Source organism: Pezoporus occidentalis, unplaced genomic scaffold, assembly GCF_034315485.1.
Source record: "Pezoporus occidentalis ecotype Australia unplaced genomic scaffold, CSIRO_AGI_Poc_V1 ctg45, whole genome shotgun sequence".
NCBI lineage: Eukaryota > Metazoa > Chordata > Aves > Psittaciformes > Psittacidae > Pezoporus > Pezoporus occidentalis.
This window is the reverse complement of record NW_026915780.1, coordinates 6,141,452-6,213,540: the sequence shown is the minus strand read 5'-3', so window position 1 is coordinate 6,213,540 and position 72,089 is coordinate 6,141,452. Positions and strand designations below refer to the sequence as shown.

The 72,089-nt window shown below is 41.8% G+C and overlaps 1 protein-coding gene across 1 annotated transcript; it reads left to right on the top strand.

Moving 5' to 3' along the window:
* The first annotated feature begins 12,833 nt into the window (after positions 1–12,833).
* Positions 12,834–37,310, top strand: SEC23IP (SEC23 interacting protein). Its single transcript, XM_062635312.1, is given in 20 exon segments — positions 12,834–13,024; positions 13,026–13,317; positions 18,040–18,566; positions 19,039–19,234; positions 19,735–19,928; positions 20,259–20,348; positions 21,284–21,404; positions 21,733–21,822; positions 21,984–22,125; positions 23,345–23,553; positions 24,203–24,321; positions 24,898–25,065; positions 25,446–25,541; positions 26,090–26,296; positions 26,893–27,048; positions 27,777–27,879; positions 28,711–28,896; positions 29,807–29,969; positions 33,485–33,584; positions 36,742–37,310. Coding segments are annotated over 19 exon segments (3,324 nt in total). The 5' UTR covers positions 12,834–12,841; the 3' UTR covers positions 33,567–33,584; positions 36,742–37,310.
* Positions 37,311–72,089: the final 34,779 nt, after the last annotated feature.

The window sequence follows — 72,089 nt, the reverse complement described above, 5'->3', positions numbered from 1 at the left end:
ATCGATACTGAAGTACTTGTATTTACATGGGGACAGGGTTCAGGGCAGACTGTAAAGACAACCCAACCATAAATCTTAGCTCATAATTATGCTGTTTCATTGCTACTGAGAAACGTCTTAGGGCTTTTTACACATCAGTTGCAGGTATCAGAAAGGTAAGACACTGAGTCCAATTACAGATCTGAGAACACTTCTTTTAGACTACTCTGAGCCATACTATTCACTCTGCAGCAGAAAGGAATCTTTGAAAACCATAAAACAAGGGGTTTCTTTACCAAGAAATTATTATTTAGAAAAGGGAATCCATTTTTACTCTGAAGAAATCTGAGCCTTACAATACTTCATTTAATCCAAACATACTGTCTGAAATTTCCCACCTGAAATTTTCATGAGTCAAAGGATGCTGCTCTTTCATCCAGAGACAGTTTAAACCAAGGTAAGAGAACATTAAGATGCACTTTAATCAGCCATGAAGACAGGTCACAGTGCATGCACATTCAGCTATGGCATCAGCTCAGGTGGTAAATTTCCATCACATGCTAATGGGGGGGTCACCTGAACTTACCATTAAACACATGTCTACATTTAACTAAAGAAATTCCCAGAATGTACCTTTCAGTGTCTCTTAATACCTCAGCAATAACTACTGCAGTTTGTAAATGCCATCTTTGAGGAGTCAGGTGCATGTCCTAATCAATAAAAGGGGCCAGAGATAAAAAGATGTTCTCATACCTCTGTTTAAAAGTAAGACCCTGGACTTTACTTGTGGATCTTACTGTCTAGCTCTCAAATGAACACTGAAAGAATATATTGCCACAAAATGGGCCTTTTAACTAAACTTAGGGGCCTATAAGGATGCTGGGGAGGGACTCTTCATTAGGGACTGTAGTGACAGGACAAGGGGTGATGGGTTAAAACTTAAACAGGGGAAGTTTAGATTGGATATAAGGAAGAAGTTCTTTACTGTAAGGGTGGTGAGGCACTGGAATGGGTTGCCCAAGGAAGTTGTGAATGCTCCACCCCTGGCAGTGTTCAAGGCCAGGTTGGACAGTGCCTTGGGTGAGATGGTTTAGTGTGAGGTGTCCCTGCCCATGACAGGGGGGTTGGAACTTGATGATCTTAAGGTCCCTTCCAACCCTAACTATTCTATGATTCTATGTTACTGTGTCTGACAGGGCAACTCCGGCTGGACAATGTACTGGTGAATAAGTGCTATGTAAGCTATTTCTGCCATTCATTTGCAGAGTGGTGAAGAACCCCATAACAGGATATTTCCTTTAAAAGATGAAGATATTAATTCTCAGCAAGCATCTCAATACTTACACTGTAGAGATGAGATGCAGTATAAGGTATTCAGCAGCCAAACTGTCTCCCAAGAGGGCATGGGTGAGGAACCCAAGCAACTCTGCTCTCACTGGTGACAGCTCTGACATGAAATTAGACACAACTGATAAAAGAGAGAAGACAACAAATGTCAGGAAATGTGCTGTTCTCACCCTCTTCCCTCTATAGAAATCTTACTTTCCACTGCAGTGTGATCCAAAGCAATTTAGAACAAATAAATTCATTGGCTTTGCAACTCAGCAATTATTGGCTTTGGATAACTGGAGTCAGTCACCATTGCCTTGGAAATGCTTTATTTTTTGTAATTAGATATTGTGTAACCTGTTTGCACAAGTTTGGAGTCAAATATCTAAAATTGATAGCCTCTCCATATTGTATCAAAGGCAGAAATAAACCCATACACACAGTACAACTCAGGACAAGCAATGCAAGGAAGAAAATGATTGATATCAATTAGATGCTCGTATGCAACAGTTCAAGACTCAAGTAGGCCACAAGAAATAGCAGAGTTGTGTGAAAACAGAACTGCCTCACTTTCACCACAGTACCATGATTCTTTCTGTTGTCAGTATGTTTCTTATTTTCACAGCTATATACGAAATTGAAAATCTCATTTTCCAGTAATACACTATTCCAGTTGAAAGCAAGTAAAATCCTATAGATGAAAAACTTGGTTTTGCATTTGTTGTGCCCAAGGATTTTACCAAGTTTCATATAAATCACATTTATTTCAGAACATGTGTAAGCATCACAAACACTTGCATCTCTGCCCAGTCTGAAGTGTTGGACGGTTCCTCTGTCTAACAGGATTTAAATTCAAACCCTGCCCTTGATGTCTCTGAGCAAGTAAGTATTGTTTCACATGTACTAGGAGACCACAGGTTTACATGTACACAGAGAGAGGCCAAGTTCAGATACTCACAGGTTTTACTTTCCTCTTCATTAAGGCAGGCAGGCAGTAATGGGTTAATGTGCTGTAATTTCTGTGCCAAAATCACATGGATTCTGGGAACTAATGAGGCTGGAGGACTGTGCACCCTCTGTTCCTCTGCCGTGTCCATAGACTCCACAGCATTGAGGGTTGAGCTGTCCCTAGGAAAGGGCACAGCACAACTGGACTTAGAAACATTCCACACAAATTTCTCTCCAGCTGACTAAGAGCACCTGGAAGCAGGCCAAGAACTGAGCACACTGGAACAAACAACATCCACTCCCAGCTACTGGTAACTCCTCCCACATTCCTAGTACCTTCTTTATGACTTTTATAAACACTATGAATACTGAATGATATGACAGTCTTCCATAGGCCTAAAGGAGACAACAAGAAACCTGGAGAGGGACTTTTTACAAGTGCCTGTACAAGACAAGGGGGACGGCTTTAAACTGACAGAGGGGAGACTGAGATGAGCTCTTAGGCAGAAGCTCTTCCCTGTGAGGGTGCTGAGGCAGAGAAGCTGGGCACCACTTATGATGTAGCTTCAAACAAAATGTCACACACGTTCTGTCCAGAATGTGCTGAATGAAATCTAACCAGGAACTTTTAAGAAAATAAGGTAATGATTTATGACACTGGTGTGTGTATGCACATGTGGGACTTCCATCTTCCACCAGGTTCCAGAGCCTGACAACAAGATCTTCTAGACAGTCACCACCTGTATCACTAGCTGAGTAATAAGAAATAAGTAAATCCTAACGTACCTCAGCTCAGACTTGAAGGTGTTACCTCCTAAGAGTTGAGGTACACAAGCTTTGCTCTTCCTGATGATGCCTTATAAAATTCCTTCCAAGTGGTTTTCATTTGTTATATAGGAACTAAAATCCCTGAAGTGACTTTATCAGATAATAATAAAGCTTAGCACAAACTGAATCAACTGTTACTGGTAAAGCTGAAAAGCTCTATAGCTTCAAAGCCTCTTCAGCAGTCTACCACCAGACTATCCACTCTTTGCATTGAAAGAAATGTCTTTTGTTTACATTAAAAACATTGCTAAATGCCACCAGTCTGTCTATTTGTGATAGAATGACAGGCAGGAAAACAACCCAACAAGCTATGACAGGCCAACTGAGCTGTCAGTCTGGTATTAGCTGTCAGAAAGCTGACAAACAAAAGCAGCTGACCAGGCTGAGTTAGCTTTTCAGAAGCTGGCACTATGAGGGATTCACACTGCACTTGCCATATTGTACTTATCAGAAAGATAAACAAAATCCCCAGCAGAACTGAAGCACAATGGTTCAAGGCATCAGTAGCACGTACGTTAGATCAGTCAGTGGTTTTACTTTCAAAATTGACTTCTTATGTCCTTCTGGATTAGTCTGTATTTTGTCAAGCAAGTAACTGATCAGAATTAGCAGGTGAAATGGGAAGTTTCCATCAGTGGTATACTGTGACGATACACCTTAAATAATGCAAAAAACCCCACAAATTTTACTCATTTTGGTCATTTTCACTCCCCAAAATATTTTCCTCATTGAAATAAAAATTCCCTGCATTTCAGGATCACACACCCGGGGAGCCTTACCTCTCTTCATTGTTTACTATGCTCAGCACTGGATCCACAGACAAAATGCCATATACCTCCAGAACATCATTGACTTTGAAGCTATCCCAGCTCTCATAGACCTGCCACAAAGAGACAATAATAAAACACAGAGGCAGATGGGCCAGGCTGCACACAGACACAAGCAAAAGGAAATTACATCTCAGAAGACTCAGCTGTAGACTGAGAGCACTCTGTGCGAAGATGTCTCTCCTAGTCCCCAGTGTCAGTAAGCTGACACTGAAACAATGAGTTTCTACAATTGCATGCTGTTTCCTAGTGGCATTCTTTTGCTCCACAAATGCAAATCAGTGTGTTCTAATCTGATTTATCAAGATTTCCTGAATAAGGGAGCAGTCAACACAGTAAAATCCTAGAAATTTTGTGTCGGAAGTTTCTTGTCAATACAGCATACCAAAGACTATTTCAAATACAACACAAAAATGTGTAGCTTATTTGTTTTTTGTTTGTTCCATCACACCTTTCTTCCTTAGAGAACAAATCCTAAAAGCAAAATACCAGGAGTCAATCCCAGCTATATCCTCAAGCATCTAGTAATGGACTCTTCACCAGGGACTGTAGGATAGGACAAGGGGTAACAGGTTTGAACTTAAACAGGGGAAGTTCAGGCTGGATATAAGGAAGTAGTTCTTTACTGTGAGGGTGGTGAGGCACTGGAACAGGCTTCCCAAAGAAGTGGTAAAGGCTCCATCCCTGGCAGGGTTCAAGGCCAGCTTGGATAGGGCTTGAGCGATGTGGTCTAGTGTGAGGTGTCCCGGCCCATGGCAGGGGGTTGGAACTGGATGATCTTAAGGTCCTTTCCAACCCAAACCACTCTGTGATTCTATGACTTTTTATAAGTAAGCATAGTGAGAAGGTGCAAATTCTAGTAAGTGCTGTTAAAACATTTCTACTACAGCACTTGTGAAGAGAAACAACATAATATTGAAGAGAAATAAAATAATTATCTGTAGAAACAAAATTCTGGACCTCAGAGCCAATTTCCCTGCCTTTATAAACAATGCAGGGCTAACTACTTACACTCGACCTCCAGATTCTGCCTGCCTCTCTGAGGCCACAGCCATGCTCATCATCTCTCCACTTCTGTTACCTTTACAAGACATGCTGGTCCCTTCTCTCCTGGCAATGGAAAATTTAAGTCAAGTGGAGGGGAGCAGTTGGGAGAAATGAGATGATGACCTGCAGAAGCTTCTGTTTCTAATCTCTTTGGCTCCACACATCCATGGACATCACCTCCACTGCCTGAAAAAATAGGATTCATAAGCAGAAATGCAAAAATGAACGACTTTCTTCAGTGAGCAACATAGAATTAGCCTAATTTAACAAGACATCTGAGACAAAAATATTTAATAATGCAATATATTTGACAGAAAATACTCTTCATCAGAATATAAAAATCTCACAAATGCATATTCTATATTATCAAGTGTGAGAGAGTGTACTGGTAGAGAACGCCATGTCTTAGAAATCTAAACATGGCCAGAAATATGATTTTCAAAGGTGATGAGAAAACTGGGTGAATGACTGGTTTTCTAAATTCCATAGGACTGCAAGGGAAATATTGCGCATCTAAAAAAGACAGACCTCAAAAGGTGAGAGTGTGCATCAATGAAACAGTTTACATTAAAAATTTATGCATAATAAAGCTATAAACATGTATTCTACCACTGACTAGTCTGAGTATGAAGAGAAAACTGTCTAAACTGTCTTGCAAACTGGTGAGAATACAAAAGGAAAAGCCTGAATTCAGCTAACAAACCCAACAGACAGAGCAGCACCAAACAAAAGAAAGTGATAGATTCTTGTTTGGTTTAGTTTTCTTTAACAGGACTGACAATTTTAACTAACCACATTCTCTCGTTCAAAAGAAAACTTGTAAAAAACTCCAAGAAAACCCCCATATCCCAAATCTCAAAGAAACCCCCCACCTTAAGTGGCATCTCCACAGACGAACAAAGCAAATAGTTCAGACTTACTGAAACATAAGAAAGAATTGCACACCACCTGAATGCTGCTTGTGTTCCAAACACCATCCTCTTAAAAGGTTAAAGAGCTTTCTTCAGGATGCTACAAGTGTCTGGTATTAATCTGGTTCCTTTATGAAGTTAGGTTAGTAAATGATGTTAGAAAACAGGTAATACTGGAAGATCTTTTTTAGACATAAACTACTGTTTGTAACAAAGCAGCACCTAATTGACTTGTTGTTTGGCTTCAGTTTACACAATGAGATCCACATACAGCATGTGAAAGAGACAAGAGAGACCATGAAATTGGCAACAGAGTGGGAAATTAAAGGGGAACTCCTAAACTTCATCCTGCTGCTATGAATTGTTTGTGTGCTGTCACATACAAAAGATAATACACACATGCTGCTGTACAGAACATCAACGTTAGTGTCGTGGTTTAAACCCTAGCCAGACAGCTTGTTCACTCACTCCCAGTGAGTGGTGCTGGGCTGAGAGCAATCGAGGGCCCCCCCTGCCCCAGGGCTCTCCCCTTCCCCGCTCCCGGAGGAACAGGGAGGAGGATCGAAAGAGTGCAACTCCCATGGGTTGAGACAAGAACAGTCCAGCAACCAATGTACAACACAAATCACCACCACTACCACCACCAACGACAATGATAAGAGAAAATAACAAGGGAAGAGAATACGATACCACTGGCCAAGAAACGAGTCCCACCCGGAAGCCCGTGTCCTTCCGGGTAACTCCCAGTTACCCCCCACCCCAGGCATGACGTGCTGTGGTATGGAATACCTCCCTGGCTAGCCCGGGTCAGGCGCCCCATCTCTGCTTCCTCATGGCTTCCCCTCCTCCCTGGCAGAGCATGAGCCTCACAAAGTCCTTGGTCAGGGTAAACATCACTTAGCAACAACCGAAAACATCAGTATCACCAGCACTGTTCCCAGGCTGGAAGTCAAAACACAGCACTGCACCAGCCACCATGAAGGAGAAACATGACTGCTACTGCTGAACCCAGGACAGTTAGGCATTAAGTCTAGAAAGTAAAGTCAACAAGTCATACAATACACATGCAACATTACAGGCTCTCCCACACTGCTTCAGTTTAAACCACTGATGGCTTCAGCAAATCCACCAAATTAGTTCTGAGAGCTGCAACAAAACCACTGATCCAGACAGCTGCAACTGTTTCAGGTTTTGAAAAGGAAATCTTTGCAAGTTCTGGAAAGATATCACAACAATTATTCCTTAGTAATTACAATTACCCATATGTTGCTCTTTCTGTTTAGATGGATGTAGATCCATGTCTTCATCTTCCTCATAGCTTCTCTTATGGCGACTTGGTGTGTAGGATGTTGAGGGGCTGACTCGAGCTTGGCTTGCACTAATATATGCGTAACATTGTGGATTAAGGACAACCACAGACTCAGTTGAGAAAGATGAAGCAAAGTGAGTAGTAACAAAATGCTATTATCCTATTCTGAGCAAGACATTAGAATAACGATTCAAATTGTTATGTAGACATCACCCCTTCAGACACATAAATAACTTGCTTAAGAAGTGTATGGCAGTCATTGGCTTTGCTGAAAATAGAAACTGAAACCTACTGAGTGCTATTCCACCATCAGTCTCTGAAGAGAACATGCTTGTGGTCAGGTACAACTCAGAATCTCAAGGATTTTTTTCTCCCATGTCTCAAGCCTAAAGAGCAGACATTATAATAATGAAGACCTACTCTCTGATATAATTATCATTATTACTTTAAAAAGAAACGCACAGAAAATGTTCACATACTTGTCAGATACTGGCAATACTACACTGGTAAGTGCATTTTGGAAAAGCCAACACGCTTCTTAGCATGATGGGCAAACACTGAAATCCTGTTCACTGTTTTTGTATGTCTCTTTCACTTTACATTTCCATTGCTGCATTACTTTGCTGTGAGCTCCATTCAAAGCCTAACTCTTAAAAATAATTTTATTACATATATTGTGTTAGCTTCATTTGAAATTGAACCGACAATTCTGTGCCAAAGACAAGCAGTAGTTTTCTTAAATTCTGAACTATCAAATCATTATAGATTTCCCATCAAATTCACACCTTTTTCACAAACTGCAACATATCTCAAGTTTTCTAGAGCTCTCCCCCAGTCCCTTGGGGAGGAAGTGAATATAAAATTACTAAAAGATGCTCAAATAAGCATCCTGAATCCATTCAACTCAGATAATTCAAATTCCATTTACTAGGAGAAACTTAAGGTGATTTGTTTCTTCCCAAAATGTTTCCTGTACTCATTAAGAAAATGTCATACTGTGGTTGAACTATTAAACCCACTTATTATACCTCCAGGAATTATTAACATGCTCAGCTACAGGTGTTCTTGCAGGTTCTCGCAAAAGACTTTCACTATGTAACAGTGTTCTAACTTAATCAGAAAACGCCAATCCAATCAGGATGCCAATGGTTTGACTGAAGTGTTGCTTTTTCTAAGCATTTGCAAATAGAAATTCAAAGAAATTTTCAAGACCCTATCAAGAAAACATGAAGATCTATTCCAAACCCCTACTAAATCAAAAAGCAATGCTCCTAAATTAATTTGCATCCTTCGTGCACAGAGCACACAATACAATCATAGAATGGCTTGGGTTGGAAAGGACCTTAAGATCATCCAGCTCTAACCTTCTGCCACAGGCAGGGACACCTTCCACTACAGCAGGTTGCTCCAAGCCCCGTCCAACCTGGCCTTTAACATTGCCTGGTATGGGGCAGCCACAGCTTCTCTGGGCAACCTGGGCCAGCACCTCACTATCCTCACAGGGAAGAACTCTTCCTTACATCTAACCTGAACTTCCCCTGTTCAATATTTCCTTTTTCTACACCTACCACCTCTCCTGATTCACTCAAAACAAAGTTTAAAGCTATCTCCTTCAATCTAATGAAGTAGTTGGTGATCACTGTATAACAGAGGACTTCCTCAGTCAAAAAGGATATTTCTTTCACCCATGCTGATTCACCAGGCACTGGAACACAGTAGAAAGTCTGTCTTTCTGAGGTGACTGTTTGTGAGGAGTTCAAATCAATTTCCTGCTGAGGCTGGAATACCAAGAGAAAGTTTGTTAAAAACCTGATTTAGAGTTTGTTTTCTTTTTTCAACTAATCCCACAGATTCAGTTACTCGGCCAAAGTTCCAATGAACATGTAAGGCTACATACTCATGAAACCGTGAATCCATTCTGTGCCTGTAGTGCTTTGAATGTAATTGCACTGCAGTACCAAAAGTAAATCGCTTCCTATAGCAGAAAGTTCCAAGATCAAGAGCACTTCCCCTCTCCGTGAAAGCAAACCAAATCTGAAATACTACAGAAACAGCTTGAAGGTGTTGAACTTAAGAGTGCCCATGAGCAGTAAAGGATACTCTGCTTTCCAAACCTGAGATTAATTTTGCTTTTTAAGAGCAGTGTCTCCAGGAATGCACTGGCAAGTACCAACTAAGCTACCAAACAAACTGCACCTTTCTGTCTAATATTTCATCTCAAAACTCACATAACTTGTATAACTTACCCCACATTCTGCCACATCTCTGTATTTGCCAAAATGCAAAACCTGTCAAGAAGGAAAAGGCAATGCAATCATTCTGACAGCAGCCTGAATATGAATGATTTGCACCAAAATCACTGCAGTCAAAAGTCCCTCAAAGACACATTGCCAAAGCTTTCATCATTTTAAGTCATTTTTATTCCTCAACAGATATGTAAGAAGTGATGATGTATTAGCAATACCATTTGAGCTACACAAATAGAGCTACTATTAATAGCTCCCAGATTCCATAGGTTTAACTCAGAAACTAGTGAAATACGAGGACTAGAATAGATAGAATGATAAATGGTTACTGAAATAATAAATCAGCATTTCACTTACACGTGCATTTGTGTTTGGGTCAACAGTTTCATACACTCCCATGTAAAACTCAGGATCAAACATATCTTGGACCATGCAGCGAAATTTCACTAAACTATTGGGCTTTAGGTAGTGCACAGGAACATCATTCAGTGATGGAACCTATAAAAAAAACCAACAAATGAGCTTACTCTAAACAACTGGTATATATTAAGAAATGCTCTGAAGTAAGCCAAAAAACAGTGCAAAAGCTGTCACTATGTTATCACTTTGATCGTCCAGTATATCCTACTGTCCAGTTACTTGCCCCAACCCCAGTGTTGTTGGTGTTGATATGATGCCTCATCAGGTAACATACTTCCTATTTTCTGAGTACATCTCCCATCCTAATCCAATCAGTAACAAAGCGTGTATATCTCAACACAGAGATATACATGCTGTTACAGACCTTAGTTACAATTATCAGACACTTAAGATTTCCCAAATCCTTCCAGTTCCAAAGCCCCCAGTCCTGTTCATTTCTCAGTCCCGATACTGGACTATAAAAGAAATGCATTTCAGTGCAAGACAACTGTACAACATTTAAAACTAATTCTTAAACAGGGAATTATTGCAGCTGCAGTATTAAACAGAACTTACTACTTATCCTATTTCCACTTAACAGCACTTTCAGCATGTATTATGCACCAGTGGTACCATAGCAATTGCATGCACAATTTCTTTAACAAAAGGCTGTGGAAAACCTGTATGTTAATTTCCAAGTCCACACTGGGGGAGTCTTTTTCACATGTTTACATGACAATGGAGAAACAGAAGGAGAAAAAAAAATAATCAACGCCTGAGCATGTGGTATAACTTGAAATAAAGAGACTTGCAACAAGAATAGTTTTATGGTTTGGAAGATAAGTTCTTTGTTGAAAAAAAACCCCACAACCCACATTAAAATGCAACAAAACCCACAAGTGGCCCTATAGGAAACAGCATTGTAACATATATTCCCTTATGTTTCTCTTAAGTGAGAAAATCAACTTTCAATTCCTTTTAATGTTATAAATTTAACACGCTTTCGCCATCTACACTTCCATTCAAACTGCCATTGAAATATTAATTACAGAATACTCTGACAGAGGAAGAAAAAAAGGAACCAAACAATTTCCACTTGTTTTTTTTTTAGCCATAAGTAGGGCAGATTTGATGTGAAAGTTTCTAATCCACTTAGAAATGTTCTTCACGATGCTGTTTTCAGCAGTCTCTTAGAAAGATATCAGCTGATGAACTCAAGAATGCATACTTTATTTTTAAATCTAAAGCAGACCTTCCCTGCTCAACTGTGAAAACCAGGCCTGATCCAGCCCAATAAGGCACAATTTTAGATGGAAGCATTTTTTCCTAACACCTGAAAGCCCAAACAACTATTTGACTCAACCCACACAAAGTCTGCAGCATTGCGATCAAAGATCATGAGAGAATCATAGAACCAATTAGGCTGGAAAAGACCTTTAAAGATCATCAAGTCCAACTGTTCCCCCAGCACTGCCAAGGCCACCACTAAACCATGTCACCAAGGGCTTCATCTACATGGTTTGTGAACACTTCCAGGGACAGTGACTCCACCACTGCCCTGGGCAGCCTGTTCCAATACCTGATTACCCTCTCTATGAGGAAATTGTTCCTAATATCCATTCCAAACCTCCCCCGGTGCAGCTTGAGGCCATTTCCACTTGTTACCTGGGAGAAGAGACCAACCCCACCTCACTCCATCCTCCTGTCAGGCAGCTGTAGAGAGTGATAAGGTCCCCCCTAAGCCTTCTCTTCTCCAGACTAAACAACCCCAGAGAGGGGGTTTATAAGCAGCAGTTCAGAAACTTGGGGTGCACAAATGCTCACCGCAGACACAGCGGGCAGGGCAGGATTTAACACCTTCAGAATTGACAGCATTTGTCAGCTCCTGCCATCTACTGGCTTGTACTACAAATAGGCAGCATTCAGCAGTCATGGCCCAGGGCGAAGCAGCGCGCTGAAGTCAAGTGGATTCGCTTCTCCGGTTTCAGTCAGGATTTTAAATCTTTGCTTTACACGGAGATTAAACCCAATTCAGATGCAAATAACGTCTCCCAAAGTGAAAGCCTAGAATTCGTAAGTGTACTTATCGCCAAAAGGAAGTACTTCTCAAAAGCATATCACTGCAATAATCGAGAGATAGAAAGAACTAAACTTGCGAAAGTAAAGAAGAACTTTAAGAGAAGTGCAACTCGGAAAGAATAAAAGTCTTACCCAGTTAGTAGCGTTATTTTCTTTTAATTTCTCCTTGAAGTATTCGGTTACCTTCTTTTCCCAATCAGAGTTTGGAACATTTTGGGCTATAAACAAGACACATTTACGTGTGGATTAGCATCACATAACCGACGTCTAGTTGCCATACTCCTAACACAGCACCCAATTTAAACATTTCCTTCTATTCTGTGCAACTGACTGCATTTTAGACTACTTCATGCCTCTCATAAATGCACTAACTTCCTACCCTATACCTTTACAGGCAAACCAAGATGAATATAGCTATTCTTAGAAACGAAGGAAAGCTCTGAAACACGCCAGTACAACCAGCCAGAAGTAGAGGACGTAAGGTACCACTGCTTTACATTCACTGCGGAAATCGTATGTAGCTAAGATCAAGCCCAGAAACAGCTTCAGCTGCTGGCACCGGTAACACTACCACTGATCGGTATTCCATGTAGCCAGCACACGCTGTTCCCGAAGCCCAAAAGATGCTGAGTTTTCTTTTTTAACCCTGCCCGGCCTGCCAAGCCGCGGCAGACATCGCTGCCCGCCCGTGAGGTACCCGCTCGGCGCCAGGACAGGACCCGCAGCCGGCAGCCTTCAGAGGCCTCGGGCAGGCGGGGAAGGAGAACGCGGCCACCCGCAGCTGCTCGCCGTCCCCGCGGCCGCGTCTCCATCCCCGGCCTCACCGATCTCCCGCCGCCGCCACCCCACGAGGGGAAGCTCCGTGTGGCCACCGCGCGGTTACAGGCGCCCTCCCGGCGCCGAGAGGCCCCGTCCCCGCCCTGCCCGCACTCACCGAAGATGCCCTGCACGATGCTGAAGGGGTTGTTGAGCCAGTCGGCCACACACGGCATGGCGAGGGCAGGCAAGGGGCTGCCAGCACCCTGCTGCCGCCAACTCCCGCTCGCAAGCTTAGCACGGGGGCTCTCCGCTTCCGCCCTCCTCCTCCTCCTCCTCCTCTTCCTGCGGCAATGGCGGCGCTGCCAGCCCCGGACCCGCCTTCTCCTCCTCACCCGCGCGCGGACAGGCCGTGAGGGCGCGGCGCCGCCGCCGCCATCTTGAAAGCGGGCAAAGCGATGAGGGCGGAAAGGGCGGGGATGCCGTGAGGGAAGGGACGTGGCCGGGTGCAGCCATGGCGGCGGCGAAGCCTGGTGTTACGGGTGCTACCACCAATTTGCTCTTTTCTTCCTCCGCTACCGAGTTCAACTTCACCGTGCCCTTCATCCCGGTCAGCCAGGCTCCGGTTATACCGCCGGACTCGGCTCTCCTGGCAGCCGGTAAGGGAGGGTGCTGAGGGGTTGCTGTGAGGGAAGTGGAGGGGCACGGAGGGGTTGTCGCGGGACCCGGGCGAAGCCCTCCGTACCGCTGGATAACGGGCTTGAGGGGTCGGTGGGAGCTCTGAAGGAGCCGAGCTGGGACCTGCCCAGAGCTGCTGCGGGTCTGCCTGGCGTCTGGGCCCGCTACGTGTTGGTTAGACCTTCATCTTGTGTCCGAGGGGCTCCCGGAGCTGGTTGTCACCGGCGGGCGTTAATGCTTCAGGGAGGAGGATAAGCTGCCCGAGATGTGCGCGTCCGGCTTTCCTGAGCGTATGTCGTGGCTATGTGTTTGATCTCTAGCTCTGTATGTAAGGATAGCGGGAGGTTATCGTGTTTTCAGTTCATTGATCAGCGTGTTTGTTTCAGCAGTTAAAAGCTGACAGAACTTGAGGGGTGTATTTAATGGGTTTGTTTTTTTAAGCTCCTCTTCCATCTTGCTGTCCGTTTTCCCTGTGTGGAATTAGTGAGTTAAGGAGGTACCTTCTTAGTACAAGGTTCCCTTGCTAATTTAAACGTGGCTTTAATATCCTTACCTTCTAAATCCTTAATGATGTCGCAGTCTAAAAACCTGATGCCCTATGGAGAAGGACTTGGGGGTGTTGGTCAGTGAGAAAATGAACATGAGCCGGCTTCAGTGTGTGCTCACAGCCCAGAAAGCCAACCGTATCCTGGGCTGCATCAAAAGGAGTGTGACCAGCAGGTCGAAGGAGGTGATCCTGCCCCTCTACTCTGCTCTTGTGAGACCTCACCTGGAGCATTGTGTGCAGTTCTGGTGTCCTCAACATAAAAAGGACATGGAACTGTTGGAACAAGTCCAGAGGAGGCCACGAGGATGATCAGGGGACTGGAGCACCTCCTGTATGAAGACAGGCTGAGAAAGTTGGGGCTGTTCAGCCTGTTCAGAAGAGAAGGCTGTATGGAGACCTCATAGCAGCCTTCCAGTATCTGAAGGGGACCTATAGGGATGGTGGGGAGGGACTCTTCATTAGGGATTGTAGTGATAGGACAAGGGGTAACGGGTTAAAACTTAAAGAGGGGAAGTTTAGGTTGGATATAAGGAGGAAATTCTTTCCTGTGAGGGTGATGAGGCACTGGAATGGGTTGCCCAGGGAAGTTGTGAATGCTCCATCCCTGGCGGTGTTCAAGGCCAGGTTGGAGAGAGCCTTGGGTGACATGGTTTAGTGTGAGGTGTCCCTGCCCGTGGTAGGGGGGCTGGAACTTGATGATCTTAAGGCCCCTTCCAACCCTAACTATTCTATGATTCTGTGAAATAGTTTCAGAAAGGAAAAGACTTCTGGAAATTCATTCGGTCTGAGACTAAAACCTTAATCATTAAGAATACGTCTAGAAGTCAGATAATCTAAGTTTTACTGCATTGGTATCTGTTGAGTCCAAAATCCAAGTCATCATTTCAGCAGTGTTATATCTTAGCTGTAGTAAGTATTAATGCCGATGGAAATCAGTGGAGTACATCTATGTAGGTGTAATAAAATGTTTGCCAGATATGGCTTTGAAACACTTTTTGATAAGCTACATTTTTTTTTGGGTGGGAGGGATAAAAGCGTTACGATACTTGAGGTATTTGATAGATGGTTTGTTACCACTTCCATTATGCAATCCTAGTACTTTTTCTTTCCTGCACATATACATTGTTTCTCATTTAAAAACAGAAGTAATTTTGAAGTGCCTGTCTGGCCAGTGGCTTTGCACAGGCAACTGCCTTGTTGCAATTTCCTGAAGACTTAAAAGCTACCCAGGAAGAAGATCCAGTGGGATTTCATTAATGTGGTGTATCACGTACTCTCCCTCTCACTTTAAATTTGATCAAATGAAGATTCACAGATTTGCAGCTGGGGTGAATTTCAGTGCTGGGGGTTGTGCTACCTTCATGTGCTATCCGAGTAAGGTCCCTGTCCTGTTAAATGTTCTGTTTCTGTAGCCCACTGCACTCACCAGGGATCTGGCTGTGTAGAATAGTTTGCCTCTTGAATTTACATTACATTTCCAAGAGTGTTTATGCTTTGCAGTTTGAATTCTTCCCTGTGAGGGTGCTGAGGCGCTGGCACAGGTCGCCCAGAGAAGCTGCGGCTGCCCCATCAAAGGCAGTGCTTGAGGCCAGGTTGGACGGGGCTTAGAGCAGCCTGCTCTAGTAGAAGGTGTCCCTGCCCATGGCAGGGACTTGGAGCTGGATGAGCTTTAAGGTCCCTTCCAACCTGAACATTCTGTGTTTCTGTGACAATAGAAAATACATTCCCTGGCTCAGGTGTGGGTGAAGTAACCAATATACTGATTGTAGATAGAGAGGAGTATTCTCAATGAGGAAGTAGGCTAATGTCACTTATGGTTGTCGGGTGACAATCTGTGAATGACAAGGTTCAACCGTGTATAAGGAGGGATATACAGGAGGTTGGCACAGTCACTTTTGAAGGCAGCCTGTTTTATGTATGGGAAGAATACTGCCTTTGTATGTCCAAGCTGTATACTCATAGAATATTTTTAAATGTGTATGAAGTGCTTGTTTTTCTGCCAGTCTGGATTTATGTTGTAACATAGGCTTTGAAAAACTAGAGACAGGCGAAGTATGAAGTAATGAGTTGAAAAACTGTGTGTCGGGCGTGTATATGTATGCACATAGAATTTTTGTATTTGCGTAACTTTTTCAAGGAAAGATGTAGTGAGACTAAATCTCTAAAACCTAGCTGAAATTGGAGAACAGGTGTTTTGTGAATGGGCACTTAGTAAAGCCCCAAACTCTTCAGCACATTGCTATGTGTTTATTGTGATTTGAGATAGTGAATTGCCTATTCTGCAGTTATTTTGGAAAGCTGAGATTCATAGAATCATAGAATAGTTAGTGTTGGAAAGTACCTTAAGATCATTAAGTTCCAACCCCGTGCCGTGGGCAGGGCCACCTCACACTAAACCATGTCACCCAAGGCCTCGTCCAGCCTGGTCTTTAACACCGCCAGGGACGGAGCATTCACAACCTCCCTGACACTTCAAGTGTTCAGAAACTGTGTAGATGAGGCCCTCAGTGACATGGGTTAGTGGTGACCCTGGCAGTGCTGGGGTAACGGTTAGACTTGATGATCTTAAAGGTCTTTTCCAACCGAGCTGATTCCATGATTCTATGAGAGTGTGGCATGCAGTATGCTTCTCTCTATTCTACAGTGTTTATACAGAATGAAAGAAAGAATAATTTTATTGTTTAGCAGTTGATACCTTTTATTTAGTATAAATGGCTTTTCTGGCGTGTAGTTGGGAGATAATCCATAGGCCTGGCTTTGTAGTGTTCTTTGCTTATAAGTAGTTTTATTATGCTCCATGTCATGGCTCACACACATAGATTTTGGGTTTTGTTCCTCAAAGTGGGATAAAATGTTATAGGTGAAAGTAAGGAAAGTTGGCAAATTCAACTGATGCCTCAAATTTCCAGTCTGAAAAGACTTCTAAGTAAAAGATGATTAAAATAGTCCTTTTTACTCATGCTGCTTTTATGATTAATTAATTAGAACAGCAGCTTCCTAGGGAGACTTCTCTGTGGATTCCTCTGTGCTCCCTTGATGCTCTACGTTACAATTCTGTTGGCTGAGGATAATGACATTTGTTACTGGCTTCTTGTAGCTTCAGAGATGCTTGGCCTCTGACTTTGGCAAGGGATGAATAATGGAGAAGCAGTGATAACTGTGGTTTCTTCCCCACAGCCTGGGGATTATCTGATTGCCAGAGCAGATAACACCACACTTATGACTTCTGCAGATTGTACTGGTGCTTGCATGGTGCTGTTCCCTCAGCAGGCAGGCAGTGATGCTCAGACATCACAGGCTTAACTGAAGTTACTGTGAGACCTATGATAATGTCAAACCACTTTTTCTTCCTCAGGTGTTCCTAGGTTACTACAAAGCAGAAAACCCGGATTGACCAGGACCTGGTTTGTGTGTATTCTCAGTATGAAATGGTAGTCATGGCCTTGCACCTTTTTAAGCCCTCTCCTGAACTTATGCAGAATGGGGACTTATTTTCTGTGCCAGTCTAGAGTACGATTTTCAGAGAGAACTGGAGTCGGTCATGGTCATCAGTAACTTGGAATGATGAGTTATGGCCACCTTGCAAGTCAAATGAGAAACCCTGTGAGGGATCTTGCCTGAAGGAGCAGGCCAGGATGGATTTGTTAACCAATAGGTTTGGCATATTTGGGAATGTCCTTAAGATCTGCTTTTGAGTTTAATCTTGGAAGTCTAGAAATTAAAGAGTGTAAACTCCTATGCTTAGTAACTATTTTCATAGGAAAGGAAATGAACCAAGGCTGCTCTTGCATTTATTTGGTAGGCATAGGGAAATTGGAGGGGATTTTGGTGCCCTGGAAGCACGGATCCTTGCCAAGTTGGCTTGGAAAGGTCCTGTCTTCAGTCATACTTTGGTCTCTTATTCCAGATTTTTAACTTTTGTTGCTTTATCTGGGTTCACTGTGTGACTGTTATGGTCCATTTTAAATGTTCTTGAAGACTTGGTATATTTTGTTTCCTTTTACGATGTATTTAATTGTCAAGTACATGTAAGCTTTGTAATCCTTTTGACTTTATGGGGACCAACAGAGTTTTGGTAATAGTTGATAATTACAGAACATTTTGACTACATACACTAGCTCCCATTATAGCTGTAGTTATCTTTGTGTTTTTGCAGATGATTCTGCAGATGTTGGTGAAGAGGACAGCTTCTTGGGTCAGACTTCTGCCAGCCCCAATCCACCACAGACTTTCAACTATTTCTCTCAAGTACCTAGTAGCAGTGATCCATTTGGAAGTATTGGGCAGCCACCCTTAACAACTATTGCACCACCTGTTGGAGCACCAGCCTTCTCCAGGCCTTCAACTTCATTTCCACTTGTTTCTGGGTCACAGGATGGGCAAAATGCCTTTTCACCACATATTCCACAGTCACAGTCCTCTTACAGTGCACCACCTGCTTCCCAGGTGGGAATCACAGCATATCAGACTCCTCAGCAGAGCTGTCCTCCACTTGCAAGTGCATCTACTCTTCCCCAGGGAACATCTCAGCAGGGGTATAACCCTTACCGGCACACCAGCCTAAGCAGCAGAGCTAACCCATACCTGACTCCACCACAGCTGCAACAGAGTCATCCTGTTCAACCTCCATGCTCTGTGCCACCTGTCCAGATGTATCAGACACCTCCAGGGTCATTGACACAGGTACAGAAATCATTCCTGATGGCCTGTTACCAGAACAAACCAATTCAAGTCACTTTCCTCTCTGAATTGTGTCTTTTGTCTTCTGAAGATTTTTTTGAACCATTTCTGATGGCAAAATCTTTTCGCTAGAGCTAGCTGCTTTAGGAGAACTCTAATCTTTGAAGTGAGCATACCCTGAGGCTGTAGCTAGGTGAGCAAATCCAGGTGGTGAAGTTCTGTTGCTCTTTTCTGCCTGTTACTGAGTTTGCTGCTGTTTCAGCTGTGTGGCTGCTTTGTGCCTCTGCTGTAAATCAGGTCAAATTGAGCCATTTGCAAGGTATGAGCTAAAAAATTGGTTCCCCATTCATTCTGGTAGTGATATTGAAGAAGAAAAAAAAGAAAGTTAGAAGTAAAGATTGTGTTATCTAGAGCAAAGTATAGATCAGTTCCGTAAAAACTGAGATTAAGGTGATAAACCCATGTGTATTTTCAGTTTCCAGAGTCTCAGTCAGAGCTCTCAGCTCCCAGGCCTTCAGGTTCACTGGTGCAGGCACCTCCTGCTTTGCTGCAGAACCAGTATGAGCCAGTTCAGCCCCATTGGTTCTACTGTAAGGAGGTGGAGGACAAGCAGGTGTGGATGCCATTCAGCATGCTGGATTCTGCAAAACTAGAGGAAGTCTATAACTCCGGTAAGTTGTGTCTTACTCAAAGATAAACAGGACTAGAAGGAAGATATTAGAGTAATGCCATGTATGAGAGTATGATATGGCAATAATACTTAATACTAATACATGTCTGAAGATGTATTTTGTGCCAGTTAATTTATTTAGTTTACATTATGTGTTGCTTGATGCTGTCATTTTGTGCAGGTGTTCTATGCCTAGTGGATATCTCATTTTTATGTAGAACTCCTTTGTTATTTGTCTTAGTTTGCCTTCTTGTTAAACTGTCAGCTCTGGAATAAGAATTTGTATCTGGGAGTTCAAAACTTTTTGCTGTGTACGGAAGACATGTAAGTGTTTTAGAAGCAACATGGTGGTTCCCTGATACTATGAAGCTTTTCTTCCATGTTGTAATTATCTGTCTTAATGGCCTAATACGTATAACAGAAGTGAGTGGGGTTGGGATGAGAGGGAAGAAAGATTTGTACATGTTAGTATTGTAATAGAGTGTGACTTTTGTGTCGTAGTCCAGCCTGATCCTGAGAGTGTGGTTCTGAGCACTGACGGGGGACGCTATGATGTGTACCTGTATGACAGGATGAGGAAAGCTGTCTACTGGGATGAAGAGCCTTCTGAAGTGAGACGCTGTGTGTGGTTTTATAAGGGAGACAAGGACAGCCGGTTTATTCCTTACACTGAGGATTTTAGTGACAAGCTAGAGGTTAGTGTTACCTTTAGATAAATTTCACTAAGTACTTGATAGTTCTTCGTATTTATGACTTTAGAAATACCTCCTTGTGTTTCATTAAAATGACTTCCAGAATGCACTCCCTGGAGTATAAGTAAGCAAATCCTGCACCGGGCAGTGGCTAGAAGGCCTCATTACTCATACACTGCTGAGATCTAAAATCAACTTGTGTAGGGCTTCATGTGACACTTTTGTATAAGCAAAGTGATGGCAATTATAAACTTAATATCACAGATGATGCACAAGGCCAAGAAATAGTTTGAGAAAGCATACTGACTTTGTGTAACTTGTTTACTGTTTCAGGCAGAATATAAAAAGGCTGTCACTACAAATCAATGGCACCGGAGACTTGAATTCCCAAATGGGGAGACAATTGTTATGCATAATCCTAAGGTAATGGATTTTGGCAGTGGATTCTCACAGGATTCATTAGGGGTGAATGAGCAGGTGGATGGCAGCATAAATTGAATGCAGTCTTGCTTGTTGATTGTTTTGTGTATGTGTGCATTAAAGATGATGAAGTTTATAGAACACTGAACTCCTGCTTGTTTCAGTGTGCTGTAGGTTATTAAAAGATGATGCTTTTAAAACCTAAGAGAAGTAAGGGTTTGCATAGTCAGTGTTTCAACTGAGCATCAACTGGCAGCAAACAGGAGGCATTTTGAATTGGTTTAACCTCAGACAGTCTGTATCAAATGGAAGGTAATTTAGACTAAGAGCTTTCATGTGGAGAAGAGCATTAATCTAACTACAAGGTAATTAGTTTGGGTATCTAAGCCACGAGAAGTTTCCACTGCAAGCAACCATTTTTAGGCCATAAGAAAGTCTAGCAAATAAAGCTTTTAAAGTTATTCTAAACACTTTGCCATCAGTCTCATGGGATTAAAACTTGGACTTCAGCCTTGTTGACCAATGCTGTTAACTGTTCACTTATCACAGATGCAGTAATAATAAATAAATTCTGTCCCTTGGATTATTTTATCATGGTTGCTCCTTGTTTAGACACTTAATAATACTGGTTGAGGAGTTCTGTCCAGTAAAAACCTAGAAAAGGAGTGCTGAAACCACTTGATGTCATATTTATGAGTTCAGATTACACTAAGTCAGTGTAAGTCTTACCTCACTAGTGGCAGTGAAGCTGTCATTGTCACAGGGAATACCCTTAGGGTTTGCTAATGGTGTTTTCTGCATATATACAAAGTAGTTGAATCTCAGGTGCAAGGTAAAGCAATCAAGCAAAAAGTGTCTCAACCCATGCAATGCTTTCAGACTAATAGTATGGATCATAAGGTTTTCTTGTATTTATAATTGGACAATATGTTTTTCAGGTCATAGTCCAGTTCCAACCTGCCACACCAGATGAATGGGGCACCTCTCAAGATGGTGCTCAGGCAAGACCAAGGGTAGTAAAGCGTGGAATTGATGATGACCATGATGAAATTCCTGATGGTATGTAATTGCTCTACATGGGTCTGCAGCTTGAGCAGTTAGTTTGGTTCTGTGCAAAGGTAGTGCACAAAGGACAATAGTGGGTGGTGTGTCAATGCACTGTTCATACTTAGAGTCTAAAGATTAAAGTTATTCCTCAATATAAGCTGCCTGAAAGAAGTTACCTGGGTTTTTTTAATTAGAGAAGTCCTGTGGGCTGTGTTATGTCCTGAACCATGTTGTATGAGAAGCTTTAGAAAGCAAGTATATCTTAAAGTTGCTGGACTGTAAACTCTACCACTGCAGTACACACTGCTATTCTGATCTTTTTTCTTTCCTTTGTCTACAGGAGAAATGCCCCAAATTGACCATCTGGTATTTATGGTTCATGGCATAGGTCCTGTATGTGACTTGAGGTTTAGAAGTGTTGTTGAATGTGGTAAGTTTTTGCTTGCTTAATGAGCACTTGTATTCTTAACTGTTTAAATGTGGGTCTCTTGTATTCACATAAGCATGTCTTTGAGGAAAACCAAAAGAGAATATTTATGTGTTATTTGAGTACTGGTACTATTGGATTTTCATTACTATTCTTCTCTATAGTTGACGATTTTAGGACTGTTTCTCTGAAGTTGTTACAGACTCACTTTAAGAAGGCTTTAGAGGAACACAAAGTGAGCAGGGTGGAATTCCTCCCAGTTCACTGGCATAGTTCTCTGCACGGAGATGCAACAGGTGTAGACAGGTGAGTACATTGCTTAATGTTGAGAATTTTGTAGAAGCTGCATCTTTATCTTTTTGATGAGGTGTATAGGGAAAGCTGAAAAGGCATGTGGAGTATTTTCTCTTGTTAATTTTCATGCCACTGGGTGACAGGATGCATATACACACTGTTTCAGCACTAGATTTTCATGGAAGTGGCTAATGCATTGATAACATGATGAGTGTGTAGAGGTAGTGACAGTAAGTATGAGGTGCTGAGCACGAAGACATGTTGTCCAACGCAGCTATGTACAGTTTGGAGTGAAGAACTTTCTCTCCTGTATCTTCTGCAGTCTGATTGGGTCTGACCTGAGGAGATGAGATGTTAGTGTTCTCTTCCTGAAGAAGGCATTGAGCCCTCTCTACAGTCCTAGAGTAGTACCTGAATTAGGATTAGGCAGTGAAGCTGAGATTAAGATTATTTTACTTCATTTCAAAATAAAATTAAAAAAATATCTATATTGGTTAGGAGTGTTACAATATTTTAAGATCTATTTTAAAAGCACTTCTTGGAACCTATCCCTTTGCTGTTGCTTGACATTTCAAACTGTTTTCTCTTGCTCAAAGATGGGGAAGTAGAAATTGTGAAGGTAGCAACCCGTACCGCTTAGAGCGCACGCTGGTGTTCTCCAGGCTGTTGTAGCTCAGTCAAGTCGTACTGCTTTCCTAGAAGCTTAGTCTTTTTTTTTTGCATTTGAACACTGCATTATCATGAGGAAGGAGCTTTATTCTATGAACCAAACCAGGCAATGCTATCTAAGCAGTCTTAGTTCTCTACCAATTCCAGCTGTCTTAACACCAGGCAAGCAGATGTGATGCCTGGTGATGAGGATTATGTTGCCTGTTTCTTCAATTTCATCTTCAATTTTTACATGCAAATTCTTTTTTCATCCACTTTGACCAATCTGGTCACAAAACTTCCTGTTTCTAGATAAGAGCAGTGTTGAAATAGAGAAGAGATTATTTCAGGCATCCCTTCAGACTGGAGGGGAAAAAGGAAGCTGTATCTTTCTCAAATACATATAATCAGCAGATAGCTCTAACATATGAGGATGCAATGTTACGCTTTATTTAATGTCTGTAGATCCCATATCTGTGCTATTTATATTGCAGTTCCACTACCTGTCATTTCCAAAGTTAACAAAGTTTGTATCTGCATTTCTTTAAAGGCATTCATGTTTCTAATGATTTTGTGTTACTAGGAACATAAAGAAGATCACTTTGCCTAGCATTGGACGCTTGCGGCACTTCACCAACGAAACCCTGCTCGACGTCCTGTTTTACAACAGCCCCACCTACTGCCAGACCATTGTGGACAAAGTGGGGCTGGAAATGAACCGTTTGTATGCCCTATTCGTGAGTCGTAACCCAGACTTCAAAGGAGGAGTCTCTGTGGCTGGCCACAGTTTAGGTAATTCTCTTAGGAGCTGATCTGGGATAAAACCAGCATCCCTACACTAAGGGAAGTGAAGCCTTCATTAAGCATAAGGCTAAAATTAGCTGTTGGGGGTGGCTGTCTTTCAGAGAATGGCTGATTAAAGTCAATAGCTCTCAATACCTAAGTTCATTAAGCTTTGAGACAAGGTTAGGTACTTCATGTATGCATGCATTTCCCATTCCCCTTTAGCTTCCTACGTGAAGACTCTAGTGTCTATTTTGTGTTTAAAAGTTGACAGGTTACTTGGTGCCATGGTAGGTGGGCAACTTCTGTATCCCAAACCCCTCATTTAGTAAAAGTAAGATGATTTTTTTTTTTAACATAGATTAAGTGTTATAACAACATGGCATAGTGGTTGGGGCTGGAACTTGTTCAATTTGGCAAGCAGTCTAAGATGGTTAAGTAAAGAAAGTTTGATAATGGTAACTATGTGAAGCATGAATGAGGAGGGGAAAAAAGGTTTGTTTCTTGCTGAGAATGATCATGTCCAAGTTAATAGATAGGTATTTTAGTTTGAAATACAATCAATCTATATGTTGCTACTGCATATAAATTTTGCTTGGGATTTAGTGACAGGAAAATCTGACCTTTTTCTAAAAGCAACTTTAATTCCTGTTTCCAGGTTCCTTAATTCTATTTGACATATTGTCTCATCAGAAGGACTTGGCATCATCAGTAAATACTGGACCATTCTCTGATGTTAATGGGACTGGAAAGGATGTGGCTGGTCATGATAAACAGGTAATGTCTATATGTTAGTCTTTCCAGGCAAATGGTTCTGATATTTTTCAGCAGCTTTCTTGAGTTTTAAGAATTTATTAGCTGAAATACGGTTGTGGTTCTGATAGTACATTTTAACATGGGAACGGAAATGTGCAGTTCTGTAAATATTTTCAATCCTCAGGACAAACTGTTGGCATCTCCTTCAAGTTTGAAGAAGGGATTTGATCAGAGCATCAGCTTTGACCCTTGTGGAGATAGAACTTGGTCTTAACAGTATCTGAATTGTAGGGGAGATGAGTAAAAGGGGAAAGAACCTATCTGTGTTCATACTAGAAACAGTGATGAGTTGTTTGATGAAAAGGAATATTTTTGAGTGTTAGAAAGCTCAAGAAACCTTTTGCCTCTTAAAAGTTACTGTGTATTTTGCTCATCTGTTATTAGTGGAGAATCTATATCCTGCTTTAGTGAAAATGGACATAAATTTATAAAGCTTATATTATACAGTTTTTAAGATAAAGGAATTAAACTGTTTATCTTGCTGTACATTCATTTATTCACTTAAATTATGTGATTCTGTTTCTGTGCTGTTTTAAGATCACTGAAGATACCAGTTCCTTGGGCTCCTCTATTACTACTGGTGATGACCTTTGTGAGCCTGAAGTAGATGATGATGTTCCGACTTTGCAGAAGACTCTAGAACTGCTTAGCTTGTCAGAATATGCTAGCACATTTGAAAAGGAGAAAATTGACATGGAGTCTCTGGTACAATAATATTCACTTGACTTTTGGGGTTTATAGGGGTTTGTTTGGGGTTTTTTGTTTTAATTTGAGTTTAGTGTACTATGAGGCATGAAGGCAGTTGCAAAGGTAAGAGAATTATTGCATGACATGAGGACTAATTGCTATGTGACTCTTTCTTAGTGTGGTGTATAACCCCCCCCATTATGTTAAGGTACTTTGTATCGTGCCTCTTTTCTTGTAAATTCTATAGCTTTATAAAATTATAAAAATGTCTTTTCTAATTCATAAGTCATTGCCAATAAGAAATCATATATAATACTAGAAAACTTACAAAGTAAGTGTCGATATGTGTTTGATTTTACTTTTTTTAATTTTGTTTTGCTTGGTTTGGGGTTTTTTAGCTCATGTGTACAATTGATGACCTGAAAGAAATGGGAATACCTCTTGGACCAAGAAAGAAAATAGCTAACTTTGTAAAAGACAGAGCAGCTAAGCAGGTAAACACACTTTTCAGGAATGAAACAAACATTGTTAAGCAAATGTAACTGAATTCCTTGCTATGGAGTGAAATCTATTCTTTAACACACTTGGTAATATAGAATCATAGAATCACAGAATGGTTTGGTTTGGAAATGACCTTAAAGCTCATCCAGTTCCAATCCCCCTGCCATGGGCAGGGATGCCTCACACTAAACCATGTCACCCAAGGCTCTGTCCAGCCTGGGCTTGAACATTGCCAGAGGTGGAGTGTTTACCACTTCTGTGTTCAGCTGTGCCAGTGCCTCACCACCCTCATTGTAAAGAATAACTTTCATATATGTAACTTGAACTTTCCCGGTTTAGTTTAAACCCATTGCCCCTTGTCCTATTGCTACAGTCCCTGATGAATACCTCTCCAGCATCCCTGTAGGTCCCCTTCAGATATTGGAAGGTTGCTATGAGGTCTCCATGCAGCTTCTCTTCTCCAGGCTGAACAGCCCTGCCTTTTGTTCACTGTGAAATAAACTTTTCTTTTCCCTCTGATTTTTGAAACTTTTCTCCAAAGGAACAAAAGAAGGCACTAGCAGAAAAGAAAGCAGTGCTAGCTGCCACGCTCCAAACTCATGAAGATGCCCAGAAAGCAAAAGAGACAGTTAATTCTGTCTCCTCTTCAGAGTCAGGTCAGCTGCATTCAAAGAGGAAGCTTCCAGTTGGTGCATCCGTTTCTTCAATGAACATTGACTATGAGTATTTTGAGGTTGGAACTGGCCAGGTGAGACTACATAAATTAAAATGATTCACTTGGAACAATCCTGTCCTTTTGCTGGGCTTTGTTTTCTTAACGTTGATGACTCTGCTGCTTCCCTTGTACAAAAGTTATACTTACACAGAACTTTACCCTTTGGTGGGAGGATTGGAGAAGTGGGTTAGATTAGTGAAAGCAAAACCTCTTATAACAAGAGTGCCACTAAAATTCATTTTCAGCAGTGAGTGAGCTGTAAACACAGTTTTGTTCCAGAAGCAGAACTGCCTGAATGAAATGATATTGAGTGGTCAGCCTAAACTGATCCATGTTGCATTTAAGATTTACTTCAAACTTAACTTACAGCCCAAACTTCAAAGACCTCCTGTTTCAAACATATGTTTGATTTTTGCTTTTTTTTAAATTTTCTTTAAGAATATTTTAATATTAGATCATCAGTATTCACTAGTACCATGTTATTAGTGTGGAAGAGGGCAATGCAGCTGAAACTGATGGGAATTATTGTGAGCATGTGGTTGATTTAATGCACTGCTTGTTTTACCTTCCCAACTAAGCATGACTGTCTGGCAGTCGTGAGAGATTACATATTGATTTGTGTCTGGTAGGTTTCTGTGGCTTACAGTTCGCTGGACTTTGAACCGGATATTTTCTTTGCTCTTGGTTCTCCTATTGGTGTGTTCCTTACTGTGAGAGGTGTGGAGAAGATTGATGAAAACTACAGGCTTCCAACCTGCAAGGGATTCTTCAATATCTATCATCCAGTGAGTAAGCAGTACTTTCGAGATTTGCTTTTGCTTGATGCAGATGAGACCAATGCAGAAGACTTAAGCTTTAACCTCTGAGCATTACACCTCCTGTTCCACTATGTACATTTCCAAAAACACCCTTTTAAAAAGAATTGACCCGTATGAAATATATATTCCAAATATCTGTGGTGTTTACTGCAAGAGGGAGCTGGCTACAGGTTCCATACCTAGCACTTTAGGTATGGGTTGGCTTGATAATATTTGCCATGTTCAACATTTTTTCTTCTCCCCATAAATGTCAAGCCCCTCTTGTAGATTTTTATGAACTGTTTTAACTGTTTATAGGGCTCTCCTGAGTTTCCAGTTTGGATTCTGGGAAATTTGGAAATCCTTAGATATTTTGCAGTACATACAGCACACTTGTCCTCTTCTGTCCCATCTTCTTTGATAATTAAACAGTGACATGTTGATAGTAATCCCCAGAGTGCAAGAAAAGCTTTCACTGTTGTGTTTTCTTCTTAGGATCTCTGTCCGTAGGAGAATAAGTCTTAACTTATTAATAGAACCTGTTTAATTTTATGATTAAATAGTCATGAACTGAGTTTTTATACAACTGAAATGGCACAGAATTCCAGAATGGTTCTCTATTCATAAATAAGGATTTTATTCCTTTTTTTTTCTGAAATGTGATAATTAGAATGATTTTTAAGCTAACTAAATGTCAATGTGTTGCTTCTTCACAGCTTGATCCAGTGGCTTACAGGTTAGAGCCAATGATCACTGAAGACCTGGATTTAAAACCAGTTCTCATTCCACATCATAAAGGCAGAAAAAGACTTCATCTGGGTAAAAAGAAAACTTCTTTCGTATATAGATCACATTCCTAATTTACTCATTTCCTTTAGAATATTGTAAAATTTCGAACGACTAATTAATGTTCCTGGATATCTGCCTCTGTTTTGCCTAAATATCAGAGGGGGATTCCTCCCAGCCCTATAAATTGGATATTCACAGTTGCATTCAGATGCAAGAATTGTAATTCCTCCAGATTTGAGCTTCTAAAGTTCTTTTTAAAAATGGAACAGTTGTGAGCCCTGATCTAACAGATCCTGGTGGTCCTAACCAGTTACTGGGAAGAGCTCCTTCAGAGTTTCCCACCAGTACTGAATGGCAGCTTAGTTACTGGTGACACAGTTACTGAGCTGTAGCAGAATTCCAGGCTAGAGTTGTTTGGGAGTGCTTCTCTAAATCACTGCTACTGCAAGTGACTTTGGCAGGTCTTGTGGGCTCTTCTGCTCTGCTGGAGTTTGAAACTACTCTGTCTATACTCTTCCTTTAGTGTAGGATGTTAGGAGTGATTGTGGGGGGTGGTGTTCAAGGATTAGTTGCTGAAGCTATTTCTGTGGACCCTTCTGGATTTGGAGGCTGTTGGACTGTTTCCTGTGCTAGTAGATTTTAACTCATTGACCCATTCAGTGAGAAATCAATGGTGCATTAATTCAGTTAATCCTTTTTGAATAGAATAGAGAAGCAAGAAACCCATGTTCATGACATAGCAGCCTGTTTCTCAACAAAAGTCCAGGAAAAGCAGTGTTTCATCATTGTGGTTTTTGTGTATGATTTTGCATCTTTCTCCTATGGTAACTTCCCCCCCCCCCCCTTTTTTTGCCTTCTTAGAGTTGAAAGATTCTCTCTCTCGTATGGGTTCTGATCTGAAACAGGGTTTTATTAGCTCTTTGAAGAGTGCATGGCAGACCCTGAATGAATTTGCACGTGCTCATACGTCTTCATCTCAGTTGCAAGAAGAGCTGGAGAAAGTAGCTAACCAAATTAAAGAGGAGGAAGAAAAACAAGTGGTAGAAGGTATGTGGACACATCATGGTTTTTCTTCTAACTTGTCAATATCGGATGAGAAGAAACTTAAGTATCCTAGTGATGGCTTGCTTTTGGTTTTCCTGACCCTATTAAGGAGGCCTCTGTGCTAGGTGCCAGCTACCCACCAAAGCTGCTCTGTCACTCGACTGACCACGGAAGAGGTCTATTAGGAAAGGAGAAGTTAACTTTTACTGAAGGATATTTTAGGCTTAATTTTCTATAACCTTCCAACTTTCTGCTGGAAGGGCAGGTTTCCAAATCAGTTATGTTTTCTTTCTTCTTAGGGCAAATTAATACAAATAAGCATTTGTGAGATTTAATCTCTTTAGTAGTGTTCTGCTGAGGTTTGGGGATGAGCTAAGAAGCATTTAAGTGTGTACTTGAAGAGAAAAAAATGCTGTTGAAGAAAACAGTCTTAAGTTGGATATAAATATTACCCCTGATGACACCAAGGGCAAGTTTCCCAGTTGTGAATTAACTGTTGGTGTTTCATAATGCTGCCTTTGTTTATACTTACAAAACCAAAACATTCCTTCTAGTTTAAATTGAGGATACTGATTGACTCTATGCAAGGGGGATGTAAAATGTATTATTTCAGGTTATTAACTTGTGGAATGACTGGGTCTGCTATGTATTAACACGGGTTTGGTTTTAAAATTGCTCAGCTGCTAGTTTGTGAGCTGTTCTTCAAATACACTCTGTTTATACTCTGCTGAAAGAAATAAGCCTATAGTTCCAGTAACCTTTCTCAATTATGCAGGGGTGTGCTTGTCAGTTAAGGCTATTATTAATGTCTCATTGGAAGTGCTTGGAAATCAAACCAGGGAAAATGTGTGATGTTTCTTGATTACAGTTGAGCAGGCTATGCTTGAGTTTAAATCTTAAACTCTAATTTCAGCTGAAAAGGTCACTGAAAGTCCAGACCCTCCAAAAGATGAAGATTATCAAGTGAAGGTTGGAATGTTAAATGGAGGGCGTCGGATTGATTATGTTCTACAGGAAAAACCAATAGAAAGCTTCAATGAATACCTTTTTGCTCTACAGAGTCATTTATGCTACTGGTAAGAGGGAATGCTTGTGATTCTATAAGTACTGCTTGTCTGAGATAACTGTATGTCTTTAAATGTTGGTAATAACATGCCTGCCATTTATCTTGCTTCTATTGTCTGTTATTTACCTGTGACCAATTGATAATAGCTGCAATTATGTTTCCTATCTTGGTGTTTATGATGAAAACTCAGGTGACGTCTATCAAAAATCATGCCCTAGTATTTCACTTCAAGCACGTTTTGATGAAAATAATACAGATTTATATATACAGATCTATTTTTCAGGCTACTGCTGATTTGAGAAGGGTTGTAGAGGGACCAACCAATTATAAAGCAACCAGAACAGGAGCTGTTCCAGTGGTCAATTTGTATGCATATGACTTCAGTCCTGAGTTTTCTGGGTCTTTGAATTTAAACATTTGGAAAAGATGACTGCAGAGTTGGATAGGAGTCTGTATCACTTAACTCTGAAATAGCCTCTTCTTTGGAAAGATGCTGCTTTCTTACACAGGCATACTGTAAAGATAAGTTGCGTAGAATCATGGAATGCCAGGACCTTAAGGATCATCTGGTTCAACCTTACTGAGCAAGCATGACCTAGACTAGATGTCCAGCCAAATCTTCAGTGTCAAACACTGGGAAACCTCCCACTTCCTGTGGGAGATTATAAATTTGTTACACTCTGGATACCCAAGTGTTGTAAGATTGAGACAATTTGGGTATGAAGGTAAAAAGGGCATGTGTGACTGTGCAGCAATGCCAGTCTCAAGGCATCACACCTAGATGTCACTCTTAGCTAATCTAGTTCTGCTTTAGTACAAAATAAATGCATTATCCTTTTCACAGTAAAGACATTGCACACTGAGACTCAAAACACATACCTTTAGCTACAGTCATTTCCAAAACAAGGAGAGCTCTGTGAGCATTTTGACAATGTACCTTTTCAACTATAATTCCTTCATGAATTGTTATATTAGACTACAGTGTGTAGTAAAACTTTATTACTTCCTTGTGTTGGAATGAAATTGCTCAGTACTGCTGCTTTGCTATCACAAATTAACAAAAGAAATAAAAGAGAAAATGCACAGTGAAACTTCCTGTAAATTTGGGTGGTTCTGATTTACCACTTGTATACAGTGGTTGCTCGTATACAGCGCCATTTATAGAACAAGAAGCAGAGTTTGGTATTCTCATGTAGTCAGAGCTGTAGTACACCATTGCCTTATCTGGATTTGGATTTACTTTTTTTTAAGTGCTTACGTGTTTCAAATGAACATGAAAACCAGAAAGCCAGCCTTATCCTGAGCTGCATCAAAAGAATAGTGACCAGCAAGTCAAGGGAGGTGATTCTGCCTCTTCACTCAACTCTCATGGAACTCTCTCTGCAATCCTGCATCCAGCTCTGGGTCAGCAACGCAGGAGGGATGTGTTGAAGGATGTGGAGCTGTTGGAGTGAGTCCAGACGAGGCCACGGAGATGCTGCGAGGGCTGGAGCAGCTCTGCTCTGGAGCCAGGCTGAGAGAGCTGGGCTGGGTCAGCCTGGAGAAGAGAAGGCTCCTGAAGGGGAGACCTCAGAGAGCAGCTTCAGTGCCTAAAGGGGCTGCAGGAAACCTGGAGAGGGGCTTTGGACAAAGGGAATGACTTTAACCTGCCAGAGGGGAGACTGAGATGAGCTCTTAGGCAGAAGCTGTTCCCTGTGAGGGTGCTGGGGCGCTGGCACAGGGTGCTCAGAGAAGCTGTGGCTGCCCCATCCCAGGTTGGACAGAGCATGGAGCAAGCTGCTCTAGTGGAAGGTGTCCCTGCCTGTGGCAGGGGGTTGAGACTGGATGAGCTTTAAGGTCCATTCCAAATCAAAACCTGTTCTGTGATTCTATCACTCAAGTGGAGAAAGATGTAATACTAATTACAGAAACAGCAGTAACTATTGGTCTGTTGTATTTGCCCTTTTTAACAACGTGACAACATCTTTATATGTAATAGACAAGCTTGGTGTCAGTTGCTGAGCTGTACAGAAAGGTGCTGGCGAGGGAGGAGTGACTGGTCTCTTGTTTTGAGTTTAGCAGGTGCCGAACGTGTTCTACACTACTTTTAGAGGTTTCGGTTTTCAATAGCTGAGAATTTTTAGAAGCAGGCATTTTTCCAGAGGTTAAAAGAAGGAATCGACAGCATTACCTGAAGAATCCTATTAAAGTATCGGTATCGCTCACATCCGTTGTTAAGCAGCCGGAGGAGTGGTTTTCAGGGCTATGGTACTGACATGCGCTGGCACGGCTGAGCATTGAGCTTGGTCGGTCTCCCGATTAGTCTGTGACCTGGTGGTGGCAGTGCTGTTTCACGGGTGGAGTTGAAGGAGCAAGGAGTTCTTTTCCACAAGGCGGCAGCCGATCCTTGCTAGAGTTTACAAACCTGCTACCTATAGCTTATTTTTTGGGCGTTCAAGTAAGGAAGCACAATGATTAATGACCAAAATGCGAACAAAGCTTCTGTGTTGATCCTTCTGCTTGCTTATTTGTTTACTCATTTAATAGCAGAGACCACCATGACATGTGTGACTATCTCTGTGCTCAATTGTGGATAATACCTGTAGCTCCTTGGCTTGCACATGTAACTCTTCACTGGAGCTCTGTAAATGATGTTCTTCACGTTTGGAGGATAACAGTTCTGACCCACCATCTAAATCGCCTTTACTGTCTCCCTGTATAATTTCTTCTAAAATCCCAGGAAGCTGCCTTTACCTCCACCTTTGGAACTTTGCTAACATTTGCCTGTTTATCTTTGTTATTTTTTACAGGGGTTGTCTCTGTTTTATATTGGTATTGTTTTGAATAACATTTTATAGATGCATAAGATAAATCTGTGGATGTTCAGTTTAAATTCAGATAGCATCAAGCTTTGACTTTGAAAAGATGGAAAACAGCCACTTGGAAGTGTGGCACTTGAATTATATTAGGCTTTAAATTACTTGAACTTCCTTTTTAGTGGTAAGGAAGAGATGAAGACTATGGTCTATTATATAGTCTATTTACAAGGAAGGGCCAGCCAGCTGGGAGAGAAGCATTAGAGTATTGCTGACAGAAGTAGCAAAGGTGAATTTTGACATTGGGCTGATAGATGCAATAGCACAAGTAAAGGAAGAAAGCCTTGACAAGTAGAATGTATTCATGGTGGAATATATTCAGGAGCTCACTGCAGACAAAAAGCGATAGGTTATTTGAGGAAATTTAAGCCAAATGAGTAAGATCAAAGAAGTGAGTGGAGAAGGGGATTTTGAGTTGGAGCATGGTAAGTTAGGGAGGACAAATTGGGGGTGCGAAATGCACTAAAGAAAGGATAGCAGAAATAATGCAAAGCTGATGAAGAATTGAGCTTGAAGGAAGTTGGTAGAGGTGATGTTCCTGAAAGATAAGTACCGGGATAATAGGGTGCACATTTTAGAGAGCTGGAGTGGGGTGAAGCATAGTTTACAAGAAATGAAACATGGGCAGTACTAACATAACACTTTTTCTTTCTTCTTCTTTTCTTCACAGGGGATCTGAAGACACTGCCTTGCTATTTCTCAAAGAAATATACAGGACTATGAATATCCAGCCTGAGCAGCCACAGCACTGATATATAGAAACAGGAACTGTAAGTTTCTTCTAATATAACTTACGTACTCATACCAAACTCAGCTGCAACTTGGGTGTCTTTACATCTGGTTTTTCCTCTGAAGTTTAAATTACAAAGCAGGCAGCCAAAAAGTGTCATTTTGATGCCAAAACCAATTTCTAGACTTAAATGCAGGAGAAGTATTCAAGTTCTTCCCTCCTTCATTCCTGAAAGATACCTGATGTTAAGAGTTTTTGGTATGGGAGAATAATTGGCAGTACAAATATGTCAAAAAATATGACCTCTCTTTATCATGTTTCTCCCCTACTTCAGTCCAGTGAATGTTCAAGCATAGGAAAACTTGATGATATTGGACATGATGAAACTCCATTTACAGTGAAGTAAATTAAAGGACACCAACAGTGTTCTGCTGTTATGCCTGCATTATTGTATTGGTTTGACTGCTTGTGCACATATATGCCAGGGAAGAAGTTGCTTGTCTCCCAAAAAGGTGTTAAACATTAATATTAATGTTGATAAACTACTGAATAAGACCTCTCTATGTGCCAGTATTTTATTATCTTTGTATAGCTTAAGAATAGCAGTAGAACAGATGAAATGATATAACATGGAATTTGGTTCACTTTGAAAAGAAAGATGCAGTATAAACTGAGTATCTTAAATCTGAAATATACTTGCAGGTATTTTTAAGACCTGTGTTTCCTAACTGAGGATCTGTACCAGACTGCACCACTGGCTGTTGTAGAAAAGGCTATACTCTCTTTTGAGAGGCATGGAGGAAGAAGTATGCATCTTGCCTTTTTGGAATTATACAGCATGATAGTTTCTAATGTATTTCTCCATTTTTTCAGAAGAACTGATAATGTCACAGTGCACAAATACCCAGTATGAAGAGAAATACTTGACATTTCAGGGGAATGTTCTAGATACCTTCAATGCTAGCATAGTTTTAGTAGTCTTTTGAAACACAGTGCTCTGATAGTCAGTTGATAGCATCTGTTTAAAGTGAAATGGCATAGCTGATCCAATGCAGTTTCGAAAGCATGGCCAAAAAACAGGAAGAAGGCAGTGTCTGGCTGCACAGCTGTGCCAGTGGTGTGTCAGTTATCACAGTGCCTTATGCAGAGTCTCAAGTCATAGCTGCGGAATATTTTTCTCTGCTTTTATTGATGACTGCTTAGGGTGAAAGCATGTGAAGGTTAGTGCTGCAGAAATAACTTTCAGTCTTGTGGAGGGGGGCATGGGAAGTGATAATTTATCACCACAGAGCTAAAAGTGGGTTTGTTGCTGGGATAATTCTATTTTTCATTGAGAACCACACAGTCAGAGAAAGGATTAGGAGGATGTCATGCAACAAAGCACAGTCAAGGAAGTCTCTGTGATTGTAATACCATATGGAATTGCTCAGAACTTCTCTTGACACTTCCTTGACTGAACAGCATTTGAGACTAGGATTCAGATCCCAGAGGCTTAAATGAGGGAGCACTTAGGGCCCACTGGAACGTGCTTAATGACAGGTGGTACCTGGGGAAGGCTGCATGCTACAAGACTGGGATCTTTTTTACGCAAGAAGAAATGTCAAATATTACCATGTAAGTCTTCCAGCAGGGAAAAGAAACATTGTCCTTCTGTGGTAGGCAGCAGTCAGGTAAGGTTGGCATAGTTTCCTTTTTCCTTTAAGACCTTCAAATGTGAAGGGTGGTATTGTGAAGGTAACGGATTATACAACAGTGCATAGGACAGCAACAGCCACTTACCTCTCTAGAAGTAGAGTATGTGAAGAAAACAGCTTCTCTCTATTGTGGGCTGCTCAAGGGAAAGAGTGAATACCAAAGGTGGCTCTGGGCTCCGTATTCATGCTTTTCATGTTTTGAATGATGAGACCTGAGCACATCCGTGCTTTGACATTCAGAACTGTCTCTTGCTGTGCAGCTTAATTTCATGGTGCCTGCTGTCAGCAGAGTGGAAGAGACAGAATCTACAGTATGCTTACCTCTTCCTGGGAAAGTTGATCTTAAAGGGATCTGCACTGTCCAAGAGCACCATGAGCTTCTTTGTGACTGTGGTAATTTAGCAGAGGCAAGCTAAGGGAAGGAGCTGTGTGTTTGGTTTTTTCTCTGGTCTGAGTTAGCTGATCCTTTTCCTTTGGAAGGATAAAGGGAGTTGACCAGTGTTCTGAAGAGCAGAAGAGGAATGAAGGTGGCTACTGTACTTCATCACATGGAGGATGAAGTTTGAAAGCAGAGGGTCATTGCTGCACACAGTCTGTTGCACAGCATGTTTGTGTAGTGTTCTGTCTTGGGAGGTTTTTCTTGACATCTACTAGTAACTTACTCTTAGCTAAATTGAGTCAGTAGCATTAACTATCTTGGCTAAAATTACACGAGAAGAATTATTGCATTTAAAGCTGGTGAGTAGCTACCAATATCTGTTTGCTTCTAATCACTGATAAGAGAGTACCCATGGGATTAAAACCTTCTGAGTTGTTTTATTTTGTATAAGTGACTTGATTCAGCTCTTCTAGGTCATCTTACAGGGGTTCTTAGTGAGCCAGTAATAAGGGGTTCCATATAAAGAATGTAGAGAAATCTTTGGGACAACTTGAACATGTAAATTGGAGTTTTATTTTCTTTGTATCTATTTTGGTTGAAAGGAAGCTAAAAACAGATGTTTTTAAGTGACTTTTGCAAATGAGAACATAATCCTTTAGTAAAGCATAGCCATCATTAGCATCTTTTGCTTAGATTGATAGGAGTATCTTTCACTGTCTTGGTTAGAATATTTGTTCAAGTCACTATACATTCTATTATTCCTATTTTTACAGCCCTTTTAAGAGGGCCCCAGGGAGGGAGGAGAGTGCACCAGCATATTAAAGCTTGGATATATAAATTGGAGCATCTTTATTTCTATCTCTATTTAGAGTAGGATAGTTTCTTACCACAAGTTAAAAGAATCCAGTAGGTAATTACAATGTATAGTGATGACATCCTGTGAGCTCTTTCTGTTTGTAACTGATTGCCAATTTGTGTCCATAAAAAGTATATTGCAGAGCTTATTGTATTGAGTCTTCTTGAAATTGAATGTTGGCATATTTAATGTTATTAGTACTGCAGGAATAGAAAACTTGATATGTTTCATATTTCCCATGTGTACATGTTCTGTTTTCTCTGCACAGCCATACCTGTTGCCCTGAGAGACCTGGTGAAAAACTCTTTGAACAGCACCTAGTGTTTTCGTAGGTACAGATGACAGCATAAGCATCAGACTCTTTTTCTGCCAGTTCAGAACTTGCTCACATTCTACCTTCTTATGTCACTTCAAGCAAACTTACATTTTGAGATGATCAGCACTATCATTCGAGAGATGAATGGAATCACCCAATGTTGACCTGAAATCAGTTTAATTGTACAGTTGCCATGTATAAAGTGATCGCCGAAGAGGGGGTTTGCTTTTGGCATGCAGATCATTGCTTCTCTCCTTCAGCTTTCCTGTCTCAGCTGGCTGTCAAACATGCTTTGCCTATCAAGGCATCATGTCCTTATTAAAAAGGACGTGTTGAGAAACAGCAAAAATCTGCTTTTCTTGATACATTTGTTCATCCATCTTTTAGAAACAAACTGTAGTTGTAACCATCTTTAATACAGATTACACCAAACAGGTCATATCTACTAAAAACTAACATCCATAATAATTTTCTTACTGTTGTGTGATGGAGATTATTTTATAAAGACCTTTTTAAACCTCTGTTAAGAGTTTTATTGTGTTGTTTTTTTTTTTTTAAGCAAAAATGAACCTTTGACTTTGAAAATGTTAGAAGCTTGTTACAGCCAGTTCAGTGTTCACCTCTCCTGAAATGAAGAACAATTTAAAACAACATTTTGATCTGGTAGTTAAAGTAATCTTAGAGAAACTAAGCTGCAGGTGCGAGAACTAAAACACCTTGACTTTGCAGTTTAATATCTCAAAACAGTTAATGTAAATGGAGTAGTCTGAAGCTTATGGGTACTAGATAATGATGTAAATCCAGATCTGCAATCCAGACTCTGTTCTTATGTAATGAAATTGAGATGAGTTGAGTAGTATGAAATACTTTGAATACTGAGCTTCTGTAGCTTTCCTCTGGCTTCAACTGACGTGCGAACTGTGGCTTTTCTGAATATGAATGACCGAATCTTGCTGCTGACTATTTGCCTCATTATGTCAGTAAATGAATGCTGAAAGGCCTTTGGGTTGTTTTTTTTTTTTGGTATATGTAAAATACACAGTTTATATATTTTGGTTATAATTAAAAATACCTTATTTCCAGTGTGTATATATAATAAGGGTTTGTATTTCATCACCAAAAATAGGTTGGAAGGCACCTCTGGAGAGGTTACTTAGTCCAACTTGCGTGCTCAGAGCAAGAGTGGCTTGGGGCCATGCTCAAGGATGGAGACATTTCTCCTCTCTGGGCTCTATTCTGATGTTTGACTGCTGTAATTGTAATTCTTTTTTCTAATATACAATTGCAATTTCCTGGTGGAGCTTATGTCTCTTGTCCTTTCTCTGTGCATCTTCAAGAATGATGTCTCTGTATTCTCCTGTACTCCCATGTTAGATAGTTGAGGACAGTAAGATTTTCCTGTTTGGCTTCTCAAGACTGAAGACTGCTGGACATCTTGCATTTTATCCAGAAAAAGCATATTTGTATCTTTGTAAATCAACCTCTGAAGGCCAAGTTCCCTAGCCTTTACAACCCAACAGAAGACCATAAGCCTCAACCACTGGCTTCCTTTTCATCTGAAGTATCATGGAGTGGAAGGTTGTACACATATTTATAATCTCTGTACAATACTGACTAATTGATGAATATGCTTTAAATACCTCTGATGGTGTCTTGTTCACTTTCTTCTTCTACTCTAGGTCTGATGGGCTGTGATACAGCCCCCAGGTTAGGCAACAGCAGCACCTAGGTACAGTAAAATTCTCTGGGTATGTGAGAAGTGGTGCTGCATGGGGGACCCTGGCTGGCAAGGAGCTTATTTTGCAATGGAAGGATGCACAGGAGGATATTGCTAAGTAAATGAAGACCATCTGGATGGGGGAATTGCTTTGGGAATATAGCATTAAAATCGGTTCTAGGTAGACAAAAATTTGACTGCAGCTACAGTAGTTAGTGCTTCCTCAAAAGAAAAGGGAAATTCAGACATTAAGGAAGGAAAAATGGCAGCATAACAATGATTATACAGACCAAAGAACTGTAAAACAAATGGAGTTTAAAGAGTGAGTTTCCATTGCTACAGATGGATGTATGACTTCCTCTGCATGGTGCAACAACTTGTTAGGCAGACCATGCACAGCACAGCCTCTGATGTGTATATATATATATGTTATATATATTGCTGTAGGCTTGTTAGGTTTTATTTATTTTGACTTACGGATTTTACTTTTTTAAAATCTAAGTATCTGTGTAGTAGGGTATAATAGCACAAGAAAAGAAGGGGAAATATTCACCTACCCCAGAGTGCTGGGAATTAGAACTATCCCATTGCTACTTTGATTCTGCCCTGGCTTAAGTACTGCTTCAGACTTCAGGGAAAAGAGGACTGAGAATTTAAGGTGAAACTATTTAAATTAACTTATTGGAAAATAGAGGCAGGAGTGGGGAAGGAGCAGCTGATGTGGTGTGGTGTGAGTGAAATGCTTGATTCTGCTGTGGTGTTGGTACTTCCAGCATTCACATCAGTACTCTTAGGCTCAGGGCTCTAGGATCCCCCCAGAAAACATCACTCACCCCTAGTGACTTTTTAGCTGCTTACCTGTGGGCTTTAAATGAAAGGTTTTCATGTGAGGTGGGTAAATCCTGGCTGTGTTCTGCAGTCCTGCTGGTGTGTCTACAGCTGGCACTAACATGAAAACACAGACTGGGGTGATGGACAGTGCTGCATTGAATGGAGTTGTGCTAGTAGGCTCATGGAGGTATGCAGAAATACTGGAACAAGTATGGTGTGAGGTGCAAAGTGATGCTGGCACCACCTGCCTAACCCAAGAGACAGCTCCCGTGGTGTAGTTGTAGGTGCAAAAGAGTTGAAGTTGCCCATATCAGAAGGTTAAAAATGTGTAATTCTTGTTGACAGAAACCACCTGATAGAGTGTGGAGGATTCATCTTGCCCTGTGCAGCTCTGTGACTTTCCTAAAGAGACCTGTATCCAGCTCTGGGGCAGCAGCACAAGAGGGACATGAACCTGTTGGAGTGAGTCCAGAGGAGGTCACAGGGATGCTGCAAGGGGTGGAGCCGCTCTGCTCTGGAGCCAGGCTGAGAGAGCTGGGCTGGGGCAGCCTGGAGAAGAGAAGGCTCCTGAAGGGGAGACCTGAGAGCAGCTCCAGTGCCTGAAGAGGTGACACAAAATCTGGAGAGGGGCTTTTTACAAGGGCCTGTACAAACTGTTCTGTGATTCTGTGACTTTAGCTCCCTTCCTACTCCTGCAAACCTGCAGTGTTATTTGGTGACAGATAGTCATCATTAAAGTCTTAACAACAAGCTGCTCTAAGAAATGCTGCAGTCACAGAAAACAGGTCCCCTGGGCTATGAATGTGATGCTCTGAGTAATGCCACCTGTGTCCTACCCACTGGTGAGAGTGGTGCCCTAAGGTTAGCTGGGCTATTTAAATCAATATTTCCTATAATTAATATGTTAATGCTAATTGTTCTCTGGAGGAGCTTCTGAACCTGATGCTTCCATTGCTGCTCTGATGCAGCCTGATTTTTATTTGTATAATGGGAGACTATCTCTGTGCCCAAACCCGTGTCTGAAGACATTTATGAAGATCTGAAGGCTGTTGAGAAGATACAGTGCTTTGTTTGGTGCAAGTGTTGAAAAGCAAATGCCTTTACTCTCCTGTGGGGAAACTGCAGTGTTGAATGGCATGAATGCTTCCGGATAAGCCCATTGGTAACAAAGTGTTGATTTTATTTCTCATCTTTAATTCTGTTAAATTGTATATTCTTTGAAAGTAAGTTCATTGAAGGATGAAAGTGCTCCCACTGACTCTTCTTTTCCACAAGGGCTTCATCCTCATGGCATTACAACAGAGAACGTGTGCAGGAGCCAAAGGTTGTTGGGTCTGTTCCCCACCCAAAGCCACGGAAAAAGTGAAGGGCACAGACAGAAGAACACAATGTGCAGAATAAATTGGTATAAAGAAACAAGCAGAGAAGTGAAAAACTAATCAGCTTCCATTCAAAGGTCACACGTTTCTGGATAGTCCTTCCAAATGCCAGGCCCAGTTTTGCATTAAGACCTTGTGGAAGATTAAATCTTCAGGTGGAATGTTTTGTGCATGAATTCCAAGAAAAAATGGGAGGCTCTAATTTCCAAAAGAATGGATGAATGAAATTGGATCTTCCCCTGCAAACTTACTTCATTTGAAAGACCTTTTCAGTGCTGCTCCTCCCCTGCTGCTTCACAAGCCATTGCCTCTACTGCCAGGGATCGTTTCTGTGTTCTGGGAACACCTCCTTGCACATCTGTTTGGAAAAGAAGCATAATCAGATAAATTTGCCTTATGCTAGCAGATGTGTAACACTGCACATTTTCAGTCTCTGTGCTTCTGGACTTGTCCTGGTCCTTTTCCAGTAGATGTTATATTAATATTTATAACTTCATATCTGCGATATGATAGATGTGTTAGAAACTCTGCCTAAAATGCTGTTTCTATAATAACAGTCTCCCTGATTCCTCCTTGTATGTTTTGGGGAGTGCTGTCTTTCTCAGACCAAACTAAGCATTCCTGGGCATTTATTTTAGTTGTCAGTATGAATTAGGATGTGTTCCCCAGTGGTGATAGAAAAATATCCCATGATTTCGTGCTTAATAGTGGGAAATATTATTTCAAATGCCTGCTCCCGTTTCAGTGCTCTTGGTGTAGCTATTTAACTGAAATGGTGTAGGTCACAGCTTACTTTGATTTAATAGGAGCAGTCTGGTGGTTGTTTTCAGACCCTTATAACAGCAACTCTTAAAATATGAGCTTGTCTCTAGATTTCTATCTGATTTTCATAATTGTGATTCAGGTTTTTACAGGGAAGCCCAAAACCTTCCCAAAGGCTAATGGAACCATTCCAGTATAAATATGATTGCAAAGAGACCAGCTGGGACTCAGCATTTCCACAGTCAGTGAGGGGTTTCTGTTTGATCTGGATGAAGGTTACTAGTAGCGTTGTCTAACAGATTCCCATCTTCCCATGATGATAAGGAGATGAAGGAAAGCAGAAGACAGGCTGTGGGTACCACACAGCTCCTGGGTGCCCCCCCCCCCCAGCATGGGGAAGGGGGCTGAGGGAAAGATGAGCATTTCTACAGTGCATTGGGATCTGGTGCATTACTTAGAGTGTTCTCCACCCTGCATGTGGGGTTTTGACCAGAGACCTGCAAGTATATGAGTGAACATTATGTTCTTTCGCTGCATGATGCAAACAGTGTTAAAGCAAGAGTGTAGATGGTGTTCATACCATTCACCAGGACCCAGGACTTGTTCTTTAGAGCTGCTTTCCCACTGGTCAGCCTCCAGGCTGTGCCAGTGCCTAGGGTTGTTCACCTCCAGACCTAGGGCTTTGTAGTTGCCTTTGCTGAATTTCACAGATACTCCTCCCATTTCTCCAGCCTGTTGAGGTCCCTCTGACTGACAGCGCAACCATCAGTCAGCACTCCCATTGTCTGTGCTTCCTTTTAGAGTTTATTCCTAACTGCAAAAGCAACCTCTGGACATAAAACCATAAACTTCTCTTTCCTTTGTTGCAACCCCCTCAGATCTTGTCTTATTTCTGCAGTGGAAGTTTTCAGCAACCTGAAGAGAGGTGATCATCAGTTCAGGTTTTGCTCGCAGCAGCAGTGCTCAGCTGAGCTGCTTTGGAAGGTACAAAAACCCTGTGTAATGCATCTTCTTGAAGTTAAAACACAGCTCTCCCAGTGCGCATAAGGAATGGTGCTTTCAGCTTCATGGCTTTCAAGTCCTAGGACTCTCCAGACTTCCTTTACATACAGAGTTTATAAAAGAAGAAACATGTTTTGTATGTCAATAAAATAGCTTCGGATCCGTACACATTCAGGCAAGCAAAAGTGAAGTGTGTCTGTTTAAGGGCTGATACTAGAGAACAAAGGTCTGAGAGCAGAAGAAAGCAAGCAGTTGACCTCGTGTCTCCTTTTCTGCCAGAAGAATGTTGAAATAAGTTTTAATGTAATCCTGTTAAAATGGCCTGATGAATGCAACTGAAGCAGTAATTATGCTTGAGACTGCTCTGAGTGCATGAGTAGTGAAGGGGTTTAATCAGAAACTAGGGAGAGTGCAGGCAGAGGTAAAGTTTTCCTAAGCCGAGGCTTGTTAATGGATATTGTGAAACATTTAGTTATTCATCTGCTTGTAGCCCAGGGGATCATGATGTTCTTTGCATTGCAGGATGCTCAGATATGATTGTCCTTTCCCCAGTTTCTCCATCTGCACAACGGACTGAAAACACAGCTCTGAATTCCTAAATAATGAGCTGTAGCCCAAGCAGCATCCAGGGAGAGTCTCTTAAGTGATGAGTGAGGGGAGCTATGGAAGGGAATGGAGAAACGGAGCTCAGTTTTCTGTCAATATAAAGTAGCTGGCTGCAGGGGAAGGGGAGCACAGCTATGTCATGACAAATACTTTATCTTCCCCCCCCTAGCTTCTCAGTGGAGGCTACATGTGGAGAAAATAATGACAGTGGTACTGAGTGAAAAATGGGAGTTGCAGCCGTAGAGTCGAAACAAATAACCTCAAAGGCTGCTTTGTGAAGGTGGCAGTATTCCTGCAAAGCGTCTCAGCTAAAGGATTTGTTCAGAAACCCCTTTTTCAGACCCGAGCTCTGTCAATAAACAAGACTAAGGTGGTTTTTCAGACCATCCTTTCTACAGACATAAGTGGGTTTAGCCGGTGGGAGATCCTTTGCTAATAGGATTGTGGGACAAGTGTATTGATTGAAATATAATGACATCTCGTATTGAATGATTTGTGGAATCCTCTCGGGAGATAACACACTTAGAAAATAGTGATGCTTGATGGTTGTATAAAAAGAGCTATTGCCAGAGACTAGTAACTGAACTGAGATAATAACTATATAGAACTAACAGGTATAAATGCCTGTGTACATTGATGTACATATTACATGTGTATATGTGCACACACACATATACAATCATCTATGTTATGATGATCCATATATTGATGTGAATATATATATAATATATATGCAATGATCTATATATTAGAAAATAGACCCAAATTGTACCCTAAAAAGTCATTAGCCTAGGCCCATGTTTGGTATTGAGAGTGAGAGATACTTTAGTGTGCTTTTCTTTCTTGCTATCTTCTTAATAAACTGAAATGTGGAAAAAGGTGAAATTACTTTGAAATTCTTTAAAATGTGTGTTCATTGAGCTTTGGTGGATTGTAAGGTTATATGCATGGGAGCCCTAGTCCCCAGATAGTGGCGCTTCCTGGTACTTAGATGCTAAGCACAGCAGCACAGGTAAGCCACTCATGGGAAAAATCAACCTAAAGTCTACAGTAATACAGCCATGTTCTGCCTATATCAATACAACTGACCTAAATTTGTGTGCGTTAAACTCTTCCAGGATGGTTTCTCGTTGCTTCTAGTCTCACTTCATCATGTTGCTGGTTTTACAACATGGATTAAATTGAAGAACAATGCAGATTTTGCATGAATCAAAACACACAAGCACGTGTGAAGATACCCTGGGGGCCACCTGGGCTGTAAAGGGGGTTGGGAACTCCCTAAGGAGAAGGAAGTTGTATGAAGGTTGAAGTATTATTAGTTAGTGATAATAAAGGCTGAAATATTATTACCTCCTGGCTATTAAATTGGCATTTTCAGGTGAATTCGTGCTCTTCAGAGTTAAAAACCAGCACTGGATCTTGGCAACCTCAGCTGTGGGCATAGACAACTGTGCAATTCCTTACCTGTTGGGCTTATTACTAATTCCAAACATTTAATATTTTAAATCTCAAGCAGCACGAGGTTATGTTCTAGCGCCTGCCTGAGCAGAGCTTTCAGGTTATAAATCAGTGTCACAGGCAGCTTCTGTGTAACGCCTGCCTGGCACAATACAAGTGTGATCAGGTAATTCAAGGTCACTGCATTTCCCCTCCCTACTAACATGAGTTGCTGCTGAAATCAAGAGGCATTTTCTCCATTGACTCCAGTAGGAGCCAGGTAAAAGGACATTGCCACAGCAGGGTTAGCTTGCACATACACACTGTGTGTTCACTGACCAGTTTGAGACTGTATAGATTCGTATCATTATAGAATGGTTTGGGTTATAAGGGACCTACAAAGCTCATCTAGTCCAACCTCCCTGCAATGTGCAGGGATATCTCCAACTAGATCAGGTTGCTCAGAACCACATCCAGCCTGGCCTTGAATGTCTCCAGGGACGATCTGTCCAGATTGCTCAGGTATGAGCTTTGCAGTCTTAAGGTGATGTGCTGTTACCTATATATATGCTAAGAGCATGCCAAATGGAATGAAACTGAGACACTTCTTTGAATCAGTCCTGGGTGTTGAAGATACACCAGGCATCTCTCCTGTAACATCAAGGCTTGATTTTAGGCTGCCTATACCTTCCCTTTGCACTGGAAGCCAATTGAAGCAGGAACACACGGCAGCCTCAGTGCCTAGACTTGCAGCTGCCCAAGCAGGAGCTGCAATAAATTGGTTTGTTTTGGCTCTCAAGTCATCCTAAGCTCAGCCATCTGTGCAGAACTGCTCCCTGCACCCAGGTGCCTTATTACTCAAAACCTGGAAGATGAAAACGAAGTGCCAAAGAGATGTGCAGTCTCTGTGTTGCGTCTTCAGGCTCGAGTCCTTTGTTTTGATAGTAGATCCTTTCCTCCAAGAGAAATCGCACAAGATGCAAACCCTGTAAGATAAATCAAACTGAAACATCCCGAGTGATTTTAACACATCCCCAGAATATTTTAATATCACCTCAACTTGGTGCCTTTCTTTTAAATGGATCAAGTTCAAAATGCCAGCTGCAGCAGACCGCTTATACAGCATAATTCAAGGTCGGGGTGGAAACACAGTCATGCTGTGTTCAAAGGGCTTGTGGCAGGGCTGCTTTTACTTGAGTGTCAATTTTACTTAACTCAATGGACTCAATTTGCTAATTGATTCTGTGACCACTCTGATGGTGTTTTGACATATTCTGAGTAGTAGCATCACCCTTGCAAGCCCCTTCCCCTATTTTGACCACTCAACTGCCTACTTGTTAGTGTCTGTGTTGCTGTTTGTGAGGCCACCTGGGTTAAATGTAACCCAGCAGAAAAAGGCTTTTTCACCTGGTTCAGCTCCTGATTCTGGAGAACCAAATGACTTCTCAGCCACAAGAAAGGAGGCAGCATGGGGCTGGGTATGCCAGCAGCACTGCCAAAGGCACAGGCTTGCCAAGCTGTTCCTTGTGAGGTTTATCTGGCAACAGCTGAGAGTCCTAAATCCCTGGCTAAGTTTTGTCCACACTTTGCAAACGATCCATTCTATCCTCCTATATTTATCAAAACATGCCATATCTGTTGGTGTTCATCCAACACTGAAAAATGTAGGAACCGCACTGGCAGACTGGGAATAGCACATAGGGGTGGTAGCAACCGCCACTGAACATTTCCTCTGTGAATGGCAGGATGCTTTCCACTACACTCAGAACCAGATGCTGCTTTCCAGCACCACGCGCCCCAAAACCTCAGCCTGAGAGTGAGGAGGGGAGCACCTCACAATCCTCCTCACCAAGGCACAAGAGGCTCTTCCAGGTTCACATCCCATATGAAGGTGCAGCACAGCTACTCACACCTGCCTGCACATCAGCAGGGTGTTTGCCCTCAAGCAGGAGCAAATATTCTTCTCTGTGAGGGTGCTGGGGTGCTGGCACAGGGTGCCCAGAGAAGCTGTGGCTGCCCCATCCCTGGCAGTGTTCAAGGCCAGGTTGGACACAGGGGCTTGGAGCAAGCTGCTCTAGTGGAAGGTGTCCCTGCCTGTGGCAGGGGATTGGAACTGGGTGAGCTTTAAGGTCCCTTCCAACCCATAGAATGGGTACAGCCTAGCTGGGGTCCGGTTTACAGACCTGTCTTCTTTCTCTTTAGGTGCTCCTGGGTCTCTTCCTGAGAACCCAGCAAAGGGACACAGTGGCTTTCAGAGCAAATCACTTACGTTATTTTGGCTTTGCAACAGGAGGTGGGGTTGTTTGGGGAAATATGTGCCTATTGTGCCCAAATTTCCTTAGTAGCAGTTGTAGGTAAGAGCTGAAGTTAGTGGGTAGCTGTGGACAATAATGGACACTGACAAAAGCAAACTGTGAAGATGTTACCTTCGGTGGGAGATGTTCTGAGTTGGGAACATCTGTGTAGGAAACAGCTGAAGCAAAGAGTTACCGTACCTCCATTGATGCTGGTAATGTTTGGAACAAGAAAAGAGGGTTGGGTGGTAAGAAGTTAACTCAAGCTATTGAAAATATATATGGAAAATGTACGTTGATGGTGACACTTAAAATTGAACCAAAGGAAACTCCCCCAAAATATTTATGAAGTGCAACATGATGTTGTGAAACATCCATAAAGGAAAGGGATAACAGGGCAAAACAAAAAGATTGCCTCTGTATCTGTAACTACAGGGAAAGCTCACCTGGAGTATTGTGTGCAGTTCTGGTGTCCTCAACATAAAAAGGACATGGAACTGTTGGAACAAGTCCAGAGGAGGCCACGAGGATGATCAGGGGACTGGAGCACCTCCTGTATGAAGACAGGCTGAGAAAGTTTGAGCTGTTCAGCCTGGAGAAGAGAAGGCTGCGTGGAGACCTCAGAGCAGCCTTCCAGTATCTGAAGGGGACCTATAGGGATGCTGGGGAGGGACTCTTCATTAGGGACTGTAGTGATAGGACAAGGGGTAACGGGTTAAAACTTAAACAGGGGAAGTTTAGATTGGATAGAAGGAAGAAGTTCTTTACTGTTAGGGTGGTGAGGCACTGGAATGGGTTGCCCAGGGAAGTTGTGAATGCTCCATCCCTGGTGGTGTTCAAGGCCAGGTTGGAGAGAGCCTTGGGTGAGATGGTTTAGTGTGAGGTGTCCCTGCCCATGGCAGGGGGTTGAAACTGGATGATCTTAAGGTCCTTTCCAACCCTAACTATTCTATGGTTCTATGATTCTACGAAATATGTTGCAATGAAACCCATCACTTATGGTGCCTAGATCCAAGTGTCACAGCATTGCAGAACAAATACTCAGGCCCAGAGTTCTTTCCTTTTTGCTATCTGTGCTAAGAAACATTGAAGGGAGAAATAGAGGGTCTGATAATACTCAGGTGATAACTGTGAACACTGAGTGGACTATTTCTCTCTTATTATTGTAGGTAAAAACACATGAGAGAACTATTTTGTGTGACAACAGCTAGTCCAGGTATCATTTGACCAGTACCTGTGCTGACTGGACTACTTACCCAATATCAGTTGCATCCTTTAACCTGATGTAATGTATAAAGGATTTTTGTACACTACAGATATGGGAGGTTTTAGCCAGGCAGTATCCTGTTCACCACAAGCATATATCATTGGCAGGATAACAGGTACTGTTAGCACACTAGTAAACCCCCTTTAGACTGCATGTGTGTGCTGAACTCACATTGTGCCTAATTTGCTGATAAATGTACCTTGTTATGTACCATTTTCGCTAGATTTACACTGACCTTTCCTCGGATTTCAGCAGGAGGTTCATAGTTAAAGTACAAGATAATTAATGGCACAGCTAATCATAGCAGATGTTGTACTGGAAGCACTGAGGGGAAAGCAATTAGAGCTCAGCTAAGTACAAGTTAAAATCATGCGTCAGCTAAAAGCATTGCAGGGATTGTGCATGGCCACCGGTGGAACTCTGAAAGCTGCTGGGAAGGACAGAAGTGCTTCAAACCAGGCATAAATCCAATGAGCTCAATGGCAGTGCTGTACCCACCATGGCCTTGAGGAGAGGCTTTTGCAGGGTGTCAGGATTATTGAGTTCATCAAATTCACTTGCAATAGAAGTTGATGGCAGGATTGGGAAGGAAAGGGGAAGTTCAGCCGACCTTAACCTCTGGAAATTGGGAAGAAAAACAATGTGAAGAATGGATCTGGAGGTAAAGTTTCAAACCCCTTTGCAGAAAACCAGTGTCTGCAGGAAAAAATTAACTCTATCCCAGCTCAAATGAGGACACTGGGATAACACTGAGTGTCTTTGGTGGGGGAGCCGGCATGCCCATAGCCTACATCACATTGTCCCTCTGCCTGCTGCACCCTGAATGGTGACAGCGGCTCCAGGGGGGTCCCCTGGCAAGGAGCCCATCTCCACAGTGGTTTCTGCCATCACTGTATGCACCATCCACAGAGGCTGCCAGAAGCGAAGATTTGAGGTGATGTCCTTTGCTGTCTCCCCTTCTTGCTGCCAAGAGCATCCAACACTTCCCGTACGCTCTGGGCTTCTCACCTCCTTATCCTGCCAACGCTAAATGCCTCATTTCAAAAAGCCTGCCTTGCCTGGTGCATCTCATCTAAACTCATTTCTTCTCGGTCACGGAGTCAGGCATCTTGTCTGCAGGATCAGCAGTGCCCACGTATGCTGTGTCTGCTGTTCATTCCAGGTGTCTGCACATGTAACACAGATGCTCTGGTACATCACTGCAGCACTTTGCTAATCAAAGCAATATTCTGCAATGTCTTGTTTACACTGCCCACATTTATTATAATAGAAACCTCACTAGGAGGGAACAGCTAATCACAGAATGGTTTGGGTTGGAAGGGACCTTAAAGACCATCTAGTTCCAATGGGCAGGGACCAGTGCGGCAGAATGGTTACTCTAAATGATCATGGATCTGGATCTGAGTGGAACAAGCAGGATCTGGTGCTGATACAATACACCATACTGAATTCAAATATCTGGGCAGTAACATGGTAGCCATTCGTGCTATGACGAAGGAATCCTATCAGCAAATGGTGGTGGAAAAATCTTCATTGTCTGGCTTCAAGTAGATGTGATCATTACAAATTTGTAATTTACAGCCCAAATTAGGCTTTTGACTTGAAAACATTATTTCTACCTTTAACATATGGATGTGGAAGCAGAGAAAACACCAGAAGTAGAGACAGATGGGTTGTCATCTTTGTAAGCAGCCCCCTTAGGAATATACCAGGTTTCAAATGCGATGAATAAATGTCACTTGCCAAGAATTGTTAAAGAGCTTCACAACTCCCTGCCTCCAGGGCTGTGCAGACAAGGTCTGTGTGAAGAGCATAGCTCTCCGGATGAATGTGTTTTGAGGCACCTTAGAGAGTGATTGAAAATCCCATTGGAATATAGAGAGGAAAAAAGTCTGTTTTAGATGCTTGATAAACCACAGAAATCACGCACAGCATTTCCTATGACAGACAAGAAGAGTGTCTTAGTGCTTAGTGCCCCCAGCAGCTCTGGATGGTATGTCTGGCCATGTCTGGCTCTGAAATACACCACCCATGTTTTAACAAGGGTTTGCTACTGGTAAAGAGTGTTCCCATCCAACCTTCCCCATTACCCAGTGGTAAACGTCATGTACCAGTGGAAACCTGCAATGCAAAGGTAAAGGAATTGTCATTTCTTGCTCTCCTGAGTGCACTTTAAAATGTGAACTCCAGAGTCTTTTAGCTTTTCATACTGAGTGTCAAGAACGGAAAGGACATAGGAATTCCTCAATTCTCTTTACTAAGGGAATTTCAGCGCAGATTATGTAGGACCACCTCTAGCGCAGCAGTGAGTTAAAGACTTCAGGCTAAGCTGTGTGCTGATCTACAGTGCTGAACTCCAGCTATAACAATGGAGCTCCAGCAGTGCCTGCCAGCAATAAGAGCAAACCTTGTGTTTATCCTGGCAAGACCCTTACTTGCATTCTATCCAAGGCAATTAAATGCTAATATTAGCCCTGAGTTCATTGCTTCTGAGCAATGAGTTTCCACATTCAATTAGTATGTCATTAATATACATAAGAGACTGATTCTAAGTACCATTCCTAGTAAACGATAATGACAATGTCTTTCACTCAAGCAAGGACTGTATTCATGAGATAGCTTCCTCTCCAAAAAAGAGGCCTTAAGACTATGACTATGTCCATGGTGGACACTCCAAAAATACCACTTAGCTTACACATAGCTGAGCTGTGCCTTCAGCTATGTACTCAAACACAGACCATGTACTGCCTTTCACTGTGTCTCTTGGCAGAAAAGTAGCAATCCCTGCTTGCCTACTGGCAGAGCAAATTGGTATGCAGTGGGCTCCTAAACCATCTGATGCTCGTGTGGGTAGATCTGTGCAGAAATGCCACCCATATGTGCAGAAATCCTTACTCTGGGAGCACCGGGACAACATCCACGGGCCAAGGGAGCAGTGGCTTGATGGGCCTCACTCTGAACAGGAAAAAATCCTGTTTCCTTTGAATATCCTTTATGATAACCAGTTGGACTGGGATTCACACGCGTGAGCTGGAGTAAGGGAGTGTAATGACTATGAGCGAGTTCCTCTGATGACATGTGCATGGGGCTGACTTGTATAATGTGACTTGTTGGTCTGCATGATCTCTGTTACCGGGTTCTGATGGTTCCACAGGACACATCACTCACAAACCTCCCGTTTAGCAATGAGCTTCTTTCAGAGGCTGTTTCCTTCGTGTTGTGGAGCTCTGAGCAGGTGCTCGAGCTGCTAATAGCCTGTGTTAGCTCAGAGGCACGCCAAGCACCAGGCTCCTATTGAGGGTCTCAGCCATGCAGGCTCTCCAAGCTGTGGAGCTGCTCAGAAACACAACACAGAGGGAAACAAAACAGCTTTAAAGCACTGTTGCCCCATGACCTTAAGCTGTTCCTTAGCATCTCCATAACTCAAACAACCCTTAGGAGTTAAGGTACAAGAGCCACTTATGGCTCATAGTAACATCTGGCATATCCTTGGCACTGACAACTCACCCCCTTCCTTCAACCCAACCCCAGAAGTTATCCAGAAGAATCTGGGAGCAGCTTTACAACTGTAGCATTTCCCTCTGCAGCGGAACAATGGCTTTTAGGAGCTCTAATAACCCTTTAATAGCACATATTGGCCGTTCAATATATATTGCAGATCTGCTTTTGATTCTGTCTGAAGTGTGCTTGAGCAGAAATTAATTAGCTGTTTTCCATCCCAGTACGGAATGTGGGAAGTGCTACATAAAATTATGATTAATTCTATCGGAAATAGAAATATAGTTGAAAGGCAAGCATTTTTGCTGACAGACAAGGTGTTCATTAGTGCTTCAATAGGACTTTAGAGCTGACTTGGTGTGCTTTTAGAGAGACAGTCCTAATGGCCACCTCCTGCTGCTCTCTCCGTGGCCAGTTCAGTCTGCACCTCTGCAAAGGCAGGTTGTAAAACCACAAAGAGAAATGGGTGTCCAAAAGTCCTGTTTGAATGTGAAAGTAACTGTGACAAGTCCTTCATTGTAAGATCCAAGGTGTCATGGGGAACAAAAGCGATTATTGGCATTAAATGATCAGATAAGGAATAAAGGAGGTAAAATCATAGAATCATAAGTCAGGGTTGGAAAGGACCTTAAGATCATCCAGTTCCAACCCCCCTGCCATGGGCAGGGACACCTCACACTAAACCATGGCACCCAAGGCTCTGTCCAACCTGGTCCTGAACACTGTCAGGGATGGAGCATTTACCACTGCTTTGGGCAACCTGTGCCAGCGCCTCACCACCCTCACAGTAAAGAACTTCCTCCTTATATCTAACCTGAACTTCCCCTGTTTAAGTTTGAACCCATCACCCCTTGTCCTATTGCTACAGTCCCTGATGAAGAGCTGCTCTCCAGTATCCTTGTAGGTCCCCTTCAGATACTGGAAGGCTGCTAATGATGCCTCTGTCTTGCTCGGATACGGCATAAATCCAGTACTCTCACACAGACTTTTCCTGAGCAGATGTGTCACAGAATCAGAACTTCATCTGTGCTGTCATTGAGGAATGGGGGAAGAGTTTTTACTACCACTGTGGAAATTCGTTGGAATTCCTTTGACATGGGAAGGAAAGACCAATTGCAAGAAGCTTTTCCAGAGACAATAACAAATGGCTGTGAAAGGTGTATGGTTTGTGCCAGTCTCCCAGTAGACAGTAGCACCCTGCTGTTCAGAGGGATTCTTCCACAGGGAGCTTTCACCTATTAGCAACAGCCCTAAGTGCATTTTGGAGGGTAAAATTCTCCTGCTCTCCTCATGCACATTTGCACTGGCAGCAGATCGTTCTTGTCAAGAAGCAGGGAAATCAGCAAAGAGCCGTGTCAAAATGCAATCCATTCATCCTTTTTGTCATCCCTCTGCAATCAAGCTCTCGTATTTCTTGAGGAGACATGAGGGCCATTTAATCCTTTGGAAGGAAGAGGTAATGAGCCAGAAAATGAATGAATTATCAGCAAGTGCAGACAATTCATGGGAGAACAACACAGGCAATGTTGACCTTGTAGTAAGATGATTTGTGTGTGAGATGTGAAACCAACAGCTGACGTATTTTTCCTGCTTTGGTTCTAACTGCAAGGAGTAAGGGAAGGGCTACAGGCTGCAAGTCTATTGGAAAAGGATTAAGAAAAAAGTGAGCCTACTTAAAAATAGCTTGATACAGCCCCTTCTCTGAGCACACAGCATAACATCCTTCATAATTTAAAGTAGATTCATATTTACCCCCATTGCTGTCTTCATGGGGTTGGGTATTAAAATTCTCCCCCTCTGCTGTATAAATCTGGTCCAGTTGCAGCCTCCATTGGATAAGTGACCAGTGCCCAGCAGTACTGCTGTGCCAGCAGCATTTCCCAGTGTTCTGTCCAGCCCAAACACAAGCCACAGCTGAGACAGAGCTTCTGCTAAACTGCCAAGAGATCCTCGTAAATTCTTTGGTGTCTCCTGCCTGTAAATCCCAGTTCACATTTCTGGACAACAGCAATCCACTAGAGCAGCTTGCTCCAAGCCCCTGTGTCCAACCTGGCCTTGAACACTGCCAGGGATGGGGCAGCCACAGCTTCTCTGGGCACCCTGTGCCAGCGCCTCAGCACCCTCCCAGGGAAGAGCTTCTGCCTAAGAGCTCATCTCAGTCTCCCCTCTGGCAGGTTAAAGCCATTCTCCTTGGCCTGTCCCTACAGGTCCTTGTCCAAAGCCCCTCTCCAGGTTTCCTGCAGCCCCTGCAGGCTCTGGAGCTGCTCTCAGGTCTCCCCTTAAGGAGCTTTCTATTCTCCCATCTTTCCCAGCCTGGCTTCATAGGAGATGTGCTTCAAGTCCCCAGGTTGGGTTAACAAGTACACACAAGTGTCTGCAGACATACATGTTTCCAGACAACATGCTAATAGCTCGGTCTGGTCTTCTACTTGAGAGAAGTGGAAGACTAGAAGAAAGAACAGGGTTAGGTGTTCACAACCCCTTTGCAGGCATCCCATAGACATCTTGATGCTCAGAGGAATTTCTATTTCCATTCACAGCTTTGTGCTGGGTACAGGAGTTCAATGTTTGGAGAGCCTATGTTAATCGTGCTGTCACGTTGGCCTCTCAAACCAAACTTCAGAAGTTTTCTCTCTCACATAGTTCCATTGCCTCTATCGATGTAGTCAGACAATTCATGTTTTGTGAGACAGCAAAATGCATTTACAGGCTCTGATATCGATTAACATCTTTTATCTTTTATTTTAGGGAAATGAAACGTGTGCCATGTTTGCCTACAACCCTCTCTCAGCACTTCACATGTTGCAAAACCCTGTTAGAGCATGGCATCCCAGAAAGCAAAGTAACTACGGATACTTCTATTGCCCAAGGCGTCTCATGTGTGAGTGGTGAATTACTGAAAAGTAAATGAGATTTTAAAGCATTCTTTCAGATTTAATAACATGGAATATTAGCAGCAACACAGGGAGGGTTCTGCTTTAATATTTTAATAACATTTTTTACTTGTCCATTGAAAATATAAAAATCCATAATTTATAGGCAGAACAGCTGCCACAAAATAAGATGCCAAGAAAAACAAACCCCTGTTTAAAAGGAGAACAGTTATCCTTTTTCTTCATTTCCATGCTTAGCAGCATTTAATTCCTAGAACTAGTCTGATCCTGATTGTAATTTACATCTAATCAGAAACCCATTCTCTTTGGAAACTCTCTTTTGGCATGTTGCGTAACTAACATTGTTCATGGAAATCCTAGCTCAGTTGTCTGCCCGTCAATCGCTGCTTCTTTTGGTTGGGTATTTTTTCCTTTCTTCTCTTGGTTTATTGGTTTCTTGTCAGAAATGGAATCTTGAGACAGCTGCAATTATATCCGATGCAGAACATGAAATTGTGACACCTGTATTATCTCATAAGACTCAAGATGTAGTCATTGCAATGTGGTTTTGCAGAGTAGAGGATTACATCCAGAACATTTATATCAAATAAACGGAAGTGGTCTAATTAACACAGCAAACCCAACACACATTAAAGCTTCATTCAAAAGGAGACATTAAAATATAAGTAAAGAATTAGAATAAAATCCTCAAACTGTTTGCAAAAAAGAAGTATTATCCAAATACATTCATGCTGACGAGGAAAGTACAGCTTCTACTATTACCAGTCAGCACAACATATTTTCTCTCCAGTACAGCTGAATCATCAAACTATAAACTCATCTGTACAAAGTGGCTGTGGCAGAACTGACAAACTAAACTGTTAAATGCAATCTTTGTACAAAGAATAAGGTAATTTTACATTGCAGCTTTACAAATGAAGATCTGAAGTTTAGCCAACTCATTTTTTCAGTCATGCTGGTTATACAGGAGCAACGATTCCACTTTCAAACAACTTGGTGCTTCCAGACAAGGAGTGTAGACAGGAGGAATGCAGTTACACTTAAGTCATATTATCTGCCAAGGAATTTTCATATAGAATCAACTATGCATATACAAAAGTGGGTAGGATTGTGCCAGCAACCAGCATCTTCTTTCTGGACATTATGCCCCATCCCTGGTAGTGTTCAAGGCCAGGTTGAACAGAGCCTTGGGTGACACGGTCTAGTGTGTGGTGTCCCTGCCCATGGCAGGGGGTTGGAGCTGGATGAGCTTAAGGTCCTTTCCAACCCTAACTATTCTATGATTCTATGATTCTTCTGTTAAAAGTAGAGCTATACTAGTGTGTAGAATAGGGTCAGTTTTCTCCTGCAAACTGAATAGCAAACAAGACAACATATGAAATTGCTGTGGGTGATCTTTGCAAAATCATCAATTTCACTATCACCAATCATTTGTCATTTTCTTTCCCATTAACACCATGAAAATCATACAGTACTGTAATATATTTCATTATGCTATGAAAGTTTTAGACTTAACAACATTTTTCTCATCCAATCTTAACAAGCAAGAAAGTGATTTCCATCTTCCTTTTCCTAGCACTGTTTCAGCAGTCTTCTCCCATAAACCAGTAGCAAAGCTGCCATGGAGCTTCAGGGGCAGTTACATCTTATATGGCTAAGTTCTGCACCTGAGACTCATTGACTTGAAAGCTGGAAGATCCCAACCTAAGCAACTGTATGATTCTATGATTCTTTTCTGTCTTTTATTCCTCTTGTCATTCATGTGACTAGGGAGTTTGTTTGTAAGCTCTACCAGGGCTCTCTGACATGCAAAGAACCTTTGGCATGTGAAATAAAGCCACTGAGGACATGCAGCATCTGTCTCAGCCCCTTCTCCCTTCCCTCTGCCTTCCACCTCCTGCAGAAGAGCAGATTCAGGCAACAGGAAATAATTCAAGATTCTGAAGTCTGCATCATTCCTAAAACAGCACCAGAGCTAATTTGCACCAGCTGAGGACCTGACCCAGCTTGTCTGCAGAGAGCTGCATCTCCTACAGCATGTTCCACTGGCCCTGCACATCAGAGGGACCAGCAATACACAGCTCAGATCCATGTAACACAGGTACTCTGCTCCCTCGCACAGGCAGTAAACCAGATTGCTATGCTTGCGCATGGACCCTCTTCTCCAAGGAAATAACAGACAGTTTGATGGAGAGTGTATGTCAGGGTCCTGAGGGCATTAATGAGGCTTAATGGCACTAATAAGGTGTAATTGTACCAACCAGCTTCACCTGGAACCTCCACCCCAGTCCTGGCTCAGGGAGTCTATTTAAGCTTAGTTCTGGAGCTGTTAAAGGTGTAATGGTATCAATAGTGCTGTATGAAGGTAGTGCCTGCAGTGCTCTGTGTGGCTATAGAGCTCTTTGATCTTGGCCTCAGCCTCTGGGCTTACTCTCTGCCTGATTTTATCCCCATGGATCTGCCTGGTCCTGTGGATTGGCCTAGATGGACCTGGGACCTGCCTCATCACTGCTATATTGCTTTGTGATACAGGCTCTTGGTTGGACCTGCCTACTGCTCCTGGGTCTGCTTTGCTGGGTACTATGGACGGGACCTAACTAGCAAGGCTGATGCCCTGTGGCCCTTTGTCTTTTAGGGAGCAACCAGCCCTCATCACTTGCTGGTAGCATCTTCCTGGGCCTGCTTCTATGGGGCATGCAGAAGGCTTTGGACAGGTAACGTTCTTTGTCTTGCTTTCTCCTTCTTCAAAAGCTGGGGCACTACTGACTTTGTTTAGAGCTAGGGAAAACCTACAAATGGAAAGACTTGGATAGGAACTAGGAGTTTACTGTAATTAAGCAGAGTTTAAATGTGGGACACAAGCTGGGTATGGTGGCTGTTTGGAAGATGTCTCCTGGGGACTTTTGGTTGCTGAAGAGTTGTTAAATGTTAAAAGTGTGACCACTGACAAATTGCTTTTATGAGCAGCAATACAGATAATAACAATTAGTAGGAACTCTCCAAGTGCTTCCCGGTTGACAAAGAAAGATAAGGAGTTGCATCACTGTTCCTCGTACCTCTTGTACATGGTTCTTTAAAGTCAGCTGTGTTTCATCCTCTTCATTGTAAGAAGACACACAAGCCTCCTAACTTCAATGCATAACCTTGTTTGGCTTGGGCATTGCAATGCTTTCTGCTTCTCCTGGCATGTTAGTAGTCAAGATCTTAAGTCTAATGCAGCAGGTCCCGATGTTTTGAGGCTCCTGTTCCGCACCATAAATTTTCTTGTGGTCTTTTTGGCTTATGTGTCTGTTCCATGGTTGACTCCAAGATTCAACCCTGTCTCAGTAGCTGCATGCTAGTTATTCCTTTAGGCTGCAACAGCTTATACCGGCTCCTGGGGAAGTCAGTGGCAAGAATGTCAGTGGCGTTAAGGTAAATGAAATACAGGAATTCTTCATTCAGCATTAACTTTGGCCAGCTCAGTTATCCCACTGAGTTCCTATGACTTTTGGTGAAGTGTTCAGTACTAAAGAAAACATTTTACAGCCCCCAAACAGCAAAAAAAGCAGGAAGCTGCCCCAAAGCCCAGACAATATGATATAAGAGATGAAAATGAAGCAGTTGCCGCAAAGTATCCTGGATAATTATGCTGATGTGCCCCTGTGTCATTAAAGCCTGTGGGGAGATATTTAGGGAACTACTGAATTGCTATAATGAATGTTTGTGCCACTCGGAGCAATGCACATGCCACTCGTGATAGCTCATTTTAGTTCCCTCTCTAAACTCATCATATGCTACATGTTCTGCTGCTGACATTTAAACCACAGCAGCATACTGATGAATCCAAGAGAGGGGAGAAGTTTTCAGCAGTGGATTTGCAGCTGCAGTGGGCTTAGCAAGAGAAACAGCACGGAGTTAGTAGCCCTGCTGCTGGATTCATAGGTGACTTTGGCAATGTGCATAGTGGCAAGGAGGGTTTGGGATTCAGTTGGTGAATCACAGAGTAATGGCTCGCTTCCAAAATCATTTTGAGTTGCTTTCTTCTGCTGCCCACTTAACTGGAATTGCGTGGGTTATGATAGAAACAACACTCGATTAAAACAGGCAGGGATGTGTCCCATCAGGAATCTGGCCTTAGTTTATCTCTCTGAAGTCACTGCTACAATATGACCACACACCAGCTTCTTAATCTTCAATGAGCTCCATTTTTGGGTTATTATGGATTATTTACAGGCAATCCTGTGCATCTGAATAGATAAGCCCTCCGATGTGTTCAAGGCCAGGTTGGATGGGGCTTGGAGCAACCTGCTCTAGTGTCCATGCCCATGGCAGGGACTTGGAACTGGATGAGCTTTAATGTCCCTTCCAACAGAAACCAGGCTGGGATTCTATATATGTGCCAATCTGGGTTCTGTATTCTCACAGTATCACGAAGACAACACATGTTGTTTGCAAGTAGTGACCTAAAGCAGTATTCCATTCCACTAGCATTCCTTAATGGCCACAGACTGCAGACAATTTACCTCTTGCTACTTGATTTAAATGCCTCATGCGAATGATGGTTACAGCAAGGCAAGGGCTTCTTCCTGCTGAACCATCCTCACAAGCTATGGGCTGCATTCTCAGGGGATGCAGCTTCATCCCTGCTGTGACACTGGAGGGATATGGAGCCTTGTTCTCTGACAGGCAGGGGGAGAAATAACTGCACTTCCTCGGAGGAATTGAGGGAACACAGCAAACCCAAGATGAAACTGTCATTTTCTAAAGAATGCCTCTCCTATCCACCTGTATACTTGGCATAGCTTTACCTTGCACTTTGAAAGACCTCTGAGGCCATTTCAATGTCATTATTGCTGCTGAGAGTTCAATATGTGCCTCAAGCTGTCTTTCTTGAACTGAAACATTTCCTTACTTGCAAATAATAGGCTTAAAAATTCAAGGAAAATAAACACAAAACTCTGTCTAGTGATTCTTACCATGATCCACACAAAAATCTGTCCTGGAAGACTGGTTAAATGTGGTTTTTGGGGTTCTAAGGCTCAACCTGGGATATAATACTTCCTGAAGTCCAGTGTCTTTCATTAACATGAGTAGAATCCCTGCTGAATTGATTTTTATCACCAATGTGCTAAGTACTGATGTGTTTATTGTGTATCTTTAATCTCGGTTTGATGTAACCCGGTGGGAATTGATGCATTCCTCTTGATTCACCCTGGAATGAAGAAACCTAAACAGCTATGAAATCAGTATAATTTTTGCAGACTTTGAGCTACATAGGATATCCCCTGAATGTATACAAAGAAAGATTTCTTAAGGAAAAGAATTTGATGAATAGAAACTGTGAGGCTTCGTTTCAGTTCAGAATCATGCCAAGTGCAGAGATTACAGCCCCATCAGCTGCTATGTTTTTAAATTATAGTTTCATTTGAACATTGTTTTCCTTCTAGTAGCTAATGTTGATAAATTGCCTGCCAGGAGCGATCTTACCACCAGTTGAGCTTCGTTTTTCATCCCCTACTACCGACAGCACAAACAGAGCTAAACAGCGATAGAAAGCAATGGAAGAAAGAAAAAAAAGGAAACAGGGCTGCCTGTATCTAGCCCTGCTGTGATTAGAAGAGCAGAGGGCTGCTTGGGAGCATCAAGGAGATCTGCACCCCATTTACCCATGGACACAACATGCTCAGGCAAGAAGTGGCTTTGGAAGACCAACAGCAAAGCTAACCATCTTGGGTGATGGTTTTTCATTTCAAACATCATCATTTCCATATTAGCCATTGTAAAGCAGAATGCATGCTTCAGGAAAGCATCGGTGTTTTTCAGGCTACTGAGTTTGGCTTAGCATGTTACCTGTAATAGTCTCTATTCTCAGAATGGGAAGTGCCATTTTGGTGTATTTAGCTGTTAAAAGGAGTAGTTAGCAATACCTGAAGTCAGCTAACACAGTTTGGTGTACTTTTAAATGCAAGGCACAGGTTTGTTCATAGAAACTCATGGTCATTGCTTTACTACAGCAAATGATGAAGGGCCAAAGATACAAATATGTAATCTTTTGCCTGTATCCATAGGTAAAAAAACCAAACCCATCTCTAAGATGGTGCAGTCTACATAGCTTACAGATAAAGGACAAAACCAGTAAGTGAAATGAACTGAAACATCGATATATATCACTGTGGTACCACTACAGCAGAAAACGTCAGGTGCTCAGGTCCTGAATACTGACTTTAATGAATTTACCTTGAAAAATACAGTATTTTTTTTCCCCATCTAAAGATTAAAACCCCTGGGTTTGTACAGTTACATAAGGGCATAGTTCCAAAGCTGAATAGTATTGTATTTCCAAGCAATCATAGAATAGCTAGGGTTGGATCAAGGTGGTTTTTATTTTTTTCTTTTGAGGGAAATCAGTCAAAAGTCCAATTTCTATTCTTATTTTCAAACTGCACATAAGAAATTGCCTGTAACAACTTTATTGTTGCTGCCTGTCACTGCTATGATGATACTCTTCTAAGGCTAGAGTAGGAACATACTGGAATATGCAAGTTACTGTAGGTGTTGGGAGGCAATATATCATTGTTGGAACACCTCCAGAGGAGGCCATGAGGATGATCAGGGGACTGGAGCACCTCCTGTATAAAGACAGGCTGAGAAAGTTGGGGCTGTTCAGCCTGGAGAAGAGAAGGCTACGTGGAGACCTCATAGCAGCCTTCCAGTATCTGAAGGGGGCCTATAGGGATGCTGAGGAGGGACTCTTCATTAGGGACTGTAGTGATAGGACAAGGGGTAATGGGTTAAAACTTAAACAGGGGAAGTTTAGACTGGATATAAGGAAGAAGTTTTTTACTGTGAGGGTGGTGAGGCACTGGAATGGGTTGCCCAGGGAGGCTGTGAATGCTCCATTCCTGGTGGTGTTCGAGGCCAGGTTGGACAGAGCCTTGGGTGGCATGGTTTAGTGTGAGGTGTCCCTGCCCGTTGCAGGGGGGTTGGAACTGGATGATCTTAAGGTCCTTCCCAACCCTAACTGTTCTATGATCATGATAAGTGTCTAGATCTGATCACGGTATTGTCATCTGTTTTTGTAAGTGAAGGCCTTCATCCAAAACCTGATCCCATTTTCCCTTTAAAGATAATGGATCAAAACTAACAATTTGCTTTTACCATTAATATCAAAGCTAGCTACATTTAATAATAATAAATGAGTAAAGCCAAATTAAAGTCCTTCCGTTGAAGATGAAAACAATTAAAAAAGTAAAGGCCAATAGGAAGTAATGGCATTTACAACTCTAAATTTGACTGTTAACCCCCTTGGTGATATATCAGGATAGTATCCCCCACAGGGTTTTGCTCTTTTGTTTTCTTCTTAATCTGCTTTCTGCTGTGCTGCTCATGATAGCAATAATGTGCAAGATTATTGCTGTGCATGTGTGAATATTGACCTGGGACATTGCGGTTACAAATTCAATGGGGCACGTAAACTGTGTACCCCTCTCTTTAAAAGATAGGCACACAGAAATTACACCATTTATAGGGGTATAAATCAACCAGGGGTAAAAGTCTAACATCAGTCAGGAGAAATGTTGTCTTCAGTGTTTGCTGGGAGATTTTTCCTTCTCTGACTTTGAACCTTATCAGTGTCAGGTCACATCCAGTTCTCATTCGCACAGAGAAAACTTATTTGGAACTGAAGAGAACTTCATTAAGGTCCATAGGATTTTAAAGGGAAGAGAGAAGTTGTTATTACGAGCCTCTTAATTTGAAGCCCAATAAAAAAATCAGGAATAAAAGATTTCACCTAAGGGAATGCAAACAGTGATTAAACTTAAGCAGAACTTTTCTACTAAGTTATTAGATAATACAGGGGTTAAATCTGTCAGATCATTAGCATAGCTCAGCATGCAGTATATATTTAATTAGGCAAAGCTGAATCAAAATGCAGCTCCTTATTCTAAAGAAAGGTATTGAACTGAAGCTGGTTGTTTCTTCAGAGATTTCTTCAGTCATGTGGATGAGAAGCAGAGCCCGTTGAAACAGCCTGGGTTTAAGGGTTTGTATTTCAGGTAGAGCTTGCTCCAAAGTCCTACATCTGATACTGTCTTTCAAAAATCAATACTAATCAATACTGACCTCTATTAATTTCTGACTTGCTTCCTTTAGAGCCCTTGGTATGGGAGAAGTCGAAAGATCCAGTTGCATAAAACAAGTTCTTTGGTGGTTCTCTGGATATTTATCTGTTCCTAGATGCGATTCTTGCAGATTAGGAACAAATATACATGGACATGTCTATTTGGAAAGGTGGTCTAGCCTTAAACTATGTCCTATCGAGGTTCCTGAGGAGACCAGATTAGAAATAAAGGGCTAATACTCAGTGGTTTCATTAATGGTCCATTAATGTTGGAAACAGTCTGTTCTTTGAAATACTTTAAACAGAGACCTAATTAATAGCTTCAAAGCAAAGTGATGCTCACAGAAGCTTTGATTCTTTTAAAAAGCCCTTTAATATTAAAAACCTGTACTTTTGTAACTGCTGTTTTTTTAGATTCCTTCCTCTTTGCTTACATCCTTTAAGATGCTAATTCAAACAGCCTGAAAGCTAAGAGTATTTTGAACACTGTAAGATCTTTCACCTTCTGAATGGAGGAATCACTTGGCATTGCTAAATGATGGAAAAAGAGGCAAAGAATGGGGTTTCATCTAATCTAGACATTGAGTGCTTTTTGGGTACATGCAAATATTAGCGATGTACTTTTTTGTATGGCCGGCTTACGTTGCTGTAGATAGACATAATTCATTGAAGCTCAGGTCTTGATCAAACTCCGAGGGTACTCAGGTCTAGAGTATGGGTTTGGGACCTTCACAATATCTGGATATTTGAAAGAGCATTTTCCTCAGTCACAAGAATAGGTTACTTCTTCCAGAAACAACTGCTCCTCTGTTTTTAGTATGTGCAAATTCAGTCCAGGCCTTTTTGACTCCTTTCTTGAAATTGTAGCTGCCTAAATGTCTGTAAATCCCCTGATGTGAAATAGGAGATGGACCCAACTGTCTCTTCAGTCCTCTTCTGGACTTGTTTTGTATAGCTTAGAAATGTTTTATCAAGGTCAGGTTGGACGAAGCCTTAGGTGACATGGTTTAGTGTGAGGTGTCCCTGCCCATGGCAAGGGGGTTGGAACCGGGTGATCTTCACATCCTTTCCAACCCTAGCTATTCTATGGTTCTATGATTTTAAGCAACTCTCTGAATGTACTAGGTAGGAGTCACTGTCTTGTGGATTCAGACTGTACAGAGTGAAATTCAGGTCTACAGCTGGTAGATTTACTCCTGAAGCAAGATCAGCATTAGGATAAGACTACCTGAAAAGAACAAAACCTCTCAAAGAGGTTTTTGAATGTTTAACACTTTCATTTTAGTATACACTGATTTATATTTATTTATACCAAATATATCATTAATCATAGAAACAGTGTGGCCTTGGATAAAAAACAGTAAAATTTCATAGTTCTATCAAATTCTCTTTGTCACAGAAGACACTGCTCTTACACGTACTGTTTCTTATCGCTTTCTGCTATCATGGGATACACCATTGCCTTTTAAGTTTTGCCCAGCTGCTGGGCTAAGAGGAATAAGAAAAGAACAACTCATATACTGGGAAAAGCAATTCTGAGAAACCCTGCAGGTAGCTGTAAGCAACTGCTGGCTGTCACGGGGTGGTCAAATGGAGCAAGACTATGAAAGAGGAAAAAACTCGGCCAGTTTCAGCTTTCTTCAGTCATTGGAGTTTCATTGGTGAGGATGACCCAGAATTAGGCACAGCCTGTGTAAAAGTGGTGTGTCTTCTAGACCCCAGCTTTTCCTGTAGCCATGGTAATATTTGGCTTCTTTTCCCTTAGTAGGAGACTGTGCATACTACTTTAGGGTTTTATGGAGTGATATATCCCTTTGCAGCAATACCAGCTCTAAACTACCTGGTTGGGTAAGATAGAGACGTGGTAGTGCCAATTTCCAGTTTTGTGTGACCCCAATTTCTTTGAATTCAAACAGTTTCTAAAAGCTTGATGCTATCTTTTTGAGTGTCCTCAGGGCTTTAAAGGTCAATACTATTATCAAAAGCATTGCTTCAATGCGTTTTCTCTTCTGCTGAGCTAGCGTTGGCCTCCTCATCTGGGTTAGAAATTCCAGGCTGGAAGTTGCTTTGTATTTACTGCACTGATGAGCTTAAAATATTAAAGCTTATTTCACTGTCTGGCTTTGAAAAGGCACTTCCATATTCTTATGATACTTTGCTTCATAAATAATCAGAAGTGAGTGTTTCGAGCTCTACAGAAACCATTTGACACTCCCTGTCAAACTCTTAACAACTCTATGTCAGGTTCTTACTTCGAAGCCATTCAGATCTATCACACCAGCTTCAAATTCACTTTAGTGACCTTCTGAACATGAAAGGAAGTCAGACTTTGCTCTCAGCTACTCAAAAGGTTTTAATTGCTTCTGCAGTATCTGTCACTAAACTCAGCTAGCGGTGGCTCTGCTATGACTCCTCTCAAGACTTTAGGGTCTAAAAAAGCAAGCAAGAAATCTTTTTTGGTACCAAACAAATTAAAAAGCACACCTTAGATTTATTTTTCTTTTTAAATATGTGTCTTTCAAGAGTTCATTTTCAGCCCATTAAAATTAATGGCAATCCATCCAACAGCTTTGATGAATGGCAGGGCAGGCTGTTGTCTCCTAGGCACTTTCTGAGCCAGCTAGACCTAGAGAACAAAACCTAATGAGATATCATTAAAATCACATTCTTTAATGTGCATTACTTGGCAGGGTTGTTTTTTGTTTTCAAGTTCAAGTATGGTTCTGTTCCAGAAAGTCACTCTAAGAGTGGCACAGGGAAATGGCATGTTTGTTGCTTTACTCTTCCTAGATGAGTCTGCTTGGTTCATAAGCAAGACATTACTGCTTGCCCTGTAAATGGCATACTTGAAATGAAATGTAAGCAGTGTCCTTCGCTGCTTATGATTCATCATAACTGAACATAATAAAGCCCAGAGAAATCATAGCTGAGATCAGAAATGCGAATGAAAGCTACCTGTTGTAACCCTGAATTAAAGATATATCAGTGATTTGGAATGCAGCTTTTTATGTTGACTTCAATTATCTATCCATCTGGTGTCTGGGAGCTAATTCTGAAGTTGTTTATACATGTATTTAACCCTCATGCTCAAAATATCGCTGTCAACAAGTAGAAACCCCATCTACTCTGATTATGCTGTCTCTTTCATTTTCCACTGATGTTGTAAACTTTATATGTAGAACTGATGTCGTGGAGGGAAAAAAAAGAGTAAAAAAAAACCAGGAATCCTTCTAATTCTGACACTGTATGTATCTCACATCCATCTGGTTAGTCAGTTGACATTTCCTCATCACACATGTTTGCTGAGGAACGTAAATGTGGCCAAAGCAGCTGTACAACCTGGTCCCCATGCTGCTGCATGCACAAGCACCCTCATGGGCTGTCGGAGCTCAGGCCTTAAAGAGCATGTTAAAATCTGGCTGGCAAAAAGGTCACAGAACGTAATGAGAAGGAAGGAAATGTCACCAAGTGGATGTTTGTGTGTTGTGTCCAGCAGGGATTAGTTCTTAGGTCTTTAATCAGTAGAAATGAAAACAAAATCATCATTGGGTCCATAGTTTGAACAGGAGTAGGTGTTTATGCAATATTTCTGCTGTCACCTTGTGGTTAGACAGTTATCAACGGGGTGGCAATGCTGAAGATAGAAATTATTAATGGGTGATTTCAACTACAGTGGGTAGCCAGAATCCATAGGGAGTTTATGCCTGTTCGGTGTGTGCTGAATGGCTGTGCTGTGACCTGCATCGCTGCTGCTCTCATCTGCTCCTGCGATCACCATACATTTACTGTAACATTGGGAAGGCAGTGAAGAGTGAAAAATGGATTAATTACTGTGAAATAAGTCGCACTTAAATACACTGTTGCATTTCTTTGGATCAAAGACAGTCCTTTAAATGAAGATGTAAATGCAGGCTGTTAATCCTCCATTTCTATGGGCTCAACAGCAGAAAAAGCTTTGGATATAGTGAAAAACATAGTAGATATATGAGACTTTTAATTATCCATCACACATCTGAGTCCCCTGGAGCCCAGCTGACGGATGCCTTTGCCATTCCCCTAAGTGAAACTGTCACCACAACAGTTTTCAGGATCACCCCAGGGCTGCTGGAATTACACAGTAAAAATGTTCATTTAGGAAATTTAGAGACCCTCTCATTCACTGTCCCTGCACACAGTAATGTGGAGTTTAAAACTGGCTCTTGGAGTGAGAAAAGATAAATACAAGGAGGAGGAAGGACCTGAGGGCAGCTTGCAGCTATTACTTACCAATAAAATATTAAATTATGGAATGCTGATGCAGGAGCAAAAAGGCAAACTGGAGTTGATAAGGATTAATCACCCCTTTTAATCATAGAATAGTTAGGGTTGGAAAGGGTATGGAGATCATCAAGTTCCAATCCCCCTGCCATGGGCAGGGACACCTCACACTAAACCATGTCACCCAAGAGTCCAGATTCCTTCCTGCTCCTGGAAAGGGGCTGCCCCTCACAGAGCCAGGAAAGGGAATTTCAGCATCCCTGGACAAAGCAGTGAGTTTGGGTAGGAAACAGAGGATTTGTGAGTTTATTGCATTCAGAGTTATTAAAAGCTTCCAAGGACAGCACTATCTAACAGCCAGAAAGGTCAGGTTATTTCCTCACCTCTGCCTGGGCTGGATGAAGGGCTCCCTCCAGGCTTGGCCTTGCTCATTCCTGTGCTCAGGCACAAGCCCACACCACCGTCACCCATGGTCATGATGGCTCAGGAGCTGCTCTGTCTCTCCCTGTGTGATGCAGAAGCCCCATTCTGCCCACGTGGTCTGTGCATCCTCATAACAAGAGCCATAGATTCTCATCCACTGTGTGCATTAAAACTCCCTTTATCACTTATGTCCATAATAATCCTTCAGACCCATCTTTAGGAACTCTGCTGACCTGCTGCTTAGCTGATATTTGTTTGCACTTAGCAGTGATTGTGCTTTCTATGGAGCAAGATTGAAGTTGCAGCAGTTGTAACATTCACAGGACTTATGGCCCTGCTGTGTGCTCTAAAATTAACAAACAGCATTTGGAGCACTCTGCAAAAGAAAGGACTAAATTATGTTTTATGTGTACATCTGTGCAAATAAAGGAAAAAAAAAACAGATGAAGCAAATCCCTAAGCTCTCAGATGAAAAGACAAGTTAGAAGGTGACAGCATCTGTAGTAAGTGCCTGGGAACACAGCCCTAGCAAATGTGATGTGATTTGAAATGGGCCTCTTTTATTGATGACCAACATGCTAACTCAAATCAGCTGCTATGTGCCTTCAGGTACTCCCATGCACTCTACATTAACACCCATTAGCTGACCATGGCGCAGTCTGTGCCTTCAGAGCTGGAGGCACATCAGTTCACTGATCAGATTGGGAGACAAAAAGGGAGCCAGGAGAGCTACTAATCAGAGCTTGGAGTGTCGTGTCTGTTCCCATCAAGCCTGAGGGCTTTCCTCCACATGTTGGAAGTGCGTGTGCTGCAAGGTAATGGGGGGAGAAGGAAGGAACTTGAAATGAGGAAGAAAGTGCCTGGTTTATGAGAAATCCCCGAGAGCCTGGTTACAGCTACCTGTGTGTCCATTTTTTAAGTGCATACCACATAGCATAAGCCAGTGTAGGGGGGTCCTTTACTTGACTATAGAAGTGTGATACTCATGGCTCTGGCACGTGCCTATTTTTGGACAAAAAGTTGATTTTTATTCATGTTTTAATTGAAAAGTTAAATACTCCACTCTATCAGATGGCATTTTGCTCTGAATGGGAATGCATCTTCATAACTTACATTTTCCTCTCTGAGAAAGGGAGAGCAAAGCCACCCCACTGAATGTCAGCAGAACATTTGGGGAGGAGCTGAAGATAACTGCAAAGCATCATCTGTTCACTGGCAAGGCTGCTATGAAAAAGCACATGAGGAAAATCAGCTCTCCAGTCATAGATCTGAATCTGGAGGGACAGGTGGGTGTGGAAAGTAATGACAGCCTGTAATAGCCTTGGCTAGCCATCTGGTAGGGGTTTATTTGCTTTGTAAAACAGAGTGAGTTTAATACAGAGTGTAGAAAAAATGGTGCTGTCTGAATGTTCAGTCAGGAAAATGGACTTCCGGGAGGAAAGAGAATTTATTCTATCCACAAACCATTTGTAGGCATGTATATAAATATATATACATATATCTGTGTATATATAAATATACATATTTTTATGCACACATACATATGTAAATTCTTTAGAAAATTAACAAAGATCTCAATGGTGTTGTGAGTAGTGTTAGGTTTTAGTGGGTTAAAGAGCCAGTCACAGAAAAAGAGTTTGAAATGTATCTTTTACACACTGGATAAATTATAAGACATATGGGGAGGAACTTAAACACAGTCTGTAATTGGCAGCTTTAAAAGAACACTTGAGAAGCTGAAAAATCAAATACCCAAGGTTTCAGAAATGGATGGCTAGCTCATGCATTTCACAGCCAGCCAAAGTTGGTCTGTATGTGACTTCGAACATGAGTTTGCTTTGAAGGCTTCACTGCAGGAAGGCTGCTGATCTGTTCAGGTCTTCGTTAACCTGCAGCTACGTTCTTTCTAGCTCAAAGCCAAAATTAACTCATTCAAGGCATCTTCATGGAGCTGCTTGTGTTTGGAAGTAAAATATCCAGCTTATCATGACCCTACAGTTGTGCAAAACAACCACCTGAGGCTTTCTGACTCTCTTGTCATGTTTTATGATGCGAGCTTTGAGTCAAGATAGAAAACCAATTCCCAGTGTATCAGAGTGAGGATAGATCAGCAAGGCAATGACTGGCTCTGATTAGTGTGGTCTTGATGCGATATCTGCTCCCTGAGAGGAGTTGAGGCACTCATAGTTGGTGGAGTAATCACATAACCAGAGCAGAGTCAGGTCACTCGATGCTGGAGCAACTCCTGAGATACTTAGAATCATAGAATCGTTAGGGTTGGAAAGGACCTTAAGATCATCTAGTTCCAGAAGCTTGAGCAAAATCATCTACTTCTAGAAGCTTGAGCAAAATCACTGTTAGCAGTTACATCCACAAAGTGTGCTTAGGTCTATTAGCTGTTCAGTATTTAGAGTACTGTGAATAAGCATTGCAAAGCTATTCTCTAACTGTAGAAATGTTATAAAGTACAAATCCTCACCTGAAGAACAGACATACCACACTTTCCACATACATTGCAGAGCATTTGGCATAATGGTCGAACTAAAATATGACCTTAAGGATCAACAAGAATCCTGGATGTTGATGTGACCTTAGTTTGAGGTACCGATTGCCTCAAAAAAGTTAAAGTACTCCTGATATGTAACTTATACTTGATTTAATCCTTAAACTTTTCCCCAGTGCTTAAAAGAAACAGGATTTGACCCCTTAATGTAATTTCCACTTTTCCAGTATTTACATTTCTGATATTAAACACACTGATTTCTAAAGGTAGCTTGAAACTATTCAAAACATCTGCTACATAAAAATCTTTTGGAACCATTTAAATGTAGAATGCATCAATGCAAAAAAGAAGAGGGAAAAAGAGAGAGGAAAAACAAGAAAGGGGGGGAGTTTCTAAGGTAGTTTCCTTACTGTGATTACTTGGATGGTTTCTTTGCGTAATTGTTCCACCAAGACTTCAGCAGATGGAGTAATAGGCAAGCTTTAGGCTCTGATTACAGAAAACAACTAGTGCAGGAATTTGTCTGTTTTGTCGATTCAGAGATCTTTCAGAACTGTTCCCAGAAGGCTCTTATGCCAATATTACCCAACAGACTGACACTGTGTGCCAGGCTGATTGCAGAGCTTAGCCCTTGCATTCCCATTGGAAGCAGAACTGTGGCAAGAGCTGTTACTGACCCAGCTCATTTAGACAAGGTTCATTTACTCTGCAGGAAAGACCCATGTTCCTTAATTCAGGGTTCTCCTATCTCAATGCAAATATTCTGCCACTATATTTTCTCATGATATATGGAGATTTTAAGACTGTTTTAACAATAATTGCTAGAGACTCAAGCAACTTTTTGTTTCCAACTGTAATATTCTGAAAGCATCCCATACTGCCTACTAGTTCCCTTTATCCAGATGTAAGAGGACAGCAAAAAAACCCTTTCTGTTTGACCTCCTTTGAATAAAAGCCAGCAGGTGATCACTCTAAATGCAGAAAACCCACTTATGAATTCAATATTTCTATTAAAGCAGTTCTCAATGTGTTCACACCAGAATGAGCATCCAAGTTGTTTAATAGGAGAGGCTATTTTCAAGACAATTGTTAATGATTTTAAATTTGAATGTTAATGTTGGACTTTTTCTTGTTCTAATAATATGGAACTATACCAGAATCCATCTTTTTGCTCATTAACGGTCCAAGAACAGAAGAGATGAAATAAAAACATGTCTTGAGTAACAACTTCGCTTTCTAAGTTGTGATGTTTGTGGTACAGGAGATCATAAACTCAACTTGAATGTGTCTTATCAATGTTAGATACAATATAAAGATTTGGCTTTTTATACGTTCAGTTCACAAGCTGTCGTTTGCCCATTACTGGCTTGTTTTTACTGAATTATCACTGCATTTAATTTCTTGTAAAAAACATTTTCCTCTATACTCAAGTGAAATGCCTTTATGTCTGCATGCTGGGAACATCCACATTTCAGCTCTCTTTGATCTTCCTTACATTTAATTTGTGTGCTTTTCATACTCGACGCACTAATTGGCTTTTCGCAGCCTGACTTTTCAACTCTGCGTGATAGACCTTATTACATTAAAACCATTTTTGCCCAATTCCTTTCTCATTCCCAGCTTAGTATTTTCCTTTTTATTAGTTCTGTGCCATTCTCTTCCCTGTCAGCAATGTGTGTGCATGTAGATCAAAACCGTTTCAGACTAATCCCTCATCTAACTCTTTTCCTGCTCTATGAAAACTTATTTAAAGACTAATTGGCCAAGTTTTTTAGCTTATTTAAGTTTTCTATGTAGGCTCCTCTGCAGCTGTGCAGATTTACAGCACCTCTCAGCCTGGCACCCTGGCCAAAGCTGTGGGATAAAATCTGGAGTATGGGCAGTAGGTGTGAAGTCATCCATCATTTGCCTTGTGACCATCGTCGGTGCCTCCTCACATATATCATCTGTCATAGGAGAAATGGTTTGTGTCTGAGATAAGTCAGCTGCTGAACTAAAAGTAGGTTACCCTTAGTTTCAGACATAGTTCTTTCTGTCAGGGAGAGCTTTTGTCCCTTTAACATCCCTGTAATGCTGTTAACGATGCAGTATGTTCATTTGAACTATAAGGATCATTGAGCCTTCTTTGCACAGGCTCAGACCCTTTCCTGGATATTTGCTAGCAGTAATTCATTAAAGACTTTCTTTTTGCCCATATTTGCTGAGCAAATTCTCCTGAAGTCCAAAGAAAACATTTCACAGGTGGTAGATGCTGCTAAAAAGAGGAAGGAAGCACTAATGGTGCATCTGTTCTAATCAAGTGTCTATTCTCTCATTAAAAAGTAGT